The sequence below is a fragment of the Gossypium raimondii genome, chromosome 3, assembly GCF_025698545.1.
Source record: "Gossypium raimondii isolate GPD5lz chromosome 3, ASM2569854v1, whole genome shotgun sequence".
In the NCBI taxonomy this organism is placed as follows: domain Eukaryota; kingdom Viridiplantae; phylum Streptophyta; class Magnoliopsida; order Malvales; family Malvaceae; genus Gossypium; species Gossypium raimondii.
Window position 1 is genome coordinate 6,980,949 of NC_068567.1, and position 66,767 is coordinate 7,047,715.

Sequence of the window (66,767 nt, forward strand, 5' to 3'; positions counted from 1 at the left end):
ATCATTGTTGTGAAAAAATTATGTAAACTAGATTTATAAATTCAAAAGATTGGGACTAAATTGAAATAAAATGACCAAATTGATTCAATATATGTGATATTAAAGTGTTATACTTATACACTAGTTAAATAAACATACATGAAACCATTATAGATTGTATATTAATACCTTAGATTAAATTTGGCTTAAATGTGCATATATTAAATGATATTTGAAATTGAAATGAATTGTATGTAATTAGCTTCATTTCATGTTTATTCGAATGAATTATAGAAATACCATTGAGTTTATCACTCAGTGCATGGTTTTGTTTTCCATCGCAATCTTAAATATCGACTTCAACATCTAGATAGAATCCCGGACTCAAAGATATTGGTGAAATTCCTTTTTTAATTAATGTCATGTACCTAATAGAGTCCTCTTTGTGTTTTGATATGTTTGGAATGTTGAATTTGGGAGTTGATCTGTATATATATGTAGTAGGTAATAACAAGTTGGTATGCAAATGTGGTATAAAGGAGTAATGACTTGTTAGTAATGGTATATTTTGTTAATAGTTGGAATGCATATAAGGAATATAGAATGGTACTTGTGAAATATGAATTAGTATGAATCATGTGGTAATTGGTTAATACTTGAAGTGTGGATTCTTGGAAGATGATAATGATATATTTGATGAATGCTTGAAGTTATAGATTGTTTGAAAGATGAATGTGTTAATTATACATGTTTGGGAGAATTAATTGAAGGTAGATATATATTGTATGTATCTTGAACTTGGTAGGAAATTAGACCTTGAAAATTTGCTTGGTTTGATTGCTAGTATATGTGGATTGAATTGTAAAAGTTAAGGTTATGGATTGGAGTAGTTAATATTTTGAAGATACTTGTTAGATGCTAAAATGTTATTTACAACAATTGAATGTTGTGTATGCTTGTTTGAGTATAAGTAAATGAGAAAATTACAGGTTTTAAAGACTGAAACTTTAGTATTAGTAGGTGACATTATGATGTCGTTCGAATGTCGTCACAACGAGAAAATCATGTTGCGATGTCAAATACAAGTTGTCGAGATGAGTTTCAAGCCCAAGCCACGGCGCAACGAGAATTTACGTCATCGCGATGAGGAGGCCATTTGGCCAAGTCAGTATGTCACGTCGCGATGAGGAACCCTCTCACATCGCGACATTGAACTTGAATTTTGAAAATTTTCATTTTAGTCTTAATTCAATTTAGCTTTAGCTTTAGAGCTTCCGTAAGCTCGTAGAAAGCTCGAGAATGATTGTTTGATTTATTGATTGTGTGTTTGATTGATTTAAATCATTAAATTATGTTAATTGTCCGTGAAATGATAGTAGTTGTTTTGGCAACGAATGTGATATCTTGTAACTCGAATCTGACGATCGAGTCAAGTTATGGGGTGCTACAGGATCAATGCATTTGTGCCCTATCAATACTTCAGTGTGTATATTTGTATGATGGTGGATTGATGCGAGTATCCATCTTTGAGTCTGATTTTGTTAATTGGAATTAAAATATGAAATAATATATGCTATGTGTGTATTGGTGATTAAAATGTGAAATTTCATGTTAAGTAATAATATTATTGAAATATGATTATGATGATAATATGAGAAAATGTATTGGTATGATTTAATAGATGTAAATACCTTGAGGGTACATCATAATTTCAATATGTAAAAGCAAGCATCACATTTATACGGATATGTTTATGTGATATATGATCATGGAAAATCTTGAGGGTTTAATGATTTATTTAAATGTATGTTTATGTGGAGAATGGTAATGATTTGATTCTTAATGACATGAATAATCATATACCTGACTCGTTTATTAGAATACTTGAACTCGAATTATGTCAACACCATTGAGTATATATTACTTAGCGTACAATTTTGTTTGTTTCCGTGCACAGGTCTCGAACGAATGTTAAAGTAGATTGTAAGTTCGTAAGCATCTAACTTAGCAGCTCAGCTCAAAAGTTAAACTTGTACCTATTTTGTAGGTATGTATGTGTATATGGTTAAATGGCATGTATACCTAGGTTGGTTTTATGGTTTGTTGGTTAAGTTAATGATTTATGACATATTTTGGTAACTTGCCTTATAATATTTTGAGAGTTGAGCTTCAATCCTTGATTAGTTGATAATTATGTATGATTATATACTTTAATTATGCGATTTACTTTGTTGGATATTGATGCATTATATGCTAAAATTAGAAAGTGCTTGAATGCATTTTCATATGCTAAATTGATCAGTTTGTGTTGTTAACAGGTTTAGGTGAATTTTTGGTTAAGTTTTGAAAGCATTAAAAGGTGCAATTAGTTCATTTTATCATAGAGTTTCAAGACAATAAAAACATGTCTCGAGACCACAAGTACAAGATTTGTCATTTGGTATAATCCATTACTCAGGGTCTCAAGACTTACCATGCAAGTCTTGAGACAATCTCACTTAGGTCTCAAGATAGAGTGGCCTATATCTCGAAACAAAGGCACATTAAATCTACAATAGTTTTGCGCTGTTCCAGGTCTCGAGAAAAGAAACTCTTGTCTAAAAAAAGCTAAAAATTGAAGTTAAATTTAAAAAAAACAAGGGATGTTTGTCTCAAGATCAATCTCGAGACCTTGTCTCGAGACATGAATCCTAAGTTCTCGAAATATTTCTACATTGAAACAAAAATACCAAAAATGAAAATAAGCCTGTCTCGAAACACAATGCTGAATTTGATAAAAATAGTTTGGATTTGAATCTTAATTATATTTTAAACCCAGTTTGGATTTGAATCCTAACTATATTTTAAACCCCATATAATTCCCTAATTGTTTGAATTATGAAAATGTGTGTTCAATTAATTTATTTACATGGTTGTTTGAGATTGTATGGAAAATATAATTGCTTGAATGTTATGTTACATGATTATTGTGGTTGATTTAGTATGAGTTACTCCAACAACATAATGTGATGTCATACATTCAAACATGACAACCGGATCGGGTATGGGGTATCACATGTTTCACTAAACAATATGCTCAAATTTTAATTTTCATTGGGGTTGAGATTATTTTGTCTGTATATGGCAAGAATGATTTAAGAGGGATCACATGCTTAAGGCATAGTTTGGTCTTCATAAAACTCTCAATTCTACAAAATTATCGTCAATATTAGAGGAAACATGTGTTAAAAAATTATGCATTAAGTTATGCTTAACAAATTAATATTAAATAAGAAAACAAGAGTTTTAAAAACTAAAATAAATGGAATTCATTAATTTAAATTAATTAATTAAAATAAAAGTAATTGAATGCTTAAAATACAAAAAGAAATTTCATGTCATCTATCACATGTCGATCTTACATTAATTATTTTGTTACCTCATAAAACTAACGTTGTTAGTATATTGAAGTAATTTGTATAACGTTTGATAAGTTCAAGTATCAAATCAAGCAAAAATAAAAGATTAGATATCAAATTAGGAAAAAGTGTCGAGTTTATGTACTAAATGGGACCCAAAAAGATTAAATACCAAATTAGGAAAATATGTCAAATTCAAGTACTAAATTGGACCATAAAAAGTCAAGGTACCTAATTTCTTAATATGTTTGCAAAGTTTAAGAAAAAAAACCCTCTGTTGATGTATAAGTGTGAATTCAATTTGGTTAAATCAAGTTTTTGTTTTTTGGTTAAAATATGTCATAACTAATAAGTTTCTATACTCGTGGAATTTAGTCGTTGTACTTTTTATTTAAGGAATTTAGTCCTCTAGTTTTCATATTTCAAAATTTAAGTCCAATTATTAATGTTGTTATATTTTTTGTTAAACTTGTCGGTGTGATATTTTGAAATAAAAATATTGTTGTAATGAATCTGAATTTAACAAAATTATTTTAACAAGATATTAATAGTTGGACTTGAATTTTAAGATCTGAAAAGTAAAAGAACTAAATTCTTAAAACTAAATCTCAAATTTATGAAATTAAACATATTTTAACTCTCTTTTTTTAACTGCTCAAATGTAATTCATTTTTCATATTTGATATACTAAATTTAACATTAAGTAAAATGAATCCAATTTGCAGAATTTATTGATCATCCCCTTTATTGGCAACTGAAGTTATCAACATATACAACACAACATGGGGGGCTCCTTTAAATTCCAACAAGGAAAAAAGGGATAAATTTGCATGTTAATTTATTTCATAGAACATCAGTTGTTTATCCCATTCAAGACTTTAACCAGCTCCGAGGAAACCGGTGAAATAAGTCGTCGGAAAAAAGTCATGGGAGCATGCACTTATTCATGGTGCTTCACCACAGTCACGGCGCAGGAACCATTGTTCACCACATAGTTACTTACACTGCCCATTATAGCCCTAACAAAGACAACATCAAGATGATTAAAATCATATCCAAAATGATGAAAGCCATGAACACAAATGATAATTCACCTTTTAAGCTTGCCGAGCCCTCTATTTCCTACAATTATGCAGTTAAGAGGGATACTATCAATAGCCTCACATAACTTCTCACGTGGATCACCCCAATAAGCTTCCATAAGAACCTCAACCTGAGAATCACATACAAATACCATTTATTAAGAACTGCAATTAAATGAAGTTCGAATGTTTCATGGATTTTTGGTGAAGAAATATTGCTTCTTTTTGCTTAGCACCATTGCTAACAATTTCCACTACTTCAGGGTCATGCTTTACTCCATACTTCTTCATGGTTGCAGGATAATTAATGGAACAAAGGCTAAAAAAAGGGACCAAAAGAAAATCAACAAAAACAGATTTAAGAAAAACAAAAGCTTTTTTATATCTGATTTTTAGAACATAGCTGCAATGGTTGATCTTGGCATTAAGATTTCGAGTGTCTAACTAAAAATAAAAAAATATTAGAAAATTTAGTTAAGATGTTCAAAAATTTGATAATTCTAATTAAAACTTTCAAAAATTTTAAAGGCTTAATGAAATTTGACAAAAAATTTGAAAGGATCTAATTAAAATTTTGAAAAACTCTAAAAGATTCAATGAAAATTTTCAAAATTTTCAAGAGGCCTAACTAAAATTAAAAATATTTAAGGGTCTAAATATAAATTTCAAAATTTAGGGACCACTCATTACCATTGGCCTCTACATAGCTAGATAATAACCTAATTTTTTCTCGAGAAACAAACATCAAGAAAAATTCCAAATAAAAGAAGTTAAAATATGCTCTCAATTGCTTTACTTTAACAAGGTTTAAGTGCTTAAAATTTTAAAATTAAATTCTCTTATATTTTTTATTTAAAGATCTTAATTTATTAAAATAGTTAATTTTTTATCAAAATTTATCAATATGACATGATGACATGTTATTAATTAACAAAAAATAAACTTGTTAGATTGAAAATTTTGAAGAAAGAAAACACTCCCTGTATTAATGATTAGCATGGAGAAGCCTAAAAAATTATCATCTAAAATTGAATTATAAATTTTAAAAGTTAAAATATAATTTTATTATATTAATTTAAAATTTAATATAGGGACTAAATCTCAATTTCTTTTAAAATGCGGGACTAGTGACACATTTTGACCTAGAAAAAAAAATGGAAAGAGAAGATTACATACGTGAACCGATGCCTTCCCAGAGTTGCATCTCGCCCTTCTCATAATTCCCTTCGGGTTGTATGGTAATAAGGGTAAGATGATCCTCTTTCCGGATAACGTTTTCCATAGCCCATTTTAACGCACTCTTGCTACTAGATGAGAAATCTATAGCCACCCCAATTCTCCTTTCAGTCGCCATATCTCACCGTAGAATATACGTATATGTGCAAGCCTTTTGGGCTTCTTGTTTTTTTCCTTCTTCTGGATTGATCTATGTTATTCGTGTAGGAAGAGTTTGCGGTGTTTTCATAATTTGTTATGATAATCAATAAACAACCAAATAATAAAGGGTAAACTACAAAAATAGTCACTTTTGTTTGACTCAGGTTACATTTTAGTTACTTATGTTTAAAACGTTACGTCTTAGTCACTTATGTTATTATTTTGTTACGAAATGGTCACTCTTCCGTTAAGTTCCGTTATTTCCCAATGGTAATCCTACGTGGCAGTCTAACTAGATTTTAAGTGCCAAATTGGATTTCCTAATGGGATGAGAATAGATTTTTAATTAAATAAATTTAATTAATTAAAAATTTTAAACCCTAAATCTTAATTAAAAAACCGTTCATCTCTTTTTTTTTTAGTTTTCTTTTTCAGTTGACTAAGAAAGTTATTTTTTAGCCATGGTTAGATACACACAGCTGACCATGCATTATTATTTAGTTTCTAACATATTACATTTTATGCAGTACTCTTAACTTACAGCCATGGAATTTGCTCTGAATAAGATTGATAAACACTGGGACAATAACAGAAGCCTTAATCAGCATATGAATGACCTGAAAAGGAAAGTAATGGAATTGAATGGTGTGAAGGAAGATATAGATTCTAGAATGAAAGCAGAGCTGCAGCCAAGAAAGAAACTCAAGAGGGAGGTCCAGATATGGTTAGAAAACGTTGAAAGAATCAATGGCGAAGTTCAAAACCTTAATGAACGAATCGGTGAAAGCAGTACTCTTACACGTGGATTTCATGCAGACGATGTGTTAAAGAGGACAAGAGAAGTTGAGGAACTTATTCAGCAAGGCAAATTTCAGGAAGATTTGGTGGTTGACAATCCTCAATGGATTGGATAGGTTCTGTCGACAACAAGATTATCAGGTGAAGGTACAAAGGTCTGTATGGAAGAGATTTGGAAGTGCTTGATGGATGATGAGGTTGGAAAGATTGGAGTTTGGGGGATGGGTGGTGTGGGGAAAACAAGCATCATGAAACTTATAAACAATCAACTCTTACAAGAGAGGGAGAAGTTCGATATTGTAATTTGGATCACTGCATCCAAGGAGATGAGTATTGCTAAGCTACAGAAGGCCATTGCAAGTCAAATTAAAGTAACTTTTTGTGGTGACAATGTGAAACAAGAAGGGCACGGATGCTGTTTGAAACATTGTCTCGGAAGAGTAGATTTGTGGTGATCTTGGATGATATATGGGAAGCGGTTTCCCTTGAGAAGCTAGGAATTCCTGAGCCATCTACTGGGATTAAATTAGTGTTGAAAACTAAAAAAAGAAAACTAAAAAAATGGGGGAGATGAACGGTTTTTTAACTAAGATTTAGGGTTTAAAAATTTTAATTAATTAAATTTATTTAAATAAAAATCTATTCTCATCCCATTAGGAAATCTAAGTTGGCACTAGAAATCTAGTTGGACTGCCACGTAGGATTACCGTTAGGGAAATAACAGAACTTAACGGAATAGTGACCACTTTGTAACAAAATAATAACATAAGTGGCTAAAACGTAACAATTCAAACATAAGTGACTAAAATAATCTGAGGCAAACAAAAGTGACTATTTTTGTAGTTTACCCAATAATAAATAGCCAATCCACAAAAAATGGTAATAAACGGTCACGAGTTTAGTGAAAGCAAGGGAGAAAAGGCGTGGGAAAAAGTCTTGTTAAATGAAAGTTTGCAGTTTGTGGTAGGGTGTACGAGTTTTGATGTTTTTAAACCGCTAGATGGAGATCAATTAGTTATTATTGTTGATAGGAGTGAGTATTTAATTGAGTCGAGTCGAATTGAGTAAAAAAATTTCAAGTCAAGCCGAGTCGAATTAACAAATCTTATTATTTATATTCAATGATGCATTTACATAGATCGATTATTTAACTAATAGACGAAGTACAATATTATTTTAACTATATAAACAACATAATGGTTTTCCCTTTTAATTTAATGAGTAAACATTTATCAAAAAGACGAAATTTTACCTTTTCTTATTTAAATTTTCGGATAATTTAAATTGTGTAATTCATATTCGAGTTAAACTAAAAGACTTGATTTTTTTATTCGAGTTGATCCGAATAACTCGATTAACTCAAATAACTTGAACTATTTAATTCAAAATTTGAAATTTTTTACCGAATTTTTTCGAATTGAACTATATTTTGGTCGCCCCTAATTGTCGAGGCTCGATTTCGATCATTTGGTTGAGAAGTATTGGATTGTTTTGTTGTTGTCGGCCTGTTGAGGGACCTATGTACTTTTTGGGTTTTTTTTTTTTTTTAAAGAATCTTTGTCGTTGAAAGTAGGGGTGAGCATTATATCGAATCGAATCGAATTGAAAATTTCCAAGTTAATCGAGTTTTCGAATCTCATTTTATCATCCTAACTTTATTTGAAGTTTTATCGAATCGAATCGAGTGAGATAGAAATCGAATCGAATCGAATCAAATTATTTGTTCGAGTTAAGTTTAAAAATAAAATAAAATTATTGTTGTTTATTTTAATGTAATTTTTCAAAAAATAAACTTCTTTAAAGTTTTTAAACATAATCATACAACAAAAATTGAAGTAAATAAGTGAATAAATAAAAGTAACACAACGTCAATCCAAATAAACAACATGATTCCAAATAAACAACAAAATAATACAAAAGATTATAATAAAAACATAAGTAAAAGTCCAAGTAAATAGCATGAGTCTAAATAAACAACATTATAATAAAAAACAAAACATAATGAAGAACAAAACAAGCATTGGATGTATAAAATAAGCAGACGAAAGAGAAATGAAGCACATTTAATTTCCTATTAAGTTGCATCATACCAAATCCCTAAATAAAATTGTAATGATCAAACTTTGTTGTGAAAATCATACAGCTACTTTAAAGATCTATTCCCCAAAAAAAAATACATAAACATAAAATATTCCAGCTTGTTTCTAGTTTCAACAGTTAAACATGCATAATCTCTTAGCTTACCATTGGCACTGGTGAAGATGATTTGTCAGACTTAGAAGACTTGCCTTCATCGTTGTTTCCCATGGTCAAAGCACCAAAGGTGGAACCTTTTATAGAAGTTGGTTCACCTCTCTCTGTCAACTGCAATCAAGGAGAAACATGAAGCAAATTTTCTAGACAGCAATAAGAATGGCTCAGTAAAAAATCATACAAGCAAATCAATACTGATATTTAATTAGATCCAACCACTTGATTTAATATTAAAATTTCTGAACAAATGCTTTAAAGTATGCAGATATCATCACAAATCATTCTACTTCCATATTACTCTCACAAAGCAGACAAATGGTTGTACAGGCGCAACGAATACTGCCTTCTTCAATGCTCAAAAGAACACCAAGAAATCACTGAAAGTCACATTCGTGTTCCTTGAATTGGCTTGATGCTCTCTACAAACAGTTAAGATTTACAGATTTCTACTTCCTGATGCTTAGCATGTTTGATCTAATTCTAATCAGCTTATCATAAACAACTTTATAGAAATCCAAACAAGTGCAGTCTGACATAAATATTTGGGGCTTCATTGATATTAACTTATTCAACTTTCACCAAACTGTGTTGGAAAGTTTAGAATATGGATTTAATTGCACAATTGAAACTTGAAATTGTTAGTTACCTCAGGTGCTCATCTTATGAGTTAAATCCTATACTAGCAAGCTCGGGGAATATGACATAAACGTATAATTTACAAATAGGCTGCTTTCAAAAGTATTTACAACTGAACAGAGGATTTTAATTTTTCTCCAAGAAAAAAAAGGTTTAATCCAGTTTCAAATAATACAAAATTTTCATGAACATAATAATTCCGCAAAGAAAGGAGGAAGAGAAAAACAGTGAATGGGAAAGATGGATAGCCCGGAAAATACATGGAAAGCCGAGGGTATAACCGTCTTTCAAGCACCCACACCATATCGAGATGGTAAAGGTCAAAGGATGATAGCCAAAGAAACGATGCAATTTAAAAAGAAAAAAGAATCCGAAAAGATTAATCTGTCTTAATTAAAGGTCAAAAATATACATGAAAATACTGTCTCCAGCACGTTCAACAGCTGAACCAAACAAAACCTTCACGTAGTAATCAACTAAGCAAATAATAATAAGAAAATAGAAAATTTAACATGTAACTCTAATTTCAACATACCTTAAAATCTGAAACCCGAGATTCTTCCTTCTCTTGGCTGGAAAACAATAATACAATTACAAATCAATATTAGATTATCTTCAATTAGGGAAAAAAAAGAAGTAGAGAAGAGAATTTGAAAAGAAATATTAGTCAAAAAGACTGCATTATCTTCTTCACTGAAAAAGATCGGGAATTCTTTTCTTTTAAAATTCGCGGAGAATAAGAGAGAAATAAAAGTTAACATACCTCTGATTTTGGAATTGGGTGGAGCCGTCAGCCGTGGAGGACCGGAGGTGGATCGGTGGAGGAGGGTGGACCGGAGGTGAAAATTTTCGAATTGGGGAAAAAAAGGAGGAGGGAGGGCACGGGCTTAGTTAGGGATTTTGGAAGAATGGAAGTGATTTTGTTTCAACTTTTAATTTTTAAATGTAGTGTTTTTTAAAAATAAAAAATATATGTGGTGTATTTTAAAAATAAAAAATATAGTTTATATTCGAATTATTCGAGTTATTCGAATTCGAAAATTTAATTCGATTCGAACTCGAAATTCAAAAAAAAATTCGAATTGATTCGATTAACTCGATTCGAATAATTTGAAATTCGAAATTTTTTTCGATTTTTTCGAATCGAATCGAATTTTGCTCAACCCTAGTTAAAAGTGATTGTGAATTCATAATATATATTTTACTTTAATGTAAAGTACACGTATACTTATCTAACTTTTAAAAGTTTTAGCATAAAAATTATTTGCAAAATAAATACCCGCATTATAAAATTTGTTCATTTTGATCACTCATATTAAAATGAAAGATTTATACTTTTCATTACTAGAACCAGTGTCATAAGTAGCTATAATATTTCTTTGGACCTTGAAACTTTTTTGCTTTATGAGGTTCTTCCTTTGAAACCGAGTTGTAATGGTTGGTACTCTAATTAACCTCCATCTCTACCTGGATATATGGCTGAAGGTGACTATGGTAATTGTTATAATTGTAAAATGAAATCTTGATACAAAACTTAATAAAACTAAAATCTGTCATGTTATGTCATTAAGAACAAGACTATATCCAGAGGTGTACTTAAATCCATTGTTGGAGATAGTCCAGAAGGTTTTGATCTTTCAATAAAATAGTTAGTTTTTCTCTTAGTATAACTTTCGATAGGGATAGAAAATATATATGAGATAACTCTATTTCTTGGGAACCATTACCTCTTTAAATAGCTACTAAATCTATTATATTATACTAAAATGCTAAATATATTATGCTAATGAATCCTTTAGAAAGAAAATATATTTTGTTTAACTAGACTTGCAAGTAATCTCTTAGATTTTGTTTTAACTTAACTTGCAAGCAATCTTTTTAGAATTTGAGTCACACAATTCTAATAACTCAATCGACAGATACTATTCTTTTATCTAAGCGACAATGTGTTATTGAAAAATAAATCAATACATGTTTATATATGAAGTTGTTTTTGAAAAGTAGTTAGTTCTAAAAATCTACCCAATTTTTAAACTGCTTTTAGATTTTTAAAGTAAATTTTAGTTCTTAAAATTTAAAATAATTATTATTATCTTTTAAATTTTAAATTGTTATTATTATCATAATAAATTTCCTATAAAAGATAATAATTTTAATAAAAATAAAAATTAAAACTTTAATAGGAAAATAAAATTAAAATATAATAATATTTTAAGAAGTATTTATATAAATACAATAAAAACATTTAAGGAGTAATTTTAAAACTAAAACTAAAATTAAAAGTAAAAATAAAGATATGATATATGATATATGATATATTGTATAAGATTAGTATACACATACCTGTATATGTTGAGTATGTTTATTACGCTTAGACCCATATATAATAATTGATTATAATATAATATATATTATTAGTATAAATATAATATTATTTTAAAATCAATATACGGGTATAATAATTATTTATCATGATCATCATAAATAATATAAGTTATGAATATTATTTAAAATAATTTTGATTAATAATTTTATATCAATATTCACGGGTATTAATAATTATATATAATATTTATTTTAAAATTTATTTTTTAGAATAATAATTTATTGATACATAATATTAAGTTTTGTATACTTTATTAGTGCACGGATTAGATAATTATTCACATTATTGATATATTTATCATTATCAATTATTAATACTATTATATACTTAATTATTATTAAGTTTTGTATAATTTATAGCGTATATACTAATATCATACGATATGCACAGATTTGCATTCTGATGATTTCATTTCTTGTTTGGTTGCTCTCTATCTAGTATTGTTAATGATCTTGTTTGAGCAATTGCAGGTTGGAATCCCACGACTGAGGGATTCGTTTTAGTGTTTTCCTTGAAACTGTTGATTCTTTTAATTGTTTTTCTTTGTTCCGTTCTTTAATAAAGAGGCCGACTTTTGAGTTAAGAAAAAAAAACATCACTTGGCGCGAATAGGAAACCTTTAAAGTGTAAAGTTTTAACATTTACAATATTTAATTCCATTTGTCGAAACCGTCTTTTTGAAAACAAAAATTTAGTTGTCGACTTTTAAAAATAAAACTGGAGTCGCCACCGATCCTTTATTAAGGTGTGACCGGCCCACCTCAAAATTATTTTGGTCTGCGAATTTTGAAAACAGGTTCGGGAGTCAGTTACGCACGAGGAAGGGTTAGCACCCTCGTAACGCCCAAAAATTGGTACCAAATTGACTATTTAATATCTTAGTGTCGAAAGTTAAAAAAAGATTTTAAAATAAGCTTGAATGATGAAATTTGCAAAAGGATAATCAATTGTTCAAGTCATGTAAAGAAATCGAGTCCCAATACGTTAGGGTACAATTCCTCATAATCCCCAAACTTAAATATCACTTTTATTTTATACGAAAAATCTTCATTTCGAGAAAGTAACATGCCACACCCAATACGTTAGGGCACAACAAGTTAAGTTCCCGAAAATGATTTTTATGCATTTTGAATAAAATAAAAAAAATATTCTCGGTCATTTAGGATTGACAAAGAAAATCAGAACCCAATACGTTAGGGCTCAATTTCCCTCGAGAATCCCAAACTTCCAATAATGCTTTTATTCAAAAACCTTTAAATAAAATAATAACTTTGATGAATGATTAAAACCAAAGTATATTTTCAAAAGAGTATGTTAAAAGGTTAATATGTAATATGATACGAATCCTCTAATTTACGGCATAAATAAATATTTGCAAATATATACATACAAATACACTATACAAGTAACTTGCAAATATGTGTACACATATATTTAATACGCCCATACAAGGATAAAAAAATGGAATGGAGTGTATCAATCAAAACTAATAAAACACATGCATATATATATATGTGAAAATAAAAATGTACAAAAGAAAAAGGTGTATTTGTGTAGATATTTACAAAAATAAAGACGTAAGTGAATCAAGCAAATTTATATTCACATATATTTAAATACACATATATGTATAACATATATAATAAAAATATTTATAATGATTTTTGGAAACGGATGCGCGAATATGTTAAACATGCACATGTTATAAAACGCCTATGTATATATATAAAGTATATAGTATATATAGAAAAGGACAGTAAAATAAAAAACTATAAAATAAGTATGTGTGCGTAAAATATGCAACTTTATAAAAACTTAAATATACATATTGAAAATGTGTACATATATTATATATATATGAAAATATGCGTGTATGCATAATAAGTACAGTAGTATTAATGATAGCAAACAATGTAATATAATGACAATAAAAAACAAATAATTACACAAAATAAAAAAACAATCTTAAAAAAACGGATTAAATCGATCAAATGACGAAAAACAGGGGCGAATTCAAAAATAATAAAAGGTATCAATTCGAATGTACGAGCAACAATGAGGGACTAAAAAGGAAATTATTCCTTCCCTCCCAAATGCCACACAGCGAAGTATCTAATTGTAGCAAAACTAAAATTTGCGTCCCAATTTTTTAAAAAAAGACAGGACTTAATTGAAACGTGTTGCAAGAGGGAGGGGCCAACTGCGCAATTTTCCCTTTGAAGCCAAACGCGCGGATCCTCCCCTTTGGGTCGGGTCACCGCGCGGGTCAAGGCTTAGACGAAACGGCGCTGTTTTACTTCATTACTTAAAACAGATTTTTTTCTTTTAAAAAAAACACTTTCATCAGATTGTAAAGAGAAAGAAAAAAAAATAAAAAAAACTCCCTTTGCTCTGCTAGGGTTTCGTCCCTAGCATCATTGCACCGCCGTTCGTCGGCCTCCTCGCCAAAGCTCCGATCGCGACGGAGATGGCGACGGCGCGACGCTCTCGGGTAAGTTTCCTTCGTTCTTTTTGTATTATTATTTTACAAAACAAAAAAAAAATCAAAAGAATAGATGAAAAAAAAAAAAAATAAAAACGATTCACCTTCAAGAAAAAAGAAATATTCTTTGCAAACTCAGTATTTCTTCCTATTTCTGTTTGTGTATTTTTTCCGATCCCCCTTATTTACAGATTAAATGGCCTTTTATAGGCCGAAAGGAAAATAAAATATTTTGCTTGTTTCTCGTTGCTGGACTCTTTGAGTTTGTTTTGGTTGCAGGTGTCGTGCGTGGAGCGACGTGGGGAGGCTGAAACGTGCTCGTGGAGGCCGAGACTTGCGGCAGTTAGGGGCTGTGGGAGCGGCGCATATGCAAGGCTGCTTAGGGTTTTAGTTGCTGGACTAGGGTTCTTTTCTTTTTGTTTTTGTTTTTGGTCTATTGGGCCTATGCGGGCCTGTATTTGTTGGGCTGTTAATTTGTTTGAACTTGGGTCAATTGGGCCCTATTACAGCTGCCCCTCTTTGCTCGTTGTCGTGTAACGGGAACAGAGCAAAGACTAAAAGCCCAATTGTGCCAGGCCTTACTGAGCCTCGACTTCTTCGGTGCTTTTCTTCCTCAAGTAGCTTTATTCCTTCTGTAACACCCCTTAACCGTATCCAACACCGGAATAGGGTACGAGGCATTACCAAAACACATACACTTGTAAACGTATTTAACCGAGTTATAAAATTTCATCAAAATTAAAACTTTCAAAATAATTAACATGTTTCTATAACTTTTCACAATATATCCTCAAAATATTATAATCATAATAATTAGGGCCTCATGAGACCCGATACATACTCATGCAATTTAATGCTTCATTTCCATTTCATTCAATTCGCAATTTCTCATGCTCATAATTTAAATCATATCACTAGCAATTTCCATTTAATTCACGTACAATTCAATGACATCAAATTCAAAACTAATACGTATTTACCATTTAACTCAATGTTTATTGATTATACCATTCAATAACACATTTATGAAATTCTCAATTTAGCAATGAAAATATCACTTTAGTTTGAATAACAACATCGTCTGATATAAATACACTACCACTTATCCATTTACTTTAATTTTTTCGGCCCATTTGTCACTTACCATCCTTAATCAAATTAGGAACGGTCACGTAAAATTGAGTACTTCACTTTCACTTTGCCATAGTATAACTATGGTCTTACGTATGATCACTTATCACTTGTCCCTGATCAGATAAGTGTAGCCACCTATCACTTTTCACTTTCCACTTGTCACTTGATCAGATAAGTGTAGCTGAAGCTATCACTTATCACTTTGTCACTTGATCAGATAAGTATAGCCAAGCTATCACTTATCACTTTGTCACTTGATCGATAAGTATAGCCGAAGCTATTACTTATCACTTTCCACTTGTCACTTGATCAGATAAGTGTAGCTAAAGCTATCACTTATCACTTTGTCACTTGATCAGATAAGTATAGCCGAAGCTATCACTTATCACTTTGTCACTTGATCAGATAAGTATAGCCGAAGCTATTACTTATCACTTTCCACTTGTCACTTGATCGGATAAGTGTAGCTAAAGCTACCACTTATCACTTTTCACTTGATCGAAGTACTCAAATCCGCGTCCGCTCAATTTGATCATTTATTCATATATCGGGCTTACCAACATGTGTTAATTCATAAACCATTCATGGTATTATTTCATGCCAAATCATATACTGAATATACCATACACACATACTATGAAACTTTATTTTCACACATGAGCTTAAACCATGACCAATAATGCACAAAAATAAGCATCATTCATATTTCATCGCTTATGAGTTATAATCAAACATATGACCATTTATACACGAATCATTCATATATTTCCCAATTTTCCTCCTCCTCCTCTCCATTCCACATCCTTAATGTGTATAACACACTTAAACAACATTAACCATAATTTCAATATTCACTAACATGTATATTCAAAGCTGTTTATCCGAGTCAGAGTCACTAAATTATTTTTATCCGGAGCTACAGAGCTCCAAATTAAGATCCGTTAATTTTACCTGAAACTAGACTCACATATCTTGATACCATAAAATTTTCATAATTTTTGGTTCAGCCAAATAGTACAGTTTATTCTTTAAAGTTTCCCCTGTTTCGCTGTCTGACAGTTCCGACCACTCTTCACTAAAAATTAATTATCTCATTGTACAGAATTCGGATGATGTTTTAGCTTGTTTCTTCTAAAAATAGACTCATTAAGGATTCTAACCATATAAACTATAACTCATAATCATTTTTTTTACAATTTTTAATGATTTTCCAAAGTCAGAACAGGGGAACCCGAATTCATTCTGACCTTGTCTCACAAAATCTATTATATCTCATGATTTACAATTCCATTGCTTACATCATTTCTTTTATAAGAAACTAGACTCAATAAGCTTTAGTTTCATATTTTATTCATCCTCTAATTCAATCTCTACAATTTTTGGTGATTTTTCAAAGTTACACTACTGCTGCTGTCCAAAACTGCTTTAGTGCAAAATGTTGATTTCCATTTTGCCCCAAATTTCACAGTTTATACAATTCGGTCCTTTCTCAATTAACCCTCAATTAATCTAATTTTCTCAATTAGTACTTTACTAGACATTATAAGTTGTTACACAACTATTGAAATTCAGAATTTCCACATATAACTCTATCTTCAAACTCTTTTACTATTAGGTCCCAAACATTCACTTTCTATTCAATTCTTTCAATAAAATCAGCATATGAACAATTTAAAGCTCTAATTTCATGCTAAATCATCATATACTTCCAGCACATATTCATATCAACTTTCAACTTCTTTCATAAAATCAAAACTAATGAATTTAACAAGTGGGCCTAGTTGTAAAAGTCATAAAATACAAAAATTTCAAGAAATAGTCAAGAATTGAACTTACTTGTAATAAAAATATGAAGAACCAGCTTGAAGAAGCCCTTCCATGGTGTTTTAGCTGATGAGAATTCAGAAAATGAAGAGAAATCTAGATAATTCCACTTGGGTCCTAACTTTATTAAGCAAATTTTGCAATTTTCCAATTTTGCCCTTAATTCTCCTTACTTTCTTGCTGATTTCATGCCTCTGTTGTCCAGCCCAAATAGACCTTGGGTCTATTTGTCTTTTAAGCCCTCTTCCTTTTATCATTTAAGCTATTTAATCATTTCCCAAAATTTTGCATTTGTTACAATTTAGTCCTTTTGTTCAATTAATTATCGGAACTTTAAAATTTCTTAACCAAACTTTAATACTAACTTTTTAACACTCCATAAATATTTATAAAAATATTTATGGCCCAGTTTAAAATCCCCGAGGTCTTGATTCCTCATTTCGATTCTAATTATTTTAATATTTATTTCTAGTGCACTATTCACTATTTCAAAAATTTTCCTAACTTCATATTTAACTTATACTTACTAAATTAATAATATTTTCTACCCATTTGTCGAATTTAGTAATCTCGAATCACCGTTCCGACACCTCTGAAAATTCAAGCCATTACATTTTTTTTTCGTCGGATTTGTGGTCCCGAAACCACTGTTCCGACTAAGCCTAAAATCGGGCTATTACACCTTCCTACTGCATCTTCAGAGGTACAGGAATTAGCGTTTCAATCTACTCCACTGCAATGTCAGGGAGATAAGATTCGTATGCTGTAGCTTCTCAATTTGCTATCTTTAATCTGCTCCATTGCGACTTGTAGTTTCAATTTGTTCTGCTACAACTTAAAGATAAATCTGATGCGATCTACTCTACTGCAACTTCAGAGAGATGAGATCTGCGATTTTAATCCACTCTATTGCAACTTCAAGGAGATAGGATTGGTTTACTTCAGTCTGCTCCACTACAACTTCAGGGAGATAAGATCTGCGATTTTAATATTATATAACATTATAATAGTTAATTTTTTATTTTAATACTATTATACTAATTTATATAATAATCATATACCATATATGTTAATTAATTTAATATACATTAATGTTTATCATATATACAAATATTACGTGTTTTAAATCAGATATAATTAATATTTATTATAAAAATTGATGCAAGTGTTTGCTTAATATTATAATTAATATATTAAAATTTAAGAATTTCAATTTTTATATTTACTAATATAATATATGTTAGTGTAAGTATACCAATAATTTTATATTATATATATTAATAAATATATTAGTATATTATATAATATTATGTGTTTAATAATTAAAATTATGTATTTACAGAAATTTTAATATAATTAATGTATAAAAATTATTAGTATCAAATAATTGAATATTAATATTTTAATATATATATATATATATTATTTTTAGGGTAAACTACCAAAATAGTCACTTTTGTTTACCTCGAGTTACATTTTAGTCACTAATGTTTGAAATGTTACGTTTTAGTCACTTATATTATCACGTTGTAAGATTTTAGTCACTGAGCAGTTAATTGCCGTTAACGGTGTAACAGTAGGCTAACATGGCACATTAAATCATCATTTAAAAGAAAAAAAATTTAGGTTAATTTATAAAATCACTCCCCATATTTTTTTCGTTTTGAGCAATTTAGATTTTTTTCTTTTATGTTTTTTTTAACTTTCTTTTTTTTTTCTTTATTTTCCATTCTCTTCTGCTTCTCCCTCTATTTTCCTCCCTTCTCCATTTCTTTTAATGTAATTTTTCTATGTTTTTCGCTTGTTAAAACTAGTCCCTATACTTTTTTTTTTGAACATTTAATATTTTCAAGTGAGGTTAGCTTTTGAACTAGTTTTAACAAAAGAGAATGAGAAAATAGAAAAGTTCAAAGAACATAAAAGAAAAAAAATTAAAATTGCTCAAAATGAAAAAAAATATAGGGACCAATTGTAGGATTTAACTTAAAATTTTCGTTTGAAATGATAATTTAATGTGTCACATCAGCTTACCGTTACACAGTTGACGGCAATTAATGACTCAATGACTAAAATATTACAACACGATAACGCAATTGACTAAAATGTAACCTGAAGCAAATAAAAGTGACTATGTTGGTAGTTTACCTTTATTTTTAACATACATGTGTTAAAAAGAATCATATATTTTATTAATTAATAAAAAAATTAAATGTAAAAATTAAAACAACATCACTTGGCATATCTATCAGCGGGTGAGGATGGTCTAGGAACGGTTTTCTATTAGCGTTTTTAGCATATCTTGGGAGATGAAGTGGCTAGTTATTGCATTGGTCTTTTAAACGATGAGTTTCTTATAAATCTTATTAATCATACGCATATTGTCTTAATTCCAAAAGTTAAGAGTCCTCGCAGCATACTAAATTTTTGCCCTATAAGCCTTTGTAACGTATTGTATAAGATTGCTTCAAAGGCTTTGGTGAATAGGTTTCAAGAAGTTCTTCGGTTTTGCATTGATGAGGCACAAAGCGCATTTGTGCCGGGGCGTCTTACTTCTGATAATATTGTGGCAGCTTATGAGATTCTCCATTCCATAAAAAATAGAAGATTTGGTAAAGAAGGGTTGTTTGCTCTCAAGTTGGATATGAGCAAGGCGTACAACTGTATTGAGTGGCGGCTCATTGAAAAGATGTTATTGAAAATGGGTTTCTCTGTCAATTGGGTGGAACGGATTATGTGGTTCATCACGTCAGTTACTTACTCAGTTGTGGTTAATGGGAGGGTGGGAGATAAGTTTCCGCCATCTCGGGATCTTCGATAGGGAGATCCTTTGAGTCCATATCTGTTCTTAGTTTGTGGTGAGGGCCTTTCGGCTTTGCTTAGGTTGGCAGAAAGTAGTGGTGCGATAAAAGGAGCAAGGGTGATGAGAGGGCCCTTGAGGGTTACTCATTTATTGTTTTCAGACGATAGTCTCATTTTTGGGGATGCCACGGCAATGAAAGCATTGAATGTCTTGAAGGTGCTTCAATCATATGCCAAGTGTTCTGGTCAACTGGTCAATTTTGAAAAATCTAGAGTTTTCTTTAGTTCAAATGTAGACATGAGGAATCAGTTGGATGTGGAGAGAATTTTGGGGGTTCACCATGCTGATAATTGGGAGAAATACTTGGGTTTACCTTGTATGGTTGGTCGAAACAAGAAGTGGGCTTTTGCTAGCCTAAGAGATAAAATTCAAAGTCAGATATCTTCTTGGAGTGCGAGGCTGTTATCTATGGGTAGCAAGGAGGTTTTCATCAAATCCATTCTCTAAGCAATTCCAACATACGCTATGATGGTTTTTTTTGTAGCCAAGAACTTACTGAAAATAAATTGAAGTTATTCTAGCTAAGTTTTGGTGGCAGAAGGCGGCTGACAAGAGATGCATCCATTGGTGTACTTGGTTATTTTTTAGTAATCTAAAGGATGATGGAGGGATGGGGTTTAGGGATCTTGCGAAGTTTAATGTATCCATTGGTGTACTAGTGAAACAGGGGTGGAGAATTTTAATGCATCCTACATCGTTGATGGCACGTATTCTAAGGGCCAAGTACTTTCCTAATACAAGATTTCTTAGTACTCAATTAGGTTCCAAACCATCACTCGTTTGGAGGAGCATATGAAGTGCCAGGAAATTAATTGAGATGGGGCTTAAATAGAATGTGGGGACAGGTGAAAGCATTAATATTTGGGAGGACTGTTAGGTGCTAAGGTCTTTACCTGAAAGAGTTCAAACTTTTAGATCAGGTAATATTGAGAGGGTGTCTGAGCTTATTTTGCCAAATGGAATGTGTTCGAATCAAGATTTGATTGACTTGCTTTTTATAGCTGCTGATGCAATCCTCATTCATGGTATTCCTTTACCGTCTGTTCCTCAAGAGGATTGTCTCGTATAGGGCGATGAACGTTCGAGTATCTACTCTGTTCGTAGTGGTTATCGTTTATTACTCCAACAGCCGACTTCTTTATCATCTAGGCATGAAGTTTTCAAGTAAATTTGGGCAACTAGGTGACCCCCGAAAATCAAAATAGCTTTGTGGAAATTTGTTCATGGTTTTGTAGCCACTAGATCATACCTATACAATAAAAGAGTTGCAAATAACCCAAGTTGTCCGATGTGTAATGTTGATTATGAGACGATGAACCATGTGCTAAGATTTTGTGCTACAGCGAGAGATGTATGGTTAATGATGGGTTACCCATTGCATGTGGTTAGTGCTCAAATAAATTTACGTGAGTGGATTTCTTGGATATTGAAGATGCATCATACAACAAAACATAATGAAATTTGTGTTACACAGTGGGCTATATGGTTTGCCTAGAATCGTATGGTGCATGAGGGAACAAACCAGAGTGTGGGTGAGATTGTTAGCTTCATTCGTTGCTATTGTGTGAAATTGGTCTCTGTGATCTCTACAAATAATGGTGTAGTTTCCGGCTTTCAAGTTCGGTGGTTTCGGCCACCTGCAGGGGTGGTCAAAATAAACGTTGATGCTGGGTTTAGATTAAATCAAAAGACGGCTGCAACAGGAGTTGTGATTCGAGATGAAAATGGGGAAATTTTGGGGCTTGTTGCAAAATCGCTTACCCTGTTCTTTTAGTCTTTGCAGCAGAAGCAGTTGAGTGATACACGGGCTCCGATTTGCTAAAGAGTTGGGTTTTCTGTCAATAATAGTTGAGGGAGATTCAAGATCGGTTATTAGGAAGATTAATAATCATGAATAGGATTTCTCGGATATAAGGGCTCTTACATGGTCCGCAAAAGAGATAGTGAAGGATTTTTAGGTCTGCGCCTTCCACTTCATTGGTAGATCTGGGAACAAAACAACGTATGCAATGGCACAAGAGGGATTAAATCAAGGCGAGGATGGCTATTGGGTAGAAGATGCTCCGACATTGGTAGAAGCAGTAGCTGCAGAAGACTGTCGTCTTCATGAGCCTCTATAGAACTGTTGGTTTTCTTCGAAGGGTTGTGAGGATTTGCATTCTGATGATTCCATTTCTTGTTTGGTTGCTCTCTATCTAGTATTGTTAATGATCTTGTTTGAGCAATTGCAGGTTGGAATCCACGATCGAGGATTCGCTTTTAGTGTTTTCCTTGTAACTGTTGATTCTTTTAATTGTTTTTCTTTGTTCCGTTCTTTAATAAAGAGGCCGACTTTTGAGTTAAGAAAAAAAAAACATCACTTGGCGCGAATAGGAAACCTTTAAAGTGTAAAGTTTTAACATTTACAATATTTAATTCCATTAATGTTGATTTATTAAAAATTTTATATGTTAATGAAAAAATTAGATTGTTAAAATATTAATAATAAAAAAAATTATGAAAAAAATATAAAATTATATATCAATATAAGTGGATTCTATGATTTAAGCAACAAGTAAGGGGGTGGCTTAAGTAAAGTAAATGAGCCATAGGTTAGACCCACTTAACTCTAAAAGAACTAAACGGAAGCGCACGAGCCACTGAGCTAAGCTCACTTACGAACAGATTAGTTTTGGGCCAACAACAATCCCAACAGATTTACTAGTACAAACGATGTGTAATTAACAAATCCCCATTTTGATGGCGGAGAGAAAAAAAAAACTAATCCACATTTTCTGGCCGAGTGAAAAAACAACTGATCCTCATCTTAAGCTTAAACCTCTAATGAAGTTAAAATTACAATAAATGCCATTGCATAGACAGTGAAAAGAGTAAAGCTATTTCCTAAGCAGAATCTTGTTTATTTTTCAGAAAAGAAGAAAATCAAAAAACCATTTCGCTTGAGAGCAGTTCTTCAGTCTTCTTCAAGATTAAAAGTTTTCAGTCTCTGGAGATCGAAAACGATGGCGTTTTGGTGGCCGATCATCGTTCTCGCCTTTGCTTATGCGATCTGTCGTTTCTTGCTGATGCTCATTCCCCCGAATGTTCCTTCTATCGATGTCGATGCCTCAGATGGTACGTATACAGATACGGAAAACACGTATAATTCGTTCTTCTTTGCTTATACGTATTTTTATACTTTTTGCAGCTGATAACTTTTTTTACTTTGAATTTGTTCAAACACAGTGTTGGATGACGGGAACCAAACGCAAGAAAACAGCTTCATTTACGTGAGTATTTCTTAGTTGATTATTTTATTTTATTTTTCCTTTTTTGAGTACTTTTTTTCAATTCAAACTTTAAAGACTCGGTTTGTTCAGTGATTTTTTTTCCTTTCCTTAAATGAGCTTAATGATTGTCGATTTAATGAAACAACTTAGCGAATCATTACAATGTGGTTTGGATTCAAGCTTATTTTCCACTTATCTCAAATCAGAGTGTGATTTTTTAGTACTTACTTTTAGTGGAAAGAAATGAATCTAAGGTAAACCCAATTGAAATTGATTTAGTAATCGACTTTAATTTTGCATGTAAAGTTAGAAATATAAATTGATTTAGTAATCTAGTTCCTTTTCTAGTGGAATGAGATTAATCATTATCGATTTAATGAAATAGCTTAACCAGCTATTACAATTTGGTTCAGATTCGAGCTTTCTGTTTCCAATTAAATCTTAAATCGAAGTATCGTTCCTTTTTTATTTATTAAATAAGAATATTTGCTTTTTCTGGAACGAAATGAAACTAAGGTAAATCCGATTGAAATCAAAATATTATTTGTGTAATAGAATAACTTTGTATATGATAATCTTGTAGTTGAGTTCTATGATTCTAACATTATGTTTGATTGTAATTTTAACTGCTTGCCTCTTGGGTGAAAAAGGGATAAGCAAAAGAGCGTAGTTTTTGTTTATTTGAATCTCATTTGGAAATGCTGTGCAGATACCACCAAGGGGAAGGACGCAGCAATCAGACAGAAAAGTTCAATGCTATGAGCCAGCTACTATGAAATATTTGGGCTTTTTCCCAGCATTGACACCTGCTGAGGTTAGTGATGTTCAGGATTACATTTTACCAGAATCACTAACGAAGGAGTATTTATATGTTCATTGTTAGACCCTAAATGGTTGACATTGTTATTTTATGCCAAAGCTTATGGGCACGTGTACATACATGTAGACTACAGACCACTTTTCTCTGTTCGATTGTTTGTGTGAATGAATGTATAATGTTTCTACTGCTCATTGTTATAACTGTCTTTATGGAATGAGTAGGTTGAGGAGCGTGTCACACAAGCCCGGAAAGCACAGAAAATTTGGGCTAAAAGTAGTTTCAAGCAAAGGCGACAGTTTTTGCGGATTCTTTTAAAATATATTATTGAACACCAAGAACTTATATGCGAGTAAGGATTTTGTTCTTTATATGGGGAGTGTTTTTTTTAATATCATTTCCCTTTTCCTCAGATTAAAAACTTTATATTCTGCATTTTTCTTTAATTATTTTCTATTTTCTGTTTATAAGAAAGTTGCATTTCTGCTGATTTTATTATATAGGCATTATTTGAATGCCTTTGTATGACATATTTTTTTGTTGTCTTACTAAAGAGTCTCTTCACGGGATACTGGGAAAACAATGGTTGATGCCTCTTTAGGAGAAATAATGACTACATGTGAGAAGATAACCTGGCTTCTTTCAGAGGGGGAAAAGTGGCTTAGGCCTGAATACCGGTAATTCCAGCTTTTTAATACTATTTCTCCTTTCTAGATATTCTTGGCTGTATCCAAAAGAAAGATTATCCATTATCACATGCATCTTACTTTTTATCACTGAATTTGTCGACTGCACTCCATGGACCTTTATTTGCTAATGGAAAAACCAAGCAATTGTATGTTGCATGTATTTACTTTGTTGTACCATCAAAATTCTGTCAACAGGGCTCAGGCTTTTATTTCATAATCATTAAAAATGAATGCTTTTATATGATCTACAGCAGCATTATTGTCAATTATTCTGAAAAACTAGCTTTTAAGTGGTGTACTTTTATTTTGGAATCGGTTACCAGTTTTTGCTATCAGTAAACTCTGCAATTCATGTCAACCTTCATTTGAACTTCTGCAGATCTTCTGGAAGATCAATGCTTCACAAGAAATCCAAAGTGGAATTTCACCCGCTTGGTGTAATTGGGGCTATTGTTTCATGGAATTACCCTTTTCATAATATTTTTAATCCAATGCTTGCAGCTGTGTTTTCAGGAAATGGTGTGGTAATTAAGGTACTTACTGATAGATCCTAATTTTTTAGTCTTCTATTATCCTCTTATTCTTTATCTTTATCAGTTCTAGACTGCTCTCAGTTGTAATTTTGTGTCTAATCTTTAGAGACTGTTGCCTGATGCCCCAGCATCCTTGTCCCTGAAACTTGTCACTGCAATTTACAGTCAATTTTGGCATTTTATCATGATGCTGATTGAAAATTATGTGATTGTAAGTGTAGGTTTCTGAGCATGCAAGCTGGTCTGGATGTTTTTACTTTAGGATAATCCAAGCAGCTCTTGCTGCAGTTGGAGCTCCTGAAAATCTGGTTGAGGTAATTACAGGGTATGTAGTTATCACAATTATTCTGGACTTACTATGCTCCTTTTATTTAGTAGAACATACTATGCTTTTGGTTTCTATTCATCCAATATTAATCGGGCTTCTCTTTCATAGCTTTGCTGAAACAGGAGAAGCACTGGTATCTTCTGTTGATAAAATCATATTTGTTGGATCACCAGGTGTGGGAAAGATGGTATGATCTCATGTGTGGCTCTGCTGTAATTCTCGATACTAATAAGATCTGATTTGTTCCGTTGAGAACTACTGCTCTTTACTATTAGCAAAGGAAAATAAAATACTTTCTATTTTCCTTTTCAGTTTTACCTTGATGGGACTGCTTTTATTGTTTTCATTGCAAATGGATTGAAATGTTTGCTTTTATTGCAGATAATGGCAAATGCTGCTGAGACCCTTATACCAGTTACACTTGAGCTCGGTGGGAAAGATGCCTTTATTGTGTGCGAAGACGTAGATATTCCACACGTATGAACCCTTTCGACCCTTTTCGATAACTAACATGATTGAACATATCTATATTTTGATTGAGAGCTGAAGTTGCACCGACCAGTGCAGTTGAGAATCACTGTTTTCCATGAAATAGGTTGCCCAAGTTGCTGTCAGGGCCACTCTCCAATCAAGTGGGCAGAACTGTGCTGGAGCTGAGAGATTTTATGTTCACAGGGATATTTATAATTCATTTGTCAATCAAGTGACTAAGATTGTGAAGTCTGTTTCAGCTGTAAGATTTTCTTTCTGATATGTCCTCTGCAAGCCAGTGTTATAGCTTGTTCTCTACAATGTTATGTTAATGATAAATCTAAATATTTACCGGCTGTCCTTGGCCATTTGGTTGTTTGGTAAGTCTGTGGCAGATAAAGCATAGGTGGCAGTTTCAGCTTTCCATTAGGTCTATAACTTGTGTACTTACTTGTGGAGTATAATTGCTGCACTAATTGTTGAACTGTTTAGGTATCGACATTCTGTGAGAAAAATTAGATTTCTGATGTTTGGATATCTTTTATAGGGCCCACCACTAGCTGCAAGATATGATATGGGTGCCATATGCTTGCAAGAGCATTCTGAGAAGCTTCAACACCTTGTAGATGATGCTGTAGACAAAGGAGCCGAAATTGTAGCTCGTGGAAGTTTCGGCCATTTAAGTGAAGGCGCAGTTGATCAATTTTTCCCCCCTACGGTGCTCAAAAATGTAAACCATACAATGAAGTTGATGCAAGAAGAGGTAACACAAGTCATAATATTCTGCTACAAACTATAGCATTTGGCATTTGTTTCATTTTGAGTGTCCATTGCAGAACAGATAGCATGCTGTTCGTTATGGAATACATAATTAGACTTTTGGTACCAAAACTTTATTTGCTCTCAATCTTGTTTTCACTATTTTAATAATCTAGAATATCTATGAATATTCCTCCAAAAAAAAAACAAGGTCCATGAACATGGTTATGTGGGGAGTATTTGCTAATCTGTTATGAAACTTGAGTGGCATGCAGACTTTTGGACCAATCATGCCGATAATGAAATTCAACTCAGATGAAGAGGTTGTCAAGCTTGCAAATGATTCAAGATATGGGCTTGGCTGTGCTGTTTTCTCCGGCAGTCAAAGGCGTGCCAAGGAGATAGCTTCCCAAATACATTGTGGAGTTGCTGCAGTTAATGATTTTGCATCAACTTATATGTGCCAGGTACTTTTCTTTTCCTCCTAGATCTGTATGCGAGATGGCCACCATTCATATTTGCTTGAGTTGGAATCCTTCAAGCTTTTTTTGCCCCCTATTTAAAAAGTTCACGTATTTAGGATTTTTTAAATCCTACTGAACTAAAGATGTGCATTGATCTTCCAGTCCCTGCCTTTTGGTGGCACAAAAGATAGTGGATTCGGCCGATTTGCTGGTGTTGAGGGATTGAGAGCTTGCTGTTTGGTAAAGGCAGTCGTTGAGGATAGATGGTGGCCTTATATAAAGACCAAGATACCAAAGCCTATTCAGGTTCGCCTTACGTCCTTAAAACTACTTAATTTGATGATTATTCTTTTGATATGCCAAGACTAGGGGTACAGTCAAGCTGCTGAGCTCAAACTGTGAGAAGCTCAATTCGAAATTCAAGACTTAAAGCTCAACTTAAGTTGATTTTCATACTTGACTTCATGCTCGACACTTTTGTTCGAGCTACAATTTGTGTTCAAAGTTTAAAAAAAAAAAAACCCTTCAATTAGGCTGATGATGAGCATACTCTAGTTAAGCATTAGGATAGTCAAATTCTGCTTAGTGAATAGTTTAAGCAACTCAAGCTCGACTCAACAATGATCGAGCTGAATCCATTGTTTTGTTTACACCCTAGTTGAGACTAATCATTTATCTGTTTCATTGTCTGCCAAACACAATAGTATCCTGTTGCTGAAAATGGGTTTGAGTTTCAAGAATCGCTGGTGGAGGCACTTTATGGCTTGAACATTTGGGACCGTCTTCGAGCACTGGTCAATGTTCTAAAGATCATTTCGGAGCAAAACCCTGTTGCCACTAGCAAGAAAAATGACTGAGTTACCACACCTCCCCACCCTCAACTAGTTAGTTCTACTTTCTCAACCTTCTATAGTTCACTACTGTAATGAAATTTCAGAACTTCTAAATCTTCTTTTGGTTTAGATCACTATCTAACAGTTACATTAATGGCTCAGCTCCCCAAACTCGTTCAGATTTTATTTTATTTCCTTTCATCATTTTTTTGTCCACAAAAATTCGTTAAAATTTTACCTCTATTCATTTGCTGTAAAATTAAATGTTCGGTAGCTTAATTTGATTAATTTGCTTTTCAACTTGTATAGAATAAAGACTGCTAGATATTATAACCGATCAAAAACAAAAAAAAATATGTGAACTAATACAAAGATGTATTTAATCACTCCAACTATGAATCAAAATTTTGTGTCTCATATGAATATAAAAAGACTACAAATAGTGAGGAGAAGTCTAATTACTTAATAGGATTGCTATAGGTAATCTCTTTACAGTGACTAAATGAAAAGACTCAAATTTCTTGTTGCAGTATCACATTGATGATCCCTACAGGAGATTTAGGCCTGTAATGCGCATCGGTATCAACCTCTTCAATTTCCTAATTGCCAAGTTCCAACATAAAAGTTTTTATGTTAGCATTTATCTAAATCATACAATCTAACGATATAAATAGAGTTTTAAAACAAGATATCAATGCTCACAAGTGGCTCCAAAATTTGGTTTTGAAATTGACTTCTTTTTTTTGGTATTGGAAGTTTTTAGTTTGAACTCGACCATATGATAATCGAGTTCGAAGCCGAGCAGAGAAATCGAGTTCATTTTTTACTAGATATATGATATCAATCGAACGAGCTTGAGCAATTTTATTAACAGCTCAAACCAGTGAAGCTGATTGAGTTGAAACTGAACTTGAAATATCACGATGACTCGATTAAGCTTGAACGATGTTTTACCTGAACCCCATCTACACCCTTGATGACTCGTCCGAACATATATAGTTTGTCGTTTGAATCCGGTATTGGTGCAGTTGTGATAAAAAGCTGAAATGCTTTGCTATCTTCTTTAATCTTTGTAGCTCCAAGCATAAAAGCTTCATGCTTTGGACTGGTCAGTGACGAGCAATGATTTCAAGTTATCAATAAATAAATAAAACTAAAAACCCAAAGGACAAACTTCCAGACATATACCCATGTGCCAAGAAAAAGTACATTAAAAAGATGACCTTGTGGGCAGCCGTCTGTGAAACTTTCTTTTTGATGTCCAATCTTCAATGCCTCCAGAATCTTGTGAATGTCCTCCTAGAATCACATAGTTTTTTATCACATGGTGGAAAGGCATGCCCTTGAAATGTCCCTTTTGACTGCAAATTTATTCAGATTGGAGATGAATAAACAAATATTGACTTGCATTAGTCAGTGCTGTGAAAATTAAATGTCTTCTTTCCCACCAAAGTAATCTTAATCCTATCACCACAACTTAGAGCTTGGATTGAGTTCCAAATACAGGTGTCTAACAACAAAAATAAAAACCAGAGCAACAAAGATAATAAATCACCCACAATGCAAAGACATGGGGTCATAAAGTTCAATTAAGAGGAGAATGTGGGGGCATAAATTGGCATCATTTGACAACAATATCCCAGCATACAGTAATTCACCATATTTTCAAATCAAAGATCATATGCATCAAGAAGAAGTTCGAATGACTCCATTAAAACAACATCAGATTTAGTGTTGGGGTCTATAAAATTACAGAGAGACGTATCTATCAATTATGTTATTCAGACTCGGTTGTGAGTGTGAGATCATGGATGTGCATCTGACAATGGTAAGTTCAGATTTTTCTAAATTTCTTTTTCTTTTCCATGTATTTGGAGGATCCTTAGAAAAAGACATCATGCCATTAGATTGATGCAATTATGCCAAAAGACTATATTATTTAGGCTTGACGTGAGTGTCAAATATGAATATGTCTAACAAAAGTAAATTCAGATTTTTGTAAGTTCTTTTCTCATATATTTGGAGTATCCTTAGAGGATCATACCCAAATATCCCATGTTCTAATATGCGCTGAACACGAATATTGAAGGCATATAAACTCTTATCATCTCTAAAACAATGGTGAAAGGTATAACTATTTATTCCAGCTAATCTAAAGCTTTAAGCACCTGTGTCTGAGACATTTTCAAACATGGGTATAAGGATATAACCCTCCAAATATATGAAAAGACTTGAAAAAATTGAAAATACTTGTGTCAGGTATGTATATATTCATACCTAGCACTTGCACCCGAATCCAAGTAACAAAGAAACCTGCTAAACTTACCACAAGTCAAGAAATTGGTCGACAATCTCAGGGGAACCATCTTTGAAGAGTTCTATAGTTATATTGCCTTTTGATGTATTTAGAACCTATAAAGGGGAAAGTGGTTTAATATGGTAAAAAAGGTATAGGCAAACAACTAAACATAATTTATTAAATTACTCCATGGGAGAAACTTACAGCATATCCAGGAAGATCATACTTCTTTGAATCTGCAATCTCATCCACATTCTGTATCAAAACATAAATTATTTAGCATTTCAACAAAATGCTAGTGTTGTAAATGAAACACTGTTGGATGATAAGCTCATGAATAGTTCAATTTCTGTTTGTTTATATTTGTTCTTCAAGCTAAAGGAATAATCATGAAAATCAACATGCTTCTTTTATGTATTTAAAGCTTGTTTAATAAGTCATTTAAAACTAGTTTAAAATTTTTTTATTGCTCAATTATAATCAACACGAACACAAACAGCTTAAAAAACAAGTGAGCTTGATTCATTTACAGCCTACGATTGAAAAGTTTTGATGGAAAACAAAATACCTCAAAATTTGACAACCCAGTTCCTGTTTGACCCCTTGACCTGATGCAATTAACAATGGAAACCATTCTCGGAATAAATTAATTATCAGAGAAATTAATGAGATGGAAAACAGAGAAGAAGCAAACGTAAATAAGGTTGAAATATAGCAAACCTTTGAGACCAATGCTTGTACGTAGTAATTAAGGACAACAAAATCGATAGAACGATTAAACTGCAAAAAAGAATTGTAGTAACACTGATCCGAGTTGGCCCTTTCTTCTTTTTGCTTTGAATTAACAACGCCTGAGGCTTTATTCTTGCCATCAAAGTTCACCTTCAACTCTAAACCACCGTTTTCTTTTTATATATATAAACAAATCGCTGTGAATTCGAAAAGCTTCAAATATTCATCCAAACAGAAAAATCTGAAAATGAAAAAACAAAACAGAAACAGTTTCGAATATAATCACATCAAAGCAGATCCATTACTAACCTGGAAAATTGGAATGAAAAAAAAACAAAAAAAAACTAAATATTACTCGATTAGTTGAAGGGTGAAGTTAAAAAGTTAGCTTTGAAATCGACGGAGTTTGAGCTTGTTGGAAGGAGTAATTTGAAAGACTTACATTCAAAATCAGAGATTAGTTGAAAGGTTTGATTATTTTAGTGGGCCGCCATGAACGAGCAGTTGTTCCTCGCTGGATCTTGGAATTGTGTGTCCAGATCAACGGTTGTGATCGTATCAGGAGTTTGATGTTGGCGCCATGGGACCATTGGCCTTACTTTTCTCTTCTTTTACGCGTTAGATTTTCATTTTTCATTCCCTTTTCTTCAAAAACATTATTAATTAAGGCGAAAAATTATTTTAAGTTAATCCAGTTTTATGAGTCTCATTTTATCATTTAATTTGATTTTAAAAAAAAAATTCTAATAGAATAAAATTATTTAAGTTAAATTAAAAATTATATATATTAAATTAAAATTTTGTTATCATGTAATTATTTTCATTTTAAAGTATATAAATTTGAAATTATCTATATTTGAAAACTCTTTCAAAGCAAAATAAGATAATTATAAACTTAAATCATTAATTTACTTATTTAAGTCCAAAAATTATTATTTTAGAATTTTTAACTTATTTATACATATTATTTAGAATTTTTATTTTTATATATTTTAAAATATATAAAATTTGAAATTTTATAAATATTTGGATTTTTAAAATTATTTTGATTTTTTTGAAAATTTTAAAATTTTTGTTGAGAGAATGACCAATCTGTTCATTTTAAAATTGAGTAGAAATCAAGGGAATTTACACTAATTTATTATTTGAATTATTCAATTATTCAAGTTAACTCGGAAAAATCGAATAACTTAAATAACTCAATTATATTAATTCAAAATTTAAAAAAAATCGAATTGAATCAATTTTAGTCACTCATATTCTTCTTAAAGGCTAAGGCTTGAATTTGAAAATTATTTGAATGTTTTGAACATTCAATTTTATCTTCTACACTATTATTATAAAAGGTTAATAAAATTATAAATGATTTGGTAAAACTACAAAACATAACTAACAAAATCCAACCCAAAAGAACTTTTGCCAAGTGCAAATATACGAAGGAATAAATTATAATATCTTAAAAATTAAAAACTTTTAGGCGATAATGTCGTATGATTAACTTTTAAAATGTAAAAATATTATTATATATCTTCTTTAGTTTAATTTAATTTAATTTAATTAAAATTTTAATAAATAAACAAATACATTTTCTTCTTTTATAATTCTTCAAATCATTTTTAGTTGTTTAAAATTTTAATCATCTTTTATTTCTATGGCACTCGATTTTTCTTTGTTTTTAATTGTTTCATTTTTATAACAAAATTAGCAAATTCCGTTGTTTGGTAACACTGCCCATGGCTGTTATCAGTTTTCAATTTTTGTAATATTTTTTAATTTTTAATGATTGGTTTCAGTTTTTTTAATTATCAATTTTAGCAATTTTTCAAATTTCATTTTTGCTCATGTCTTTTTTCCCATATAGTTTCAAACATGTTTGCATTTTCTTTCTTGAAATTTTAATTATTTTTAAATAATTTAAATGAAATTAAATTAAATGAGAGATGATATTGTGAAAATAGTATTTGTATTTCTTTAAAACTAATAATGTTATATTATTTTATTAGTGTTTAAAATTATATATTTTAATCGATTGAAGATGTGAATTCGAATGCAACGAAACGCATTATGGTAATTCTAGGTATTATCAGATATAATCAGAATCTACAATAAAATTATTAAAATGGCACCCAAATAACTCAATTATTAATAAATTTACACGGATCTCCTTTGCTATTGTATGCTAGTAATCTCTCGACCTCTTCCTTGAATGAAAAAACAGTATAAATTTGTTTGAGAGTGAAACAATCCGAAAAAAGCGATTTGATCTGTTCACTATCCTCAGATATGGCGGCTTGATTTCGATATATTTTTCTTTTTAGTGCGAATATTTTTGATACTTTAATTATCAAATCTTCAATTTTATTCTAATCTGTAAATCCTGAGGCTCGATGAAACAAGAAACTTACTTTGGTATCTTGTCATCGTCTCTTTCTCCTTCATTTCATATAAAACATAAAATCACAAGGCTGACAACAAACTAGAGCAATGATGAGAAGAAACATATCCTATTTTATTTAATAATTGTATTTTTCCTTACAAATTCCTGATTTATTCTGTTCTGTAGACAAAGATTCAAGAAGATTCACTCCTTCACAAAAGCGCCGATAGCTAAAATTTCCTCTTCCCTTCAAAAGGCTTTTCTTTTGAGCGATAAATCGGCACAACTGTACGAAGCGTTGAGCACCATTGATATGAGAAACCCATAGCGCTTGACCTGGCAAGGCTGCAGTGTGCCGTACAATCATTCCGTGTCGTACCATCACCGACATTTCAGTCGTAAACGGTGGAGTCGAACTAGGTTCAAACGTTGCCGTTGCGGTTCAGTCAGGTTTGGCACGTGATCGTGATGATGGACTGATACTCATTCAGTCTGGCTCCAGCTCGTACAGTTGGGAGTTTTGATTGGATGGGTTTAATCCACGCGTCCAGTTTTCATTTGATTATAGGCATTTTGGCTTTTGTGGAACACCGTACCTGATACTCCTTACAATCATCATTTTGAGATTTTTTTAGAATAATTCTTAAAATTATATATGAATTTTAATTTAATATGAAATTATATAATAAATTTTAATTTGATCCAATTATACACGTGAAACTTTAATTATGGTTTAAATATATATTTGAAGCTTTAAATTTAATTTAATCATACTGATTTAAAGAAATAAATATATTGATTTATTTTTATATTAGATAAATATAATTATTTATGTATGCGATATATAAACATAAAATGATGTTATATCAATAATTGTATTAATAATTTATAAGAACTGGATCAAATTAAAATTTCATGTATAAAACTATACAAAATCAAAGTTCATGTATACAATTGCACATTAAATTATAGTTCATGTATTTTTTTTAGATATATCCCTTTTTGTTATCATATAGTGTTTCCTTTTATCCAAGAGGCAACCTTTCTAAAAAACAAAAACAAAACTTAGTCAGTAGTCACCATTAGACCAATTATATAAAATTGTAGGTCGGTAACAATTAGATTATGGGTCGAATCGATTTGAGTTTGGATCGATGTAAAATTTTAAGTTTATTTTTTAATTTTGGGTTTTGTCTTGGAAATTGAGTCTAAAAGTTCGTTCAAGCTCAGTTCAGATTAAAAAGTTAAATTCGAGCTTGATTCGATCCGTATTAATTTTTTTAGATTATTTTTATATAAACATAAATTTATAAAATATAATACATCAAATATATTAAAATAAATATATTTCCCGACAAATTTAAATACATTAAAAAAAGCCTTTATATTTAAATAACACTAAGATAACTGCAACTTAAAATGTAAATATCTCTAAAATAGTATCAAATTTAACAATATAACAAGAGTTATACAATATCTAAATAATAACAACAAAATAGTAGCAATATAATAGCAAAATGATAGCAAAACTGCAAAAAACTATTGATTAGGTTCGAGCCAAGCCCAGGCAAAAAAAATTCTACCCATGACCTGGTCCATTTAGAAAATGAGCCGTATTTTTTGTCCAAGTCCATTTTTTAGGCCTATATTGTTGTCTAAACCTTCCCACTTGTTGTGGGGGCCTGAGTGGGTGACTCGACTAGTTACATGTGCATGTGTTAAACTAAACTTTCTTTGATAATATGTTTTGATATAACAAATTAAAATGTTTTTGAATAAAAATTAAAGTTGAACAAAATTGACAAATTAATAATTCAAATGAAGACTAAGAGATAAAATTTTGAATCTTATACTTTGAACTCTTAGAAAATTTTAAACCAGCTTTTAAATCAAGTTAAAATGATTTCAATCAAAGTTAGATTTTTGTCAATAAGTTAAACTATTTTTAAAAAAAAGTCAAAATAGCTCTAGGCCAAAAGGTATCTATAGTTTTCAAAATATCAATAACCCTTTCAAAAATGATACTAAATTGACATTTTGTTTTTCATAAATTCAGTTAAGTATCGATCCAGTATCAATACTTTTTTCATAAAATATCGATAAAAGTCCTCTGGTATATCTTCAACTCCAACGGTCACTGAATTTTGCATTAAATGCAAAAAATATCGATACATCCTTTGTCAGTATCAATACTTGTAGTTGCTGGTGAATTAAATGCACCGGCAACTCTATTCATGTCTCCAACAATCTCAATGGTTGGAAATTAATTAGGGGTTATAAATATCAGCTTCTAAAGATCCTACAAGAACAAGAGAGATTATCAATCAAAAAGATCAATAAAAAACAACCTCGTGCTTACAATTCTCAACAGTTTTCTTTAAAGACTTGTGAGCTTTCATTGTTTTCATTCAGCTCAAATGTTTCTCTTTGTAATTGAGTTTAATTTGCAAACATTCTGATATTGTAAGGGTTCTTTCTTTGTTTGCTCATTTGTATCACTTTGAGAAGGGTTTGTGTCTTAAGGTTTAGGTAGATACCTTAAGAGGGTTTGTAATGTTAAACACTGTCCTCAAAGGTTATCAAATAAGTGAATTTGAGAAAATCCTTAATAGTGGAAAGCTAAGGTAGTGGAGTAGGCAATTGGGGTCGAATCACTCTAAATTCTTGTGTCAAATCTTTCTATCTTTATTTTCTAGCTTCCACAAAGTTTTTTAAAACTAATTCACTCCCCTCTTGAAAATTTCGGTTTGATTATTTGAGCTAACAGTTGGCATCAGAGTTAGTCTCTTTTTGATAGTTTAACAACCAAAGTCTCTTTTTGATAGTTTAACAACCAAAGAGAATATCCGTAAGGAAGATCAACAATATACAAATCAATCCACAAGAGATGACGTCAACATTTGATTCCGTTTTTCTTGGAGAATCACAATCTATATCCAAGCCTCCATGTAACAACCCGCCCGACAAATTCTCTGTATCTGGTTACTATTTGGTGTGTTATTGGTAAAATAAAGATAGATATGAGTAAGTAAATTGTTTATTTTGACTAAGTATAGGATTCTGTATGATGCGCCATTTGACGAACTCTTTGTTTTGGCGTGTTCTGTGGTTTGGTGAACTCTTCTGTAAGTATCCAATCAGCTCAGATGCTTTGGGCAAACTCAATAAGTTCTCATTTGTTTAGATTTGTTTATTATTTAAGTATGGTAATTTGATTAGTTAAGTTGAGACTTAGTTAGAACAAAACTAGACTACTATAGATGATAAGACTTAAATTAAGTTAATGCACTTAATCACAGGAATCAAGAGAGTTAGTATAATTATCTGATTTTTCCACTAATCCTTGTCTCCGAGCTTAAGTATATAAGGATAGTGGTGGTCTTTCTAAACACCTTTACGTTTTCTTATTCTTTCTGGATTTTCTTTAAATACTCTTTGAAAACTTAAGTTCAGAAAACCTTTTTGAAGTAAGGTTCGCAGTATTCAGCTAACTCATATGTTATTACCAGCTTACTGGTAATTACAGATGAACCCTAGGTATTATTTAAGTCATTTACGTGTTCATCGTTCTGCATGCATAAGTGTTAGAATGGTGTGTGAGGAAGGAAAATTTCCTGATTCTAGTTTAAGTGTTGTTGATTCTTGCATGCATGATCAGATTTGATAGATTTATAATTTGATATGTTTAATTATCTTTATTTTAGCTCAAGAAGTTAACGAAGGTCCAAGTGATAAGGGCAAAAGACCTACTTTATAGACTTGTGTTAGAGTTTCTTGTGAGTTCTTTCTTATTTCCATGTGTTGTAGTTTCTTTATTTTATATTTCATGTAAGGTAAGTATTCTTCCTCTATAAATGATGAAAAGTGTATTAGTGGATATGAACGAAAGATGTTTGTATGGATAATGGTTATCCATAGTTATCAGTCTGTCTATAAAATGAAGTAAATGTCATTCTTCATGTTTAAGCCACTACCACCTATTTTTGATATGTATGATACTATATTATCTGATATGTGGTGATGAGGATGCGGAGATATGTTTGTGTAGCCTCTGAGGAGATATGTTTGTGTAGCCTCTGATAGGGAAAATATATTGCAAATTGGATTGGCAAATCATGATAAAACATGTTTTTCTGAATAAAAATGATATGAGGAGTTAAGGGGGAGAATTATTGTGAATAAGTTTGAATGATATGTTTCTGATTTTACATTCTAGGTACGTGGCTGGCATGAAGACAAATTTGTCTAAGTTATGTTAAGTTGGTGTACAGTATATGCCTTAATGATAAGTAAGTTGGTGTTCTGAGTCTTTCTATGTTCTGTATACGCCAGTGGGCGTACTCTATGTAATTCATGTATGATCTTCAGAAAAGTTTGGTTAATATACTAACTAATGTATTGTATGATTTTTCTCGAAACTCACTAAGTTCAGACGAACTTACTCTATTATCCCTTTTTTCTTCTTAGGATTAATTATGGAAGGAAGATTTTGTTCAAGGCCTATGCGAGAGTACTTTTACGATTGTGAGTTGATTGCCTTGTGTTTGTATCATGTGTGTCTTATTGGGGTGACGCATAACTGTATTTTGAAAAAGAATTATATAAAGAACTTCTTTTTGTTAAGACTTTCTTTTGATGAGATTTTTATGAAGTACTTTGGTTTAAATTAATACAAATTGTTTACGAAGTTAACATATTTGAACTTATACACCATATGAATTGTATACTATTTTTAAATCGATGAATTTTTTTATCCTTAGTAAACAACAACTAAAATTTGTTTTATATCTATAACTTTGTAATAATTATTCAAAGCTTCCATCGAAATGTTTTAAAGTTAGTTTGTTTGTAGTGACACACCATACTTGGATCCTATTATAGGGTCGGGTTTGGCGTGTTACATTCCTTATTTCAATGGTGCCAGCTATTCATATTAGAAGACAAGAATGATGTTTTTCATACAAGGAAATTATCTTGCTGTATGAGATGTCATCATGGATGGTCCCTCTATACCTCTCAAGCAAGAAAAAGAGCTCTTTATTTTGAAAAGCAAGAAAGAGTGAAATAAGGAAGATATTTCCTAGTTATTAACAACTTGAATTTCAATAATTTTTTCTCCCTAGTTAAAAATGAATCATACAATCAGGTAGATATTTCCTTAAAAGGGGAATCTATAAATTCGAAAAGCTATCAATTTACAAGAGTATATGATACTATGATGTTATTGATTATTTCGTTCCTAGGTTGCATGTAAATTCCATGTAGTCATCTCTCTTCAACTTCATCTAAACAAATCACTTGGAAAAGACATAACTCCTCATTTAAAGACACCTTGCTAAAGATAAGATGGACCTCGCCTATGCAACGGGTTGTTTGAACCAAGAACGATCAGAACTAGGCCTCCCGTTTTTCAGTGGTGTCGGAAACATTAGTTTTGGGACCACAATTCTTATGAGTGAGTCCGTAAATATATTTACGAGTTAATTATAGTGTTATTTTGAATTTTGATTTGATATAATTTATTAATTGATCAGTTAGTCAAGGTATAGTTCATACCAAAAGTCAGTGATTTTGGAAAATGAGGTATCAAGAACCTGGTTTTCATAAATCGAGCTCGTAAATATTTCTATTAAATATTTATGGAGTTGTTGTATAAGTGGATTGAAATTTGGTCAAGTAATTTTGAAGATTTAATAGTTAATTAATGAAAAATGACTAAATCGTAAAACTATAAAAATTAATCATTACCGATTTTTATTAATTAAATGACTTAATTGGTAAAAGTGAGAGGACTTATATGGTATTTAGACCATAATATTATAGCTATATTATATGTTAAAGTGAAATAAAAGAAAACATTAACATCACTTTGGTATTTTTCACCATTTTTAAAGAATATCATTTGGCCAAACTTTGAACGCTTGCATGTAAGTCCTCCGATCATCTGTGTTTCGTAAATTTATATTTTTGTGATCATTACAGCTCGATTTAGCTAAACTGTCTTTTTGTTTTCAAAACTCATAAAGATTTTAAATGTTTTAATTAATGATTTTAAATCTTTCTGAATGTTAAATGATAGATTTTGATGCTTGAAATGAAATAAGACTAATTAAGACTAATTTGTAAAGTAAATTTTGTTAAATTTGCATATATGGACTAAAATGAAAAGTTGACAAAGTTTTCATGAAATTTCTATAAATGTAGTTTTAGAGGGCTTTAGAAGGACATAATTGAAATTAGAATGAAAACGAAGTTCAATTGTGAAAGTCATAATAGTTTTGGTTTTAGGGACTAAATTGAATAAAATACAAAAATTTAAGGGACATTTGAATAATAAAATTAAACTGATATATACTTATAATAGGATGATATAATATGTTTGAATTGATAATTAAATTAAATTATTGAATAGATCGTAAATTGTACCAAATTGAAGTAAATTAAGGAAATAAGAAAATTATTGATTAGTCTTTAGAGAGTTGTTTGTCCGCTATCTTGACCAGGTAAGTTCATATGTTATGTTTGTGTTAAATATTTATGCATTTATTATTATAATTGTAATTATTTTAATTAAAATTTTAATTATTTACAATTTTGTACAAAATGTGAGTGAGAGGATTAAATTGAATACGATGAATTTCAAATTGAAATAATTATGGAATTGACCTTTGATTGAACTGAAATAGAATATGTTATGTGATGATGTGATTAAATGAGCTGAATTGATTTGATTTAGACCGGTTGATAGTGATAAGGACTAAATTGAATATATGTGAAAGAATAATATAATGTTATAATGTGATATTGAGCATATATTGAGATGATTTATTTCTTTCATATGTTGGATAAATGTACTCATGATGAAATTAAATGTGAATGGAGGTATTTGTTGATAATGAAATATGAAATGAATACCTTATTAATTGTTCGGGCAAAGTCGGATATAGTTGGCATGCCATAGGATAGGAAGAGTTCAAGGTTACTTCGACTACGAGTCAATGAAGTACTGGGTGCCAGTTTGCTTCAGTTATACTGATTAGACACTGGGTGCCAACCTTACTAATAGCACTAGGCGCAACTATTTGCTTCGGATTTATTCGATAAGGCATTGGGTGTGAAACTTGTGTGTTGGTTGGATCTGTGTATCCATTCGAGCCAGAGTCGTGTTAATAGGGAAATAAATGGTAAAAATGAAATATTTGATATTTGAAATGGCAAATGATGTGAAATGGAAGTAATATGTGAAATGGAATATGCAATTGTGGAATGAGTTGGGAATATTGATTGGTTATGTTCAATGAATCCATGAATTTGAAAATTGAGATGGAATGTGATTTGTAATTCAGATTATGAAAGGAAGTAGTAATTGACATTAAATTGGCAATTGATATATATATTTGGTATAAAGATGAATTGTTATGAAATGGGAATAAAGTTTATATGATTTAATATAAATTTGATTGAGAATTCAAACTGTGAAATGAAAAGAATGTTTGACATTAATTTGAAATGGGATGTATTACGAGTAAATAGATTATATGATATGATTAAGATAGTGAATTGATTAAATGATTGTTTGTTTTATGAATGATAATGAAATGTTGAATCGAATGAATTGAAATGTTATATGATTGAGTTAATATATAGTATGATAAATGTTGAGCTCAACTTTTTTATATGTGATTTTCCATGATAGACAAAATTTACCAAGCTAAGTAGCATGTACTATATAATTATACCCGAAGGTAAGTTATTTGGTTTTAATATTGTGAACTTATTAAACAATTGTAATGCTTACTACCATGTTTCCTTTTTCCCTGTAGTGCTAACTTGCAGAAGGTGTCAAGCGGATCGTTGTTAAGCTCACACTATCTCGATGTTAATTGTTGATTGAGGTGCCAATTCTTTAGTCTCTTGACCATATTAAGGCTTGGTTATGTGTGGCATGTACTTAGGATTTGTTTTGGTTTACTTATATAGTGGGATGACTTGAAATCCTTGTTGGTTTGATTATAGTAAAAAAAAAATATGATTGTTTAAAACATATACATTAGTAAATGGTTGAATTGTATATTTGGTATTTGAAATGACATTTTCAGTATGAAATTATATAGGTAACATGATTTCATGATATGAATTAGTTGGTTTGAAAAGGAGTATATAATATTTGGCATGTACCTAGGAGAGTTATGTGGTTGTACATGTTATGCTTTGTATGAATTTAGCATTTTAAATGTTATGTGAATAAGTATATAACTATAAGTTTGGTAATGATTTTGGTATTTGGTAATCTTTGTTGATTGTTTAGGTATGTATGTTATAATGCTTATGCGGTGATAAGGTAATATGTTTGAAATATGCATAGTAAATGAATGGTATGTATCTGATAGGTTTGGATGAATTTGATAAGGTATTGTGCATGCTTGAATGATTGATATTGAATCATTATTATAAGGTGCTATAAATGAATAAATGAGGTATGTCATGTTAATTGTTGATTGAGGTGTCAATTGTGGCATATTAGTTAGGCACTTAGGATGATTACTATAAGTGATATTTGTGATATGCCATAGGTTGATGTTTTTCAGGTCTATAATTATATCTATGGTTACCATTTGACTTTTAGGTGTTTTGGGCATGAAATGGACATTTAAAATATTGGTTTTTATCATTTCTGAACTTGAGTATCGATATTTTGGCATTTGGTATCGATACTTGACCATATGAATAGTTTTAAAACAAATGAATACTAAAATGGTATCGATATTTATAGGAATATAGATGTTTTTTCATAAAATATTGATACCAAAAATAAATATCGATACATTTGTTTTGCATAATAAATAGAATCGTGAATTAGTTTTGATATTTAATATGGTATTGCTACAAGATCGATACCCAGTAATCAAATATCAATAAAACGTTAAAATTTTGAAATTTTAAAATTCAATCTTATCTTATGTCTGAATTACACAATTAAGTCCTTGTGAACTTTAGATTATTGCATTGCATAGTATGTGAATGGAATTAATATAAATTGCATATAATTGTTTTTATTTGCTTGTAGCATCTTATTACTCGGATTCAACAACCGAAACGGGTAAGGGGTGTTACAGGGCCCACCAAATATTGAGCTCTAAGCACCAAGTATCTGTCATTCTGTCACCTCTAAGCACCAAGTTTGTAGGATTGAGCTCACAACCACTTTACTATATAACCTATGCAATAGGGTACTCTTGTCATATAACTTGCATCAGGGTCAACCTTCCCTACATAAACCCCTTATTACATGAGCCAGAGACTAATGAGAGAACCTATCCAAAACCTTTTCACCCAAGCTACCACTCTTTTAACATACATTCTAGTGGCTTTAACAATTGGCATTGTTTGTGGGAATAGGGGAAAAAATCATGTCTCTACCCTATGAAATCTACCACTTTTAGAACTAGGAAAGCCCATAAAACACCTAACAACAAAATCATGCAACCACTCATTGTTACTAACAAAACCTACTAAACCAAAATTTCCAAGATAGCCTTTTCTATGATCACGTCGATTTACACCACTTGCACTCCTCCCAACTTGTGCACTAGAACCATGAACTTATTTATCTTTTGCAAGATCCAACTACTTACCGAAACCTACTACGAAAGGTTTCTTTTTCACTAACTGCTTAACAATATCAAGAGTTGCAAAACCAGAAGGAGCTCCTTCAAGCTTAATTTATGGGCACAACCATCCTCAACATGAAAATTATTAGCCTTAAGCAGTTTACTCTAGACAAATAGATGCCACATAGAAGAACCAATTAGAAACCCAAAAGGAAGAATGACTTCTCTTGCATCAAAGTCGAGCCCTAACATGTCAAGATGACTTTGACCTAAGAAGCAAACAATATTGGCACTCCGCCAACGTAAAAAGAAAAACCATCGAAGCTTATCAAAATTTCCACTGGCACAAAAGACCAAAACAAGGGTTGTCTATGACATTCTATAACTAGACTCAACTCAACGTCCCTCACAAGTGTGTCTTGCATGAAGTGATAATTAAGAGAGTCCTCAAACCGTTCTTATTAAAATGGTTAAATCCTCGAAAAATATAGCCCTTTATGATATGCCTATTTTATAAGGACATTAAACATGTAATAGAGAATTGCCTTATTTCTAAAAGATGTTGATAAAATAGTAGTTAGGAGAGGGAACCTAGAATATTTTATGAAATATCATCCTCAAACTAAGGAGTAACAACCCAAAAACCTTAAGGCAAAAATAAGAGGATGAAGTCCTAGATTATCAATGTAAGAATTATAAAAGTCCCAGTTTACTGGTGCATGCCAACACTTCTCTTTAGAAACATAAGCTATTATTAAGAAAAGTTGAGTGTTCTCCTAAGGAGAAAGGATGGGATTCCCTTGGAGATTAGCTTAGGAAGTGACAAGTTAGTCCATTCTCCAATATCATTTAGGCTAAGGTCTCAATGCCTTCCTCTATATAAAAAAATATAAATGATCAACTAAGAAAAAGAAAGGGAAAACATTGATAAGTGTTCATATTTCATATATGTTAGACCCTTATGTGATAACACTCTAGAATAACGTATTTTTATGTATTAATTATATATTTATTCTGAGTATGATCCTGCTAATTTGAGCTATTAATGATCTTTTATCTCATAGGGACTAAATTTGAGGCAAAAGCAAAATTAAGGGCCAAAAGTGTGAATTTAGAGATAAAATGGGCCAATGTGCGACACAAAGAAAAGTTGGTGCCAAAAGTGCAAGCATAGAGGACACAAGGGTTGAAATGCAAAAAAAAAAGAGATTTTATTCTATCAAACTCTATTTTAATTATATTAGGATAATTAATATTAAGATAATTATTAAGGATTATTTAATTTTAGGATTTTATTTTATTTATCTTTATTTATCTTCAATTAAATGTATTTATCTTTTGAGAGTTTAAGTAGGGGGTGAAGTAACTCAAAAGGGATCCCATCTTTTTTTTCTGTAAACATTCTCTCCTCAAAAGTCTAGGCTTTTGTTCTTCTCATATTTTCTTTCAATAAAATCTCTATTTTTATTTTATTTATTTTCTTTTCTACCCAACCATGAGCCACTAAACTCATCTAGCCAAAGGTTGTCGAAAATCCCCAAAAGGGTTCATGAGGCTTAGAATCCATACTTAGCCTTCTCAACGAGTATTCATCGTTTCTCTGCACTACGGGGCTGACGCTTCCGTCCATGTCCCTTAAGAAGTAAGCTTTTCAACGTATGCAAAGGCGGCCACTTTGTATGTTTTGGGAAGGTTGCACAATCGGTTCGTTAGCTTACTGCGTCAGAGGTTGGCGAGCCCAAGAGACAAAATGGTGTGGGATTCGCCATTGAGAAGCGTTGATCTAGCATAAGATGATCCTACAGAAGCGATTGTTGGCTAGAGTCAGGTTCTACCAAATCGTAAGTCTAAATCCTTGGAGCTGGTGGTCGTAGGCGTCCTCTTCCACTATAACTGGCTTATTCGGTTCGGGAAGGATCATCTAAAAGCCGAGGATTGAACCCAAGGCAGAACGAGACAACTGGAGGCTGGAATCTCCCATAAGAATTTCTTTTCTCTCAACTCTATTTTTAATTTATCAAATTTTCGATTCAATATTCTTAATTCTGTTTTTATTTTATTTTTCGTTTCCAGATCCAAACCTTTAATTCTGTTATTTTCTTATTTTTTTCAGGAACGCAGGTTTTCTTGGGCAAGATTTTTCCTAGGATTCCACGGAACAAGATATTGTGCAAATCCAGTCCCTGAGGATTTGACCCTACTTCCCTTTTACTATTCTTTTTCATTATTTATTAGGGATAGGATATTTTTGGTGCTTTCAACGACCGCATCATTATGTTTAACATTTTGTTTGATTTTTAAGTGAAATATTGTTTATTAGTTCATTGTGCATGTTTCATGTCATTTTTATGTTTAATTATCTTTTTAGTTAATTATGCTTTATTTTTTAAATATTTTGATAATTGAGATTTAATTAGGTGTTTTGGACTTAAACCAGGTTTATGGAAGCTTGAGGCTCGGTTTTGAAGTCTATTGAAAGTTAAAATAAGGAACCGAGATGAATGGGATGAGACGTAGCTAAAAATCAAGTGACTTGGGTGAGCTTGCCACCCTTGCCCCAAGCATCATGCCCCAGCACGCAAGAACTAACCTCCCAGCACCACACACTAATGCCCTAGTACATGACTAGGGTAGCTTTGTCGATGCCCTTGCCCCATATCCCATGCACCCCAACGTTGACTCTATCACTTTGATGAAATCCTCTGCGTTTTGACTAAGCTTTGGGGAGTTTTGGTCTTTTAAGAGTTTTATGACCTCAAGCAAGATTCTGTAACCTAGTGTAAGTTAATTAGACAATATAAATATTATACTTTTAGAGGGAGTTAGGGCTTTTGCCAGTTCTTCTGACTCTATAGCTATCTTCTTGGTTATTGAAGTTTTACTAACTCTATGTCTTTCTAAACTCCCTTTTCTAGTCGAAGGTTTATCAAAGTTTTATTCAATAAATTTTTTAGACTTATTTGTGCTTTAATCCTTATTTGTTATTTAGTATTCACGCATCATTTGTTATAATTACAATTGTTTAGGTTTGACAAATATTTAGCCAATATTTGATAGCTTAGAACGATTACCCTGTCAATTAGAATAATTAAATTTGTAATTGTTTGATTCATCCTAGTTATTAATGTTGTCAATAAGTTAAATCTTGAGCGTTAAGTTACGAGGTTATTTATTGGTAAGGGAAGTAATTTCAAACGAATTGCCTCTTGGTTACTGAACAGGTAAGGAAAGATTGATTGCCTAGCGTTGAGTCAACAACTAAAACTAGTTTACTAAATGCATTGAAAGACATCATTGTGTTGATGATCGAATCTATGAATCAAATAGAGATTTTACCTTTGACTAGAGTTTCTCATAATTGATTTTCCTAAAACATTTATTTATTGCTTTCTTCGTTTTAGATTTTATTTTGAATTTAGTTTTTTTTATAAAAAAACCCCTCATTTACTTTTCTTGTTTTTACTAAAAAAATAAAATTATTATCAATCTCTGTGAATACAGTCCTATTTGCCGCTTTCTATTAACTTATATATTCAAGTAGGTCTCAATAGCCTAACAATTTTGGCACCATTGTCGAGGATCGAAGTTGATAATTTTATTTCTTTTGTTATTTATTATTTTATTTTTATTCTTATTTTTATTTCTCTTTATACCATGATATTCTTGTATAGGTGAGTTCGTGTACAATCCAGAGATTGAAAAAATTGCAAGAAAATTGAGAAGGGAAACCGAATAAATTGAAACCCCTTGTTCATTGAAATTGAATCAGATACCAAAAATGATTCGTTTTTGTCATCTAGCGAAACCAAAATTAGTGAAATCGAAGAAGCTATGGCGAATACCAGAACTTTGAGAGACTTGGTTGCACCAGAACTAAATCATCAACCACTTTGCATTCGATATCCTAAACTTAAGGTACCTTTTGAACTGAAATCTGGATCAACTCACTTACTTCCTACTTTTCATAGTTTTCAGATTGAATATCCTTACAGGCACTTGAACGAGTTCCATGTGGTATGTTCCACTATGAAATCCTAAGGCGAAATCGAAGAACATATCAAATTGAAAGCTTTTCTATTTTCATTAGCAGATAAAGCAAAAGATTGACTCTTCTATCCACTTCCATGATATGTTAATACGTAGATCGAATTGATAAGGTTAGTTTTAGATATTCTGTCCCACTTCACGTGCTACTTCTATCAAGAAAGAGATCTGTAAGAATGAACAAAATGACATGGAAAGCCTTCATGAATATTGAGAGTGATCTAAACAATTGTGTCCAAGTTGCCCACAACATGAAATTTCAAAATAGTTGCTCATCTAATATTTTTATAAATGACCTTTCTAATGGAGTAAAAGATGATGGATGTTGCAAGTAGTGGTGCTTTAGTGAACAAAACCCATCGCAAGGTTGGGGAGTTAATTTCGATCGTGGTTGTCAATTTACAACAATTCGGATTCCAACAAGAAATATCATAAATTCTTCTTCTATTGAAAATCGTTTGGATGAACTAACTTCTCTTATCTATTAGATGGTTGTCGGAAATATCCAACAAGCTAAGGCGCGCGACATATGCGTTAATTATTACCACTAAACTGATTCATGCCCTACACTTTTTGAAGATACAAATGAACATGCTAATGTAGGTGGAGGATTTCTTGGACCCCCTCAAAAGAGATATGACCCTTACTCGAATACTTACAATCTTGGATGGTGGGATCACTCGAATTTGGGTTATGGACAAAGGCAACAAATTTTCCAATATAAACTACCCATACTAACGTAACTGTCGTCTTCAAAACAAGGTATGTCTCTTGAGGATATAGTCACATCTCTTGCTAATACAATTGAAAATACGATTAAGCATTGAGAACCTAGAAAAAAAGCCGTAGAACATAGAGAATCAACTCAAAACCATATTGAGTAGATTGGAATTTCAAGGTAAGTTGCCTTCTCAAACTATTGTCAATCTAAAACAAAATATTAGTGCTATTACTTTGAGAAGTCACAAGGAACTTGAGGAACCTAAACTAGTTGAAAAGATTTGAGCCTTTGAAGAAGAAGTTGAAAAAGAAGTGGCTACCTAAAAATAACTACATGTCCAACCAAGTAAAGTAGAACTCAAACCATTGACGATACCACCGCTTTTTCTAGAAAGACTTGCAAGTATTAAAAAGGTGAAAGAGGACGAAGGTATCTTAGAGACTTTTTACAAGGTTGAGGTAAATATTCCTTTATTAGATGTTATACAAATACCTCACTATCTAAATTTCTTAAGACACTGTGCATCAATAAGAGGAAGCTTAAAGGCAATGAGAAAATAAGCATGGGGGATAATGTCTCCATTGTGCTACAAAAGAATTTACGTCTTAAATGTAAGGACCCAAGTACTTATCTATTCCATGCAAGATAGGTAATGTCAAATTTGAGAAAGCTATGTGTGACTTAAGGGCGTCTATGTCATTGTCTATTAACTCATCTTTAAAAGTATGTCCTTTGCATGAAACTGATGTAATTATCCAACACACTGATAGGTCTGTGGTCTACCTAGAAAGATTGTTAAGAGGATTTCTTATACAAGTTGAAAGTAGGTCTTTTTTGAAATTCTCAGTCATTCTAAGAATTTTTAACCCTGGCTCTTGAATTTTTTTGAAATATTAATCTAAAAATGGATGGAGGAAGACATGAGTGTAGGAAATCATATGTTTCAAGCTAAAAGTCTTCTTCAAGAAGTCAATCAAAGGACATAAAGTGTTATTATGGTTAGGGGTGAGTATTCGATCGAGTTGAATCGAGTTAAAAATTTTCGAGTTAGCCGAGTTAACGAATCCTATTTTAACAACCGAACTCAATTTGAATTTTTTTTCGAATTGAATCGAATCAAGTAAAAAAATTTCGAGTCAAGTCGAGTCGAGTTAACAAATCTTATTATTTATACTCAATGTTGCATTTACATGGACCGATTATTTCACTAGTAGAGAAAGTATAAAATTATTTAACTACATAAACAATATAATGGTTTTTCCTTTTAATTTAATGGGTAAACATTTATCAAAACAACACAGTTTTACCTTTTAACTTAATGATTTTGACTTTTAACTTTAAAAAAGATAAACATTATCAAAACGACGTAGTTTTGCCTTTTCTTATTCGGATTTTCAGATAACTCGAATTGTGTAATTCATATTCAAGTTAAATAAAAAAAACTTAATTTTTATTCGAGTTGATCCGAATAACTTGATTAACTCAAATAACTCGAACTATTTAATTCAAAATTTAATTTTTTATCGAATTTTTCGAATCAAATCGGATTTTGCTCACCCCTAATTATAGTGTTGAATGAGAGAGGGCTTTCAAAATATGATTCAAGAGAAAGGGAAAGATTTTTATTTATTTATTTTGATAATACACAAAATATGAGTGTGACATAAGAAAGATATTACACAAATTAATATATCAAAATTTGAGGAATTTCGTATGCTTTTACAAATTCAAATATTATAAGTACAATGTATAGTGAATTTTGAGGTATTAACCTTCAAATATTTATTATCAAATTTGTTTTAATATTTAGATTATAAAATCACATATATAAATCCAAATATGTTATCGACTTCATTTCCTTTCACAGATTCAAATATTATAATTATAATCTATAGTGAATTTTCGGGGTTCATCTTAGTTTTAACTTATACAATCATATAAAAATCTTAATATATCATCGACTTTATTTTTAAAATTTTATTTTGATTTACTAAATATAAATATTTAACGTATTCCTCCATATTCGTTTTGGAGTATAGAGGCTAAATATTTTTGGGTTCATGATAGCCCCTCCAACAATGTTGTGTTCAAACTTGAATCTCTTTGTAAGCAATGTTTTTTTAAGTCAGATCGGTGGTCAAATTATCTAGGTCACTGATTCACCAGTCCAACCAGTTCAATTGATCTAATTAAAATTTTATTAAAAATTTAAAAAGTTCCGATTCAATCGGCTCAACTTTTAGTTTAATTAATTTTTAGTTGGTTCAACCGCTGATTCAATCAAAATTTAGTTGATTCATATCGATTTTCGATCTAACTGATTCAAAAATATCTTCCGGACCGATACTTCGACCAACGAATCCAATTTAATCCAATGCAAATGACATTGCTGGAAAGTGTATTTAGATGGATTTAATATAGTTATGCATGTATATGAAGAGTTTAAAAGTGTCTACTCCTACTCCTCTACTTCTTCCCATTACTTGTCGCCGTCGGTATGAAAAAAATATTGTAAGGGTTTAATTAATATTAAAAATTGTGTATGAATTCTCATAAGAATCACGGACTGATATTCAATACTTTTCCATATATTATGGTGAAAAGCTGCAAGGAAATGTTTGGATTTTGTAACGGAGGTTAAAGGACAAAAGAAAGGGCAATGATAAACTGCAAGACTACTTTTCAAAGAACAGCATTGGGGATGTGATTTATCATTGATGATGGATTCATAACATATATATATCCTAGCTAGCTAGCTAGTTAGTGGTTAGGCCGCCTGCAAGCTAAGCCTTTCACATGGGATTCTCATATAGAATTCAGAGGAGTTCAGGTTCTGTTAAAATAGGGCAACAGCGGCGAATCAGAGAATATATAGCAACTGCATAAACAACAAACTGAATAACAACAACGTTTTAGTGACTCGGATTTTAGCATTGTGGTTCCAATCTTTAACCCACAATCTAGTTTGGAACCTTCAACCACAAAGCAATCATTTTCAGTTCAAGAAAAAGCTGTTGTTGGCTTCTTGCCTTGCAGGATACAGTAATTTTAGCCTACCCTTTCCTTATACTTTACACTAATGTAGTATTCGAAGATATATATATATAATATATGTCTTTGACCAAAAAATTATTATATATGTTGGAAACTTATAGCATTTTTGTATCGGATTGTGGATAACTATTTTATATTCTTCTTTTATGTCAGCTTCAAGTATGTAAAGACCGCTATTTCTGAACCCAAAACTAAAAGGAAAATTGCAGTCAACTGATTGGATCTTTCTGCAGGTCCGCTGGATGAAAATTAAATTATAATTTTTTTTTTTGTAATTTTAAGAGTTAAAATATAATTTTATTATATATTAATTTATAATTAATCATTTCTTAAAGGAGTTTGCGTAACAATTTTTCCATTGGTCTAAATTCCCCCACATAATGTGTGAGAGGGAGAGCAATCGATACACAAGGGCACCAATAAAAGTCGAGTTATAAACTAATACAGTTACAATGCATTCTAATATAGTACTATAGTACTAAGATTTTGCAGCCACTATAGTTGCAATACAGTATTAAAATTTTGCAAGTGATTTAGTGATTCCAATACAGTGCACTTGACCACCAAAAGGTTAAGATTTTAGTAACTCACCGTTATGGTGATTCCAATATAATGCAAATTAAGATTTTGCAAATGAATCGTGATTCCTAGAAATTAAGACTTTGCAAATGAATGATGGTGATTATAATACAGCGCACTTAGCCACCAAAATATTATCGACTTTTCTGAAATGACACTTAGTGTGTTGTAATCTTTTTGAAGTTATAACCTTTTTGAAGTAACACTTAGTACTATGACTTTTCTAAAATGACACTTAGTGTTATGACTATTTTGAAGTTATGACTTTTCTGAAACGACTTAATCATCTTTTCACAGTGTTTATATATGCCTTCGATTCAAAGTGTAAAATATACGATACAAATTTTATTTTATATTTCTCTTGAGTGATTTTTGGGATTATTCTATTTTAGAGGTGCAATTATTTAATTCAAAATCTGAGTGTAAAAATATACCTACAAACTTTTGATTTTGATATTATTTAATTTATATGTGCAATTATTTTATCAAAAAAGTTGTATTGTATATTGAAAATATTATTTGTCGAAAATATTATATTTTCTTGTTCAATACATGACGAGGAAATAACTATTTTTAAGAAAATGGTATAGAAACGTCTCCCTTTCAATATTTTTGGATTCAAATTCTTTTATACATAATAATAATTTGAAGTGACTTATTTATATATGTGAGGCCATTATTAATAAACATGTTAATATTTTATATATGCACTATTTTATGTAAATATTTTATATATAAAATATATAAATTAATTAAATATATTTTATTTTAAATACATATTTATAAATATTATTTTATATTATTATCAATTAAAGACACATGCATTATTTTATAATCATAATTAAGATTAACATATGCCCACATTAAATTATTTAAAATTACTTATTAACTAATTGATTATTAGATTTAAAATTTGAGCAGATCTCTATAATTTTTAAGATTAAATTTATATTTAAATAAATTCGTGCATTACGTATATATATATATATATATATATATATATATATATTTATATCGAGATATCATGATAAAGGAAATATAATGATAAAAACTCGTGCATCAATATTCTTTTACTATTTTGTTAGTCTTTTGTTTTAAAAATTTTAGTTGATGTTTTGCTTTAAAAGAAATACAATGATAAATTTAATTTTAATGTTTATATTTTTTAATTTAATTTTTATTTTTAAATAATTAAATTTGATTATTAGCATTTTAAAATAAATAAAATTGTTCTTTTTAATAGAAATATTAATTAAAACATTAATTTTTAACAATGCTGATGTGATAACTTATGTGACACTTCATGTGTACTTTATGTTGATATGATACTATTTTTATATGCCAAGTCAATAAATAATTTAAAATTTACAGAAATATTTAAAATTTAAAAAAAAGCATGAAAATATGAATTTTATGTGAGTTGTCGTGTTTAAAATTTTAATATTTTAGTCAATATTTTATTAAAAATTAATTTAACTTTTTTTCAAAATTAATTATTAAACTTAACTAAAAAATAAGAACCAAATTAAAGAAACTCAAACATTAAAAAATTTAATATTTTTAAAAATGGATGACGTTTCATTACATCATTCACTATAATATTAACTCTAAATTAAAACAGTTTATTTATATTTAATAATTAGAATGAAATTAAAAGAATATATTTCTTAAATTGTAGATGACGATCATTATCTCATTTTTTTTTTTGTTTAAAAAAAGAGAAGTACATACTATTACATAGTAATTAGACTAGTAGTAGATAAACTATTAAAATCTTCATGCAGTACATTCAGAACAAAATTAGGAGTTGAAATCAACACTAAATGTTAATGCCCATTTTTTTGCAGTTTTTGTTAAACAATTAGCCAGTGTGTTGCATTCTCGGTCCACATGTTTTAAGTTGGTATCCCAGTCACAGCTCAAAAAATCTCGAATCTCATTAACGACACGTGATTTCGACTGATGTCTCGTTGAGTTCCCCTTAATATGTATCAAATAATATTTATTTTTTTAGGAAAGACTTTCACTAAAAATACTCCAATGAAAAATTAAGGAAAATTTATATCAAGCTAGAAATTTCCTCGAAGAAAGCATTGTATGAAAATGTTAATACGACATTAAACTATTGACAATAAATACAAATAACGTGAAATTAATTATTAACCAAATCCGAATATATATATACGCAACAACTCTAGTAGATCAAGATATCAAATAATATCCTTAAAACAATATATTTCTTAAACTAGAGTGTATATACATATATATGAAGATATTATATTATTATGCAATATATGATAAGTAATAGATTTAGGTGTCCTTGAAAATTTGAACGCAGGAAATTGGGGAAATGGCCAAATTTTGGATGACGACATATATACAAAAAACATGTGAATGATTACAAAGTTCAACGAATCACTTGATGACAATAATGTTCCTTTTTTGCGGTGCAGGCCATGTAGCTACTTCAACATTTATTGTCCTTGCTATATAACCAAACCCCTATCTCTCTCGCTCTCTCTGAAACACTGCCACCTGCACCCTTTCTTTCATTCATTCAGTAAATTATAAAGGGTAAACTACTTGATTAGTCATCTAAGTTTTAGGGTGTTTTCGTTTTGGTCATAAAAAAATTTATAATTTCGTCACTCAATCTTTAGAATGTTTTCATTTTAGTCATTCAAAGGTTAAATTATTAACGACAGCTGATTGTACACTCTAAATCATATCCACATCATGTTTTAAATTTAATTAATCGATTTATAAATTTCTAATATTCCGAATTCGTAGTAGAATTATTGGGACCTTAATTGTCCTGTTTCTGAAGTTTCATCTCATGTTTTCAAACATTCCCTTGAATTTGTTGTTGGTCATGTCTAGACAATAATTTGAACATGTCTTCAGGATAGCTCAAGATATATAAGTTCAAGTGTTGGCATTTTTTACTATGAATTTTTTTACTATGAATTAATGTTTAGCTATTCTAAACAGCAATGAAAGGGGAATTTTGTGCTACACCATGGAAAGAGTATTTTCTTTTATCTTTTCGATTGACTTGGAGAAAAAGAGAGGAGGGTTTGAGAAGATCGAGCATGCTTATCCTTTTACTTGGAGACCAAGCTAGATGTTTTACTTGGATGTAAAGATTTTTATGAGAGGAGATAATGAACGAGATACTTTCAGCTTTTAAATGAAAGTTCAAAATCTATCAAAACACCACTAAAGAGACTCTTGTATTATTAGCTTATGAATAGGCTGATGATCGACTTCTTCATTACCTAATTGAGAGTGCATTTAGTTGTTCCTTATTTAGGGATTTTTATGGAGAGATATAGTATGTAATGTGAGGTATTTGGGGAGAGTGGTTTGTAACAATTTGGCTTCAATTTTAGGGTTGCAATTATTCATTGAGGGAGGGTAGATTGGTGAATTTGAACTGCGTTAACAAATATCGTGTGCTATTTCTCTCTTTATTTATCTTTTTGACTCACATTTTGGATTTGTCTTTATTTCTCTTATTGCTTTGTTTCATGTGTTGATGTGCTTAAATGGTTCTGTCCAAATCTCCATTCAAACATCTGTCTAACATCAAATTGAAAAAAAAAAGAGTAAAGCGAGGTTCTAACTAGAATATTTAATTAGGGAACTTGATAGTTTATTAATTTGATATCTTTAATTCTACTCATTGAAGATTATTTCATTTAATAAAATATAATTAATAGATTTTTATGTGAAATTTAAACATTTTATTGAAGTAATATTTTAATTAAGATCATTTTTATTTAATAATTTATAATTAACAAGCTTGCTTATATGAAATAGCTATAATTTTACTTAAAATTTTAGATAATATGCTAATATAGATAACTAATTTAATAAAAATTACCACTTGCTTTTATAAGTGAAAATTTATTATAAAGTGTTAAAATAAAACATAAAAAATTGATTCTACTAAAAACTTAACTGTTAAAATATCATTTTAACTCATAAATCATAGTCCCCAAAACCTAATTTAATTAATTCTTAAATATATTTTTAATTTTAACTCTTAAATATATTTTTAAACTTAATTAAAAATTAAAAATATAAAAAAATCAACTGGCTGAAGACAGTTTGTAAGTTTACAAACTATCAACTTAGAGTTTTCCATAATTTTATATTTGATGCCAAACAAAACTTAGAATTATTTGCATTACTCCTTTATCCAAACGAAGAATAAGCAATAAATTTAATTAATGGTAAGGATTTTTCTTTTTCTTTTAGCTTAACATGAAGTATTCAAATTATATAATCAAAAGAAATTTAAGTTTTATAGACAATTATTAAATATGAGTTATTTGAGTTGATTTTGTTAAGGATAATTGGAACCCTAAAATATAATTTTAAATTACAAAAGGAGATTAAATTAATTAATTTCAATATTATAGTAACAAATCGGCTAACACGAGAGATAACAAAATTTCAACTTTTTATTTAATTGATTTTGATGTTTTAAATTTCAATATTGAAAAATTAAAGAAATTTAGAACTTTCAAAAAGTGGGTAAACAAGTACAATATGATAAATTTTAATGTATTATTTTAGTTGTTATCGCCTTTTCACTTTAATCATTTATCTTTTACCCAGATCAAGATTTAAAAAAATATTTTTTGATGACAAAAATGAACGTAGTTTAAAAATTGAATGACTGTGTAAATATGATGTAGACAAGATTTAGTGTGTACCGTCAATACTTCAGTAAAACGTGTTAAAAATTGAGTGACCCATTATAAAACTTAAAAGACAAGATATTATATCATGAAAAGATGCATCAAATTTTCACGCAACCTGATGATGTGGAGCTCATACAACTCACCATGGAGAGGATTGGGAAAAAAAGGGAGTTATAAAAGATTGAAAGTGAGGGTGTTTGTGGCAGTTAGCCCATTTCAAGAAAGATCCAGTGATTGCTACTGTAAACTTCTACTATATTTATATCCCACCTTATAGGCTGAAATCCAAACTTTTTTTTTTCTTTTAGAGACAAAAGGAGAGAAATGGATGACAGTGTAGGAGATAAGGTTTTTGTTAGGGAATTTGATGATGACAGAGATATTGAAATGGTGGGGAAGCTTGAGAGAAACTGTGAAAGAGGGTCTAATAATAAGGGGACCTCCATTTTTACAAACATGATGGGTGACCCTTTGTGTAGAATTAGGTTCTATCCACTCCATCTTATGCTGGTGAGTGATGTCGACTTCCCAAAAACATATGTACATAACCCTAGCTTAGCTAAGCTAAGCTGAATATTTTCTTTTTGGTTTCTTCTTTATCTCTCAAGAAACAAAAAACATTTCTGTTTCTAATGGTTTGTCGATGTTCCTTGTATTTGGTTTACTTTTTTCTTTAAGGAAAGCCATTGTCCCCATTGAGATCATTGTTGATGTCGATGATCTATATAGCGATTGGCGGCTGATGTGCTTGAAAAAAATGGCCTACAGGTAGCTGTGCTGCGCGAAAATGGGGAGCTTGTCGGAGTAATTCGGGGCTGCATCAAGCATGTGGGGACCAAATTTGGGGGAAAAAATATCAAGTTGGGTTGCATTTTAGGCCTTCGAGTGTCTCCAAAACATCGGTATATTCTCTCTCTCTCTCTCTCTCTCTCTCTCTCTCTCTCAGCTCCTTTATGATCATCTTCCCTTTAGGGCAAACCTCCCCCTCATCATCTGTCCTTAATTGAAGGCATAACACTACTTATATCTATGAAATAATTAACAAAAATTGAAGGGTTTCTTTTTCCATCTTTCCCTTCACTTTTTGAATATATTTAGAAAATTTATTCACATGAAATACATGGATATGTCAAGATTAATGATATTTTCCCCCTAAATGTATCCACCAAAACCCTTATTTTTGGCAACTAATTAGTAGATTTAAACAAAATGTAGGCGAATGGGGATTGGATTAAAGCTTGTGAGAGCAATGGAAGAATGGTTGATAAACAATGAAGCACACTACACATTCTTAGCAACAGAAAAGAACAATGTTGCCTCTACAAATCTCTTCACTACCAAATGTAATTATAGACACTTAAGCTCATTAGTCATATTTGTTCAACCAATCAATTTTGGAATGGATCATGGGGGTGCATCACAAGATATTAAAGTAGAGAAGTTGAATATAGATCAAGCCATTTGTTTCTATGATCACAAGCTTCGAGGCAAAGACATAGATTTGGCTGACATTGATGCAATCCTCAAGGAAAAGCAAAGCCTTGGCACATGGGTATCTTACTTCAAACAAGATGAATGGATAGGTTTGCATAGTAAAGAGATGAAGAATGAAGATATTATTAGTACAAGTCCAAGCTCTTGGGCCATGTTTAGTATATGGAACTCATGTGAAGCTTACAAGATTCATATAAAAAAGTACTCTCATCCATTGAAGTTTTTTCATGAAACTTTGAGCCATGCAAGAGACAAGATCTTCCCTTGCCTTAAGATCCCAATATGTGACTCACTTGAGAAGCCATTTGGTTTCTTGTTTCTTTATGGACTCCATGGAGAAGGTGAGAGGGTGGAGGAGCTGATGAAATCTGCATGGAATTTTGCATCCAGGTTGGCTGAGAATGTGAAGGACTGCAAGGTGATTATAACTGAGTTAGGTGTCTCTGATCCTCTAATGGAACATGTTCCACATCACTCATCTATGTCCAGAATCGAAGATCAATGGTACTTGAAGAAAGTGAATGGATCCATCAACGATGAAGATGAGCTAGGCATGGTGGGAGAACTAGGAAATGTGGTGGTTGATCCTAGAGACTTTTAGGGTTCCTCACTCTTCACAAAATTAATGTAAACATATGTTAGTTTAGTTGTGGGATTTTCCGAAAGAAAAAGAAAAAAAAAAAAAAACTTAGAAGTTTATTATAATTTGTACTTTGTTATATTAATTTGCCTGCCATTACTTTTCTCATTTGTATGCTGGATGAAACTTTCAAGTCGGTCAAACTTTTGGATTACATAATAATATATGTATTTGATATATTGCTCATCAATAAAAGTCTTCAATATACATATCAAGAGCTCTGAGAGAGTTTAAGCCAACTGGATGATAAAATAGTTCATTCATCTTGACCGATTAATTATACAAAGATTGATTGAAGAAATTAAATGGCTCGTCATTTCATGCAAAGATTTTGGATATTCAATAATCAATGATTTCCTAAGTTTAGCTGTGAAAAAGATAACGATTGACTGGAAACTGTGGCTTTTGGTTTGGACAAGTTTCAAAAATTTTAGCTTCAAGCATTTACTATTGGGATAAACGTACATGGAAAGAAAATATTCCAGATGATGAGATACGGTCAATTTATTTTTTAAAAATATATTTCAAAAGATAGTATTATAATTTTTGTAACAATCTAATTTTTAGTGGTGTCCGAAAAAATAGTTTTGAAATCACGTTTTCATTAATCGAGTCCGTAAACATTTAAAGTATAGATGAATTGGAATTTAGATAGTTAATTTAGTCGAAATTGTGGTTAATTATAGCTCAATGACTAAATTGTAAAGTCCAATCGCTTTAGATTTTTAATTAGTAAGTGACTTGGGGACTTAAATGTGTGTTAGTGGACGACATGATAATATGCCCATTAACTTAAGTAAAATAAGATTTGTTTAATTAAAATAAGGTTAGTTAACAATTTAATCCTATTATATAAGTGGAATTTCCGTAGGAAGAGAGATAAACTTATCTTCTCTAACCGATTCCAAGTGAACTTAGACAATCAATTAGTTAATATTTATTTGTCACAAGTTCGTTATGTATGCAAAACATGAAAGACAAAAAACACAAAATATATAATAAATAAATGTGAAATTAATTTTATTTATTTATCAATCATTCAAATACATGGAAAATTATTATATGTTTACTACAATATAGACACATTTCCCAACAATCTTTCCATTGTTTCAAATTTACCAACAATCTCTTTGACTGTATCCTTATCCTCTGTGCTATACTCCCAATTTTCAGAACTATCATAACGTTACATTGTTGAGCACTGACATGAAATTGAGTAACACCATCATAGGATGTTCTAAGTTATGATGGAAACTTCAGCCACCCTTTGAAGATAATAAATCTCTCTCGTGGACGTTAACATTGTTCTACAACAAGCAAACAATCTCCATCTAAAGAGCGAGACTTTCCATTGAGCTAAAAGTTGCTTCTAAATCTTGTATGAGCTTTACTTGGCCATAATTATTTCTTGTCTTTGTGCCAAAAAAATGTTTACAATATCTAGAAGTGTAACGTGTATCAAACTTACACCGTTACAAAAAAAAAAAAAGTTCCAAAATCCTTGACAGAATAAAAATTTAGGTACCAACTTGGGATTAAAAAACTCATAAGTACCAACTTGAAATAAAGTGACAAGTTCAATGGCTAAATGACTATTTATACCATAATAAAATAACCATGGTAAATTCTTTGATTAGTGAAATTCTTTCAAACACTAAAACAATCTCTCAAATTAATTACAAAATAATTATCTTAAATGATATTATTTAGATAAAATAACTTTATGCTGAAATTTTAGTAAATGTGATTAGTGAAATTATATTTTCTTATTTATTTAAATTTTTTAAGAAATAACAATAAAAGGGCCGACCAAATTAAAGAAAAAAAAGCAATAATTAAAAAAATAGAAGTGTATAAATATGTGTTAAACTTAGTGAATACCAAGCCTCAAACATGCAATAAAACCAAAAATACAAAGAAACAGGAAATAAATATGGAAGTGAAGAAAGAACGAAAGCAGAGAGATACTCATAGAAACCGAGAAACCTTGTATACTCTGTTCAATAAAACTTGTTTCATTAGAAAATTTATAATCTATATAACTAATCACTAACAGCTTAACAACTACTAACAGTTATCCAAAATAGCACAAGTTTATAGCAAACAAAAATGAAATGGTGAGCAGTCAATGGCCTCCACCCACTACAGCTCCAGAGTTGAGGGAGAGCTGATTTTTGGGATTGGGAAGCGCAAAAATTGCCAACAAAGCGCTAATGGCTGCCACAATAGAGCCTAACACAAAGGCTGGTAAGTTTCCGCCACCAAATGCTGCATCAAGCGGTCCACTAATCACTGATACAAACATCTGCCACATTTACCAAATCAATAAGAAAGCACTTCATTTGTGCTACTTTGAGACACAACTATATCAACAGCAAAATTATCCCAATAATGAAGAATATGATGCTTTTTACCTGTGGAATAACTATCGACAAGTTTAGTACTCCCAATGACAGACCTGAAGTTTTCAGATGACCATCAAAATTAGTTGGTAGCCTAAATAAAGATAGCAAATACATCAGGTATCAACCAACAACTAACAACACTATGACATACCTTGACCACCGCCGGCATCAGCGCAATATATGGATGCCAATGCGAATGGAATGCTAAATGTTACCTGCATCAACCAAACATCAAATTTATTCATTATTTTCAAGTCCAAACCCAACTAAAGAATATATTTTAATCAAAATTATAATAGAATTTTAGGGTTTTAGAAAAAATTAAAACACCTTAAAAACACATAAAGTTAACTATAGTATAATGCATATTTATATTATATATTATATATTATAATTCTTATTTTTATAAAATTTCTTAAAATGATTTTTTTAATTGTGATAGTATTCTAACATATTTTATACAATATTTATCAATTTATTCATAATTTCTCAAACCCTTAAATATGTAATATTTAAAATTTTATTTTAACAATGAAATATTTATAATATAATAGTGAAATATTCTTTTGGCTAATTGATATTTTTCACGTTATGGTATTTATATTTATAGAAGTATTAATATGTTTTTTCTTTTCTTTTCTTTTTCTAAGAGGTAAGGGAAAAAAAGAAAAGAAACTAACCGAAAGTGGAATACCCAACAATCCAAACACAGCCAAGGCAAAGCTTTTGACGTTGGTCGGTGGGGAAGTCAAGATTTGGGGTCCTTGTTTAGCCCTCCAAGCCTCAGCCACCTTGGTGATCCACACGGTCCCGGCCAAGCCTGCAGCCAAAATGAAGTTGACAACCCCCCACAAGTTCTTGACTCCTCCAATCAAGCGACTAACAGGCTCCAACCCCAACGACGTAAACGCCAACACTATAGAATTTATCATTAGACCCAACGCACCAGCTCGGACTCCATCATCGTACAATTTTTGTTCACTTGAACTTCCGTTCACTTTCCCTCCGAATACCTCCACTCCCACCCAGTCAGTGTCGTACAACAAGAAGGGAAACCAGGCGATCCAATTAAGACAAGTCACGAGAAGCAATATCCACATTGGCTTTTTCAAGGTCTTGAATGCCGTCACTATCTCAACAATGAAAGGCTCGGATGATCCTCCTTCGCCTTCGTCTAGAGATCCGTTACTCTTTAATGGAGTCTCTTTCACAGTGGTAATCGCGGTTATAGTCACCGATAGGAGAAAAACAATGTCAATGATAAAACAAGTTTTGAGGTTTGCACAGTAAACGTCACAGGCAGTTGTTGTTGTGAAAGGTAAGAGTTTATAGAGATCGGAATAGGAACCAGCTGCATAACCTAAAACGTTCCCGATAGCCATGAAAAAAGAGAACCAACCATTGGCGATCCTCATTCTTTTATGATCATTTCCGGAAAGGTCGGCCAGAAAAGCACGACATGGACCTTGTAGCATGTTGTTAGCCACATCAAGGATCCAAAAACCTGTAACGAAGACAGCAACGGCTCTAGGCTTTGTGGGATTGTCCAGTGAATCACCAGCTCGATGGCCTATGTCTTTGGCGAAGCCAACGAAGAAAACAGCCATGGCAACTAAACAAGCTCCAGCAGCAATGAAAGGTCGGCGACGACCGATACGAGAGGTGCAATGGTCACTGAAGTAGCCTACAATGGGTTGAACGAGGAGGCCAGAGATGGGGCCACAAAGCCAAATGAAAGCCGCCCAAACGTGAGGAACACCAAGGGTTTGAACATAAGGGGTTAGTAGAGAAAGTTGCAGAGCCCATCCGAACTGAATCCCGGCGGCAATAGCCGAAACCATCACTATATTCCATATCGGCTTTGGGGGACCGTTTCCGCCAGTCTCCATGGTGATTATTTTTCAATTCTATTAAAACAAAAGATGGGTGATTTGATTTACTGAAAACTGCAGCCAACACAAATATATAATCAATTAGAATGGTTTAAGGAAAAGGAAAGAACTCATAAATACATCTTTCCTGTTTCGACTATCATTTCTCTCTCTCATAGGTTAAACCGAAAACATTGTAATGGTTGTGTCATTACTGAGCATCAAATGCAAATGCTTGAAGGTAGACAACGGAATTTGAGTGATTTATTAAAAAAGAAATGTGATTAATTTAGGTTAAATAATTAGAGTGATTTACTAGGAAAGTAGACCTGTATTTTTGCTGTGGATGAAGCTCCAACGTGTTAATACATTGGATATCATGTTACATATTTCTTGGTTCCAATAGCTAACTTTCCTTATCTGCGAGATTACCAACGCTTAAAAATATAGTGAATTAGAATGGTTCTAAGAGAAGACATTAAATATTGTGACATATAAGGAAAGATATAGAAATGTAACAGGTTGGGCAAAGGAAAGAACTCATAAATATATCTTTCCCGTTTTGTCTATCAATTTATTTTATTTTATTTTATTTTTTGGTATTTTTTGGATGTCACACAATTAATTAATAACCAACGCTTAAAATTAATTAAAAATACATGTGGCATCCACAATTAATTAATCTTAATTAAAAATTAAAATGGTTGCATATGTATCTCACAGTACACCAAGTAATTGATTTTTATCAAAAATTAATTGTAGCGAAAAAGAAGGAGACGCGGCTAATTTTGAGTAGTTGGACGAGTGGGGGAAGGGAATTGGGGGCTAAATTTAAGATCATAGGTTTCCTTTTCTTAAAAATAATTAGGCTGCTAAAGATAGTAATAAATGGGATAATCAATTGGATTTTGGGGGTAATAAAGAAAGTACTAGCCCTAAGTCTTACCCTAGCTTCAGATATTGGCCTTTCAGAGGTAAGGAACCTAGAGTTGTTAAGCAAATTATAAAGCTTTTGTTGAAAGGGTAGACATGAAACGGAGAAGATTATTATGTTTTTTCTTCCAATTTTTATAATATATATCTTTTTAGATTTTATATAAAAATGTGAAAGAAGAAAACACCTTAATAGTAGCATTTTTTTTTAGAAAATACAAAACATTAACCAATTATATCTTAATTTTATATCGACAGAGTTAAGTTAGATAACAATAAACTTGAAACTCCAGAAGTATAACATTTAGCCATATGATAGATAACTTCATTATGAATTCTTAGAATACGATGAATCATTGCTCTCTAATTCCTTCTCGGAATTTGATGTAGCAATCGTAACTATACTGAACTGCTATTTTCTTCCCCACCAAACAAAAGTAACTCCACCTGTAGTGCGCATCATCACATTCAACTTTATCTATCTAAAACCCTTCTCCCAAGCCAGAAGTAAACCTTTTAAGATTGATCTTGCTTCTACTTTGAAAACAGAATCCTTACCAAAAGCCATCGAGAAACCACATAATAACTCGTTAGTATCTGAATCTCTAAATACACCTCCAATGGATGAAGAAAGACTGTTGGCTGAGACCGCACTATCCGTGTTAAGTTTTATCCAACCCCTTTCCAGTCAAGTCTAATGCAACAACGTGAGCATAGGACTTGGCTGAAACAAACTCGAACCAGATTCTGCATAATTCCTTGCCCAAGAATGACTTGTAACCACAAGTTTGAACACAACTATGGTTATTAGAAAAAACAAATGAGTTCCAATCTTTCCAAAGCAACCAACATATTATAGAAAACAGAGTCTGCCAAACCAAATACTCTGTACCACAATATATTGCATATTCCAAAGAAACTACTCGTCAAGTGGAAGAGAGAAAAAAGCATCCTGAACTTGCTTCGGAATTACCGATAACCACGCTAATCTAACAAACAGGCAATCTCGAATCACATAGAATCCCGTTTCCAACAGTTAATTGTAGCATTTTTTTACTTTGTAAAATGAAAAGAATTTTAATAATTTTTTAATTGAGTTGAATGGAGAAATCAGACATAAAAGAATAATATGAATTTAAAAAAAAAAAGCAAATATTGCAATGATAGTGTTTTCATATTTAATATTATTTATAATTTTTAAAATAAGTTAATCCTAGAATAAAACTATAAACCTCATGTATAATGGTACCGAACCTAAATCATCAAAGACCCAATCTTAAGCAAAGCTCAAAACTCGACAGAGGCTAAGGATGATGTCAGCCTCCGAGCGGTGGCACAAGTTTAATAAGGATGGTGGAGTTAATAATGCCACAGGAGCAGCAGTTGGTGGAGGCTTTATACGGGATTCATCGGGCTGCTGGGTTATGGGGTACAGTTGTGTTGGAACAAGGAGACAATAACAGGCTGTTTTGTATCTTACTTGAATAGCAAGCCTCGAACCTTGGTGAATAAACAAACTCAGAAGCAAGAACAGAAAATGAAACTAGCTAGTGAATAACAGAAAAGAGAGAGGAAGATTGAATGAAAAATAAGCTGATATTTTTCATTAACGCTCTAACAAGGCATTAAGCCATTACATATTTCAGTCAACAAGTAAAACAAACAAGTGATCACCTAATCAACTACCTAACTCCACTAATTTGCATTGAAACTTACAAGATTAGCTTGTACAACTTGCATTGCTGACTTTTCAGTCAATCAATATCAAAACATTTACCTACTTAGTTCAACATGAACTAGATTACAAAACAATCAAAATGGAACTAAAAACAGCAAGTGGATTGGCAGCTTCAAACTTCAGTTGCTGCACACCATGGCATCACTGCTTGCTGCTATTTCTTCGAGCATGACCACCTTTGCATCTCGTGCATGGCCACCTTTGCATGGGAACTAAACTTAACACTCCTCCTTAGTTTCCATGCTAGTAACACCTAATTCCCTTTTGAACTTAACAAATTTAGACACATTGAGTGCCTTTGTGAAGATATCAGCAATTTGCACTTCTGAATTGCAATGAATCAGCTCGATTTCATGAGCTTGTTCCATCTCCCTTATAACATGCAACTTAATATTGAAGTGCTTGGTTCTACCATGAAAAATGGGATTTTTTGCAATTGCAACAGCAGATTTGTTGTCACAATAAATCTCTGTTGCTTTTTGGTTTTGGTTTAAATCACCAAGATTTTCTAAGCCATATGGCTTGATTTACAAAGAGATGCAAAGAAGAACATATTCAACCTTCTTTGTTGATTGTGCCACGACTTTGTTTCTTAGAACTCCAAAGAAAACATGCTTGAGCCAAGACTAAATGCATATCCGGATGTGCTCCTCATGTCATCACTCGATCCAAATTTCACCACTATCAACATAGCCTATCGCCTTCATGTTTTCAAATTTTTTTGAACAATACACCATGATCAATGGTGCCTTTGATGTATCTTAGCACTCTTTTAGTCGCTTGAAAGTGCTGATCATTGCAGCAATTCATGTATCTCGATAGCACACTAACAAAGAAACATGATATCGGGTCTTGTTGCGATCAAATACAACAGACTACCAATGAGACTCTTGTACATAGTCTCGCAAATTGGTTCACCACTCCCTTGCCTCGAAAGCTTCACTCCAATGACCATTGGTGTGCTTGTTGGCTTGCGCTTCTTCATAGAGAACTTATCCAGATCTTCATAGTAAAAGAACTCGACTAAGAAAGATTCCCTTTCTTTGCTTCACTTCCATTCCAAGGAAGTAGTTCATTCTCGCCTAAATCGACATTTCAAACATTTCCATCATTTTCTTTTGAAATCTTCCAAGATTCTTCTATCCCTCCAGCTACCAATAAATCATCAACATAGAGTGACAGGAT

At 31.4% G+C, this 66,767-nt stretch overlaps 6 protein-coding genes and 1 long non-coding RNA gene across 10 annotated transcripts; 3 read left to right on the plus strand and 4 right to left on the minus strand.

Annotated features, from left to right (window-relative positions):
* Positions 1-4,095: 4,095 nt before the first annotated feature.
* Positions 4,096-5,995, minus strand: LOC105795647 (universal stress protein PHOS32). Its single transcript, XM_052627786.1, has 4 exons — positions 5,638-5,995; positions 4,679-4,790; positions 4,472-4,590; positions 4,096-4,396 (listed from the first exon to the last, which is right to left on the minus strand). The coding sequence occupies exons 1-4, from the start codon at positions 5,811-5,813 to the stop codon at positions 4,318-4,320; spliced, it is 486 nt and encodes a 161-aa protein (XP_052483746.1). The 5' UTR covers positions 5,814-5,995; the 3' UTR covers positions 4,096-4,317.
* A 2,688-nt stretch (positions 5,996-8,683) lies between these two features.
* Positions 8,684-10,447, minus strand: LOC105796900 (uncharacterized). Its single transcript, XR_001134557.2, has 3 exons — positions 10,287-10,447; positions 10,059-10,095; positions 8,684-8,998 (listed from the first exon to the last, which is right to left on the minus strand). It is a non-coding gene; the product is annotated as an uncharacterized LOC105796900 (long non-coding RNA).
* Positions 10,448-14,376: 3,929 nt separating this feature from the next.
* On the plus strand, positions 14,377-20,656 carry LOC105795648 (uncharacterized). Its single transcript, XM_052628816.1, has 4 exons — positions 14,377-14,400; positions 14,671-14,795; positions 19,834-20,139; positions 20,230-20,656. Exons 1-4 carry the CDS (start codon positions 14,377-14,379, stop codon positions 20,654-20,656), a joined length of 882 nt encoding a protein of 293 aa, XP_052484776.1.
* A 2,441-nt stretch (positions 20,657-23,097) lies between these two features.
* Positions 23,098-28,576, plus strand: LOC105796901 (aldehyde dehydrogenase 22A1). Its single transcript, XM_012626737.2, has 14 exons — positions 23,098-23,323; positions 23,435-23,478; positions 24,188-24,292; positions 24,520-24,647; positions 24,850-24,972; positions 25,364-25,517; positions 25,739-25,842; positions 25,954-26,032; positions 26,227-26,322; positions 26,441-26,578; positions 26,864-27,079; positions 27,351-27,542; positions 27,702-27,845; positions 28,244-28,576. The coding sequence occupies exons 1-14, from the start codon at positions 23,212-23,214 to the stop codon at positions 28,394-28,396; spliced, it is 1,788 nt and encodes a 595-aa protein (XP_012482191.2). The 5' UTR covers positions 23,098-23,211; the 3' UTR covers positions 28,397-28,576.
* Positions 28,577-28,726: 150 nt separating this feature from the next.
* LOC105796902 (peptidyl-prolyl cis-trans isomerase CYP21-4) lies at positions 28,727-31,965 on the minus strand. Of its 4 annotated transcripts, none has more exons than XM_052628052.1 (8): positions 31,846-31,965; positions 31,392-31,644; positions 31,240-31,279; positions 30,876-30,926; positions 30,699-30,784; positions 29,596-29,733; positions 29,327-29,477; positions 28,727-28,971 (listed from the first exon to the last, which is right to left on the minus strand). In XM_052628052.1, exons 2-8 carry the CDS (start codon positions 31,541-31,543, stop codon positions 28,885-28,887), a joined length of 705 nt encoding a protein of 234 aa, XP_052484012.1. In that variant the 5' UTR covers positions 31,544-31,644; positions 31,846-31,965; the 3' UTR covers positions 28,727-28,884. The 4 variants fall into 4 exon arrangements, with proteins under 4 accessions (XP_052484012.1, XP_012482195.1, XP_052484011.1 ...); XM_012626741.2 differs by having other exon boundaries at positions 31,792-31,927; XM_052628051.1 differs by having other exon boundaries at positions 31,759-31,889.
* Positions 31,966-56,709: 24,744 nt separating this feature from the next.
* LOC105796905 (probable N-acetyltransferase HLS1-like) lies at positions 56,710-58,830 on the plus strand. Its single transcript, XM_012626744.2, has 3 exons — positions 56,710-57,011; positions 57,270-57,403; positions 57,717-58,830. Exons 1-3 carry the CDS (start codon positions 56,826-56,828, stop codon positions 58,594-58,596), a joined length of 1,200 nt encoding a protein of 399 aa, XP_012482198.1. The 5' UTR covers positions 56,710-56,825; the 3' UTR covers positions 58,597-58,830.
* Positions 58,831-60,626: 1,796 nt separating this feature from the next.
* Positions 60,627-63,175, minus strand: LOC105796904 (sucrose transport protein SUC8). The gene is made up of 4 exons (XM_012626743.2): positions 61,721-63,175; positions 61,192-61,255; positions 61,050-61,093; positions 60,627-60,940 (listed from the first exon to the last, which is right to left on the minus strand). The coding sequence occupies exons 1-4, from the start codon at positions 62,927-62,929 to the stop codon at positions 60,761-60,763; spliced, it is 1,497 nt and encodes a 498-aa protein (XP_012482197.2). The 5' UTR covers positions 62,930-63,175; the 3' UTR covers positions 60,627-60,760.
* Positions 63,176-66,767: the final 3,592 nt, after the last annotated feature.

Bases quoted from the DNA above. Each gene is read 5' to 3' on its own strand.
- LOC105795647 (XM_052627786.1), bottom strand. From the start codon at position 5,813: ATGGCGACTGAAAGGAGAATTGGGGTGGCTATAGATTTCTCATCTAGT. The intron at 4,791-5,637 runs ACGTATGTAATC...TTTTCTTTTGGT, and splicing joins CTCTGGGAAGGCATCGGTTC to CCCTTTTTTTAGCCTTTGTT. The intron at 4,591-4,678 runs GCAATATTTCTT...TGTGATTCTCAG, and splicing joins ATGGTGCTAAGCAAAAAGAA to GTTGAGGTTCTTATGGAAGC.
- LOC105795648 (XM_052628816.1), top strand. From the start codon at position 14,377: ATGGCGACGGCGCGACGCTCTCGG. The intron at 14,796-19,833 runs GTTCTTTTCTTT...TTTGGTGAATAG, and splicing joins GTTTTAGTTGCTGGACTAGG to GTTTCAAGAAGTTCTTCGGT. The intron at 20,140-20,229 runs GTTTCCGCCATC...GGCTTTGCTTAG, and splicing joins AATGGGAGGGTGGGAGATAA to GTTGGCAGAAAGTAGTGGTG.
- LOC105796901 (XM_012626737.2), top strand. From the start codon at position 23,212: ATGGCGTTTTGGTGGCCGATCATCGTTCTCGCCTTTGCTTATGCGATC. The intron at 23,479-24,187 runs GTGAGTATTTCT...AATGCTGTGCAG, and splicing joins AAGAAAACAGCTTCATTTAC to ATACCACCAAGGGGAAGGAC. The intron at 24,293-24,519 runs GTTAGTGATGTT...TGGAATGAGTAG, and splicing joins CAGCATTGACACCTGCTGAG to GTTGAGGAGCGTGTCACACA.
- LOC105796902 (XM_052628052.1), bottom strand. From the start codon at position 31,543: ATGGCAAGAATAAAGCCTCAGGCGTTGTTAATTCAAAGCAAAAAGAAG. The intron at 31,280-31,391 runs GTTTGCTATATT...TAATTGCATCAG, and splicing joins TACAAGCATTGGTCTCAAAG to GTCAAGGGGTCAAACAGGAA. The intron at 29,478-29,595 runs GTCATCTTTTTA...GTCACTGACCAG, and splicing joins CACAGACGGCTGCCCACAAG to TCCAAAGCATGAAGCTTTTA.
- LOC105796905 (XM_012626744.2), top strand. From the start codon at position 56,826: ATGGATGACAGTGTAGGAGATAAGGTTTTTGTTAGGGAATTTGATGAT. The intron at 57,012-57,269 runs GTGAGTGATGTC...AATGGCCTACAG, and splicing joins ATCCACTCCATCTTATGCTG to GTAGCTGTGCTGCGCGAAAA. The intron at 57,404-57,716 runs GTATATTCTCTC...AACAAAATGTAG, and splicing joins CGAGTGTCTCCAAAACATCG to GCGAATGGGGATTGGATTAA.
- LOC105796904 (XM_012626743.2), bottom strand. From the start codon at position 62,929: ATGGAGACTGGCGGAAACGGTCCCCCAAAGCCGATATGGAATATAGTG. The intron at 61,094-61,191 runs GTATGTCATAGT...TGAAAACTTCAG, and splicing joins TGATGCCGGCGGTGGTCAAG to GTCTGTCATTGGGAGTACTA. The intron at 60,941-61,049 runs GTAAAAAGCATC...TAAATGTGGCAG, and splicing joins TGTCGATAGTTATTCCACAG to ATGTTTGTATCAGTGATTAG.